Source organism: Salvelinus namaycush, chromosome 35 (genome assembly GCF_016432855.1).
Source record: "Salvelinus namaycush isolate Seneca chromosome 35, SaNama_1.0, whole genome shotgun sequence".
NCBI classification, from domain to species: Eukaryota; Metazoa; Chordata; class Actinopteri; order Salmoniformes; family Salmonidae; genus Salvelinus; species Salvelinus namaycush.
Window position 1 is genome coordinate 27,979,595 of NC_052341.1, and position 71,068 is coordinate 28,050,662.

Genomic DNA, 71,068 nt, shown 5'->3' on the forward strand with positions numbered 1-71,068 from the left:
CCAACATAATAATTTCCTCATGGCAATAGCACTTCATGCAAATTCAATGTCAAATGCGGAGCAATGGTGGGTAATCAGGCACTAATCTATTTTAGATGGCATGATCAACTGAGAACCAAATGAAATTATAGCTCCTTCAGTGTATTTCAAGGTCCTGCTATGCATGTTGGATAGCAGAGATCACAGTTCTAATTGTCCTATTATGTAGTCTCGCCTGCCCAGCAGATGCCTGGTTGGAAGTACACTTAACAAAAATATAAACACAACATGCAACAATTTCAAAGATTTTTACTGAGTTACAATTCATATAAGGATATCAGTTAATTGAAATAAATTCATTAGGCCCTAATCTATGGATTTGACATGGCTGGGAATACACATATGCATTTGTTGATCACAGATACGGTACACGTCGATCTAGAGCAGGGGTCGGGAACCTATGGCTCCCGAGCCAGGTGTGGCTCTTTTGATGATTGCATCTGGCTCGCAGATAAAACAAAATATTCTCACTTGTTTTAATCCATCCATCGATTTTTCACTGCTCATGTCCTGTTCAGGGCTGCAGGAGCAATTGTCCATTATTTTAATTAAATGATACTGGCCTACGTTGGCCGTTGCTAGGTAAAACAGGTAAACGCCTCCTTTTGAATCAGTCTGCTCGGTCATTAGCTCAAAGCTAACCCTTCGACGAAGAAGATGGCGAAAAGAAAAAAAGATGACGAGTATCGTACATTTCAGGACGAATGGACCGAAGAATTCGCCTTTGTGGAGAGAGCAGGTTCTGCGGTGTGTCTAATTTGCAATGACAAAATTACATCGATGAAACGGTCGAATGTAAAGCGGCACTTCGACACGCGCCATGCTACCTTTGCATCAAAATACCCTGCGGGAGACAGCAGAAAGAAAGCGTGCCAAGAGCTACTGAGCAGGGTGCAAGCTAGCCAGCAGCAACTCCGCGTATGGACCCGGCAAGGTGACTATAATTCCGCTAGCTTTGCTGGATCTTTAGCAATAGTGAGGAACGGAAAACCATTCACAGATGGCGAGTATGCTAAAACGTTCATGCTGGATGTAGCCAATGAACTTTTTGATGATCTTCCGAACAAAGACAAGATAATTAAACGGATACAAGACATGCCTCTGTTGGCAAGAACTGTTCATGATCGTACCATCGTGATGGCAAACAAAGTGGAGGAAACGCAAGTGAAGGACATAAATGCAGCGCCGTTCTTTTCCCTGGCTTTGGATGAGTCAACAGACGTGAGCCATTTGTCGCAGTTCAGCGTGATTGCAAGATATGCTGTTGGTGACACACTGCGCGAAGAAAGTCTTGCAGTTCTGCCATTAAAAGGGTCCACAAGAGGTGAGGATTTATTTAAGTCTTTCATGGAGTTTGCTCAAGAAAAAAATCTACCTATGGATAAACTTCTCTCAGTGTGTACTGATGGTGCTCCGTGTATGGTGGGGAATAAAAAAGGATTTGTGGCGCTTCTCCGTGAACATGAAAATAGACCCATCCTAAGTTTCCATTGCATTCTACACCAGGAGGCACTTTGTGCTCAGATGTGTGACAGGCAGTTTGGGGAAGTGATGTCGCTGGTCATTCGTGTGATCAACTTTATTGTTGCTCGAGCCTTAAATGATCGCCAGTTTAAAACACTGCTGGATGAAGTTGGAAATAACTATCCTGGTCTGCTTTTGCACAGCAATGTGCGTTGGTTGTCAAGAGGGAAGGTGCTTAGCCGTTTTGCGGCTTGCCTGAAAGAAATCCGGACTTTCCTTGAAATGAAAGGCATCGAGCATCCTGAGCTAGCCGAAACTGAGTGGCTCCTCAAGTTTTACTATCTCGTAGATATGACTGAACATCTGAACCAGCTCAACGTGAAAATGCAAGGCATTGGAAATACAGTGTTATCCCTTCAACAAGCTGTGTTTGCTTTTGAAAACAAGCTAGAACTTTTCATCATGGATCTTGAAACAGGTCGTTTACTACATTTTGAAAAACTGAGCCAATTTAAAGATGCATGCACAGCAAGTGAGCCTATTCAAAACTTTGATCTCCACCAGCTAGCTCGCTGCACATCCAGTCTCCTACAGTCCTTCAAAGCACGCTTTGGAGAATTTCGTGAGCACTCTCGTCTTTTTAAGTTCATCACCCTTCCAAACGAGTGTTCACTGAACACAGCCGACCTGAGTTACATTCCTGGTGTCTCCGTCAGAGATTTTGAAGCAGAAGTGGCTGACCTGAAGGCCTCAGACATGTGGGTGAATAAGTTCAAGTCACTGAATGAAGATTTGGAAAGAATCACACGACAGAAAGCGGAGTTGGCGAGCAAGCACATGTGGACAGAAATGAAAAAACTTCAACCCGAAGACCAGCTGATTCTCAAAACTTGGAACGCGCTTCCTGTCACATACCACACACTGCAGCGTGTGAGTATTGCTGTATTGACCATGTTTGGATCTACGTATGCATGTGAGCAGTCATTCTCACATATAACAACATTATTTAAGAATAAATTCAGAGGCTTATTATACTGACATTTAGTTGAATTCACTTTTAAAATATATTATATGGCTCTCACTGAAATAAATTTCCAAATTTTTTACTTTCATGGCTCTCTTAGTCAAAAAGGTTCCCGACCCCTGATCTAGAGCATCCCAAACATGCTCAATGGGTGATTCGTCTGGTGAGTATTCAGGCCATGGAAGAACTGGGACATGTTCGGTTTTCAGGAATTGTGTACAGATCCTTGCGACACGGGGCTGTGCATTATTATGCTGAAACATGAGGTGATGGCAGTGGATGAATGGCACAATGCCAGCACAATGGGGAAAATCAGTTTTTTCAGTTTTTGATATGCCACACCTATCAGGTGGATGGATTATCTTGGCTCACAAACAGGGATGTAAACAAATGTGTGCACAAAATTTGCGAAAAATAATATTTTTGTGCATATGGAACATTTCTGGCCTCTTTTATTTCAGCTCATGAAACGTGGCACCAACACTTTACATGTTGCGTTTATATTTTTTTTCAGTGTATATTACCACACTCTTATTTCATTGAGGTCTCTGGACAGCCACATCAACTGAGACACTGTAGGCCACCAAGCTCAAATATAGATCTTCAAAGACGAGCTCTACTATCTTATATGTCTTATATCATTACCAATAAGATTTGTTTTTACCACGTTGACATTGCCGATAAAAGGTACATATCAAATCTGTACAGTAAATTAAAACAATGTCATGGAAAGTAGTACGTCTTCATCACTAGCGTGTCATTTTAATGAGGCCATAGCAAACTGGGCCGATCAGAGGAGGACCTCCACACAGCACATACCAGCCGGTTCTCACACACACCCTGTGGAATCCTAATCAGAACATCAAGGCTGCTGCAGACCCCAGACCAGACAGCATGACAAGGTTGTTACAGACCCCCCCCCCCCCCAAGGCCCCACCAGTGTCCAATTCCGCATTAACAAGTTCAGATGATGATCGTATAACCACTGCAACAAACGTGTCAACAAAAACATTAATCAGTGTGGTGGGGCGTCTGTGCTGCACTGCCTGCAGTGTCTTGTTTGAATATCAGGCGACCTAGTTTAGACAAAAAATGTACAGGGCATGTTGCTAGTGTCCTATGAACAATTAACATTGCCCGCACTTCTATAGACATTTAAAAAGTATCTCCCGCTTTGCTGCTTGGCTGAATTCAGTGTTAATTTGGCTAGTTCTGAATCTCTAAAAACGAACGGGCAGAACGCAAATAAACACTTGTTACGTTCCCAAGCAAGAAAACCAAATAATGTTGCTCAGACAGACGGGAGAACAAACAAAGAATCACTGAACAACAACCAAAACGAAACTGATGGGGTTTTATGAGGGGTTCTGAAAGACACTCATGAGAGTGTCCGCTGAAAGTTGCATAGCAACAACAATTGGGACCTAAAAGACACCCGCCATGAGCGCCCACAAAATGTGCCTAAGTTGAGGCCAACCAAAAGAAAAACCCACACCAAATTTCAAGACAGGAAGCAAACCAAAAAGGTGGAGCAAAACAAAATGATTGTTTGCCACTCTTAAATAGCACCTAGGCCAGCCCAGCTGAAATACCTTCCCACCAATGAGATAACAACCAGCAAAGGTGTAGCACATACTGACTAAATCTAGAATCGGCTTCCTATTTCGCAACAAAGCCTCCTTCACTCATGCCGCCTAACATACCCTCGTAAAACTGACTATCCTACCGATCCTTGACTTCGGCGATACAAAATAACCCCCAACACTCTACTCAGCAAACTGGATGTAGTCTATCACAGTGCCATCAGTTTTATCACCAAAGCCCCATATACTACCCACCACTGCAACCTGTATGCTCTCGTTGGCTGGCCCTCACTACATATCCGTCGCCAAACCCACTGGCTCCAGTTCGTCTAAGTCTTTGCTAGGTAAGGCCCCGCCTTATCTCAGCTCACTGGTCATCATAGCAACACCCACCTGTAGCACGCGCTCCAGCAGGTATATTGCACTGGTCATCCCCAAAGCCAGTACTTCCTTTGGCCGCCTTTCCTTCCAGTTCTCTGCTACCAATGACTGGAACGAATTGCAAAAATCTCTGAAGCTGGAGTCTTATATCTCCCTCTCTATCTTTAAGCATCAGCTGTCAGAGCAGCTGTACCTGTACACAGCCAATCTGTAAATAGCACACCCGACTACCTCATCCCCATATTATTACTTACCCTCTTGCTCTTTTGTACCCCAGTATCTCTATTTGCACATCATCATCTGCACATCTAATAACTCCAGTATTATTGCTAAATTGTAATTATTTTCACGTCAATGGCCTATTTATTGCCTACCTCCCTACTCTTCTACATTTGCACACACTGTACATAGATTTTTCTATTTTTCTTTTCTTTTGTGTTATTGACTGTACGTTTGTTTATGTGTAACTCTGTGTTGTTTTGTTTTATCTTTATTGCACTGCTTTGCTTTATCTTGGCCAGGTCGCAGTTGTAAATTAGATTTTGTTCTCAACTGGCCTACCTTGTTAAATAAAGGTGAAATTAAAAATTTTAAACAGTAAATTGAGCTTTCCTCATAGTCTCGAGGAAGACCATAGTCAACGGTGACAGCAGCAGCCACAGGCAGAACATCACTACCAGTTTACACTGACTTCTCCGCCCAATCATAGCGGGTTAAGTATGGTTTCAACATGTTAACATGACACAGGCGGGTGTTCTTCCTGCGCTCCGGTGTGGCAATGATGTAATCCAGGTTACCAATTTTTTTTTTTACTATGCAGTAAGGGCCTGAAAAGCGAGCCTGCAATGGTGACCCCAGAATGGGCAACGAAACCAGGACTTGGCCACATCAAAATTGTCTCAGGGTCTCGGGCCTTTCGATCGTACCAAACTTTAATTTTCATTTGCGTCTTCTCCAGATTATCACTGGCAAACTCACAGGCGTGGTGTAATCTGTATCGAAAAGCGCTAATGTTCTCCAACAGATTAGTTTTTGTGTTTAAGGTGTCGTCCTGCAACAAGCTCTCTCTCAGCAAACTCAAAGGACCTCTGACATGATGTCCAAACACGAGTTCATTCGGACAAAAACCGAGAGATTCCTGAAGAGGAACCTCTTCATCCCAGTCTTTCTCAAACTCAAAGCAGTAAACTCTCAACATAGACTTCAAAGTCTGATGAAATCTCTCAAGAGCACTTTGAGAGTCAAGGCCTTAACAATACTGGGAGCCGTGATTTTCCTCATTGGAATGGCCTCAGGAAAACAAGCTGGAGCACACATTATGGTTAAGAGAAACTGGTTACCAATCTTGGCTTTGGACAAAGGACCAATACAATCCACCAGAACCCTGCTGAAAGGTTGGTCAAAAGCAGGAATAGGCTGCTAAGGTGCAACCAGTACAGCTTGGTTCGGTTTACCCATCCACTGACAAACGTGACACGATTTACAGTAAGCCACAACATCCTGTTTCAGACCAGGCCAGAAGAAGTTATGCAACATACGGTCATACGTCTTGTTGACCCCAAGAGGGCCTGCCATACTACCATCATGCCAACCTCAGTATGTCTTGTCGAAGTGTAACTGGAAAGACAATTTGAGATACACTGGGCCAATCGTCTTGCCCAGAAGTAGCGTGAGAACATAATTTCCTCATTAGAACCCCATCTCTCTCAAAGTAACCCTCACAAACTTCATCAAACTCCTCCTCCGGACATATTTCAGCAAAAAGAGGGTAGAGGGGAAAATCTTTACTCTGTTCCACAATCAGCTGCTTCCTAGAGATCGAAGTGTCAACTTTAGGGACCCTCTCTTCCTTTGGGGTTTTCAAAGGAGAAAACTCAGGAGGTTTAGCAAAATCAGGATCACCCATAAAGGTATCGGACAGATCGACCATGGTGGAATCGCTGACATCCTCCAGAACACTAGACCTTCTTAGACATACCACGTGTAACGGCACATGCTGGGAACAATCTAGGGTACTTTTCTGATAACCCATCAGGTTTCTCTACTCTTGGTTCTTACAAATGGCAGGATTCGGCACAACCTTCCCTCCAGCCAAATCATTTCCCAAAAAGAATGATACTCACTTCACCGGTAGGCTAGGCCTCACTCCAACGACAACGGAAACAAGAAATAAGATCAGACTCGAGTTCCACATTATACAAAGGAACTTCCATGCGACCCATCCCCACACCTTGTACCAACACACTGTAAACAGTTGCTGAAGTGTCAGACAAAGACAAAACACCCACCTTAGTGAGTCTGCCAGATCTGAAGCAGTAGGGATGACCAAGGATGTTCTCTTGATAAGTGCGTGAATTAGATAATTTTCCTGTCCTGCTAAGCATTTAAAATGTAACTAGTACTTTTGGGTGTTAGGGAAAATGTAAGGAGTAAAAAGTACATTTTTTTCTTTAGGAATGTAGTGAAGTAAAAGTAGTCAAAAATATAAATAGTAAAGTAAAGTACAGATACCCCAAAAAACGACTAGAGGCATCTGCACTTTGATAAATAGTGTTGTGGAATTTCTTATAATGGACACTCAAAGTCAATATTAAATGAATTACTCTTTATTGTCAGCAAGCTGGAGAGGTCAGAGTCAAACTTAGATCTTAGATCTGAAGTGAGATCTAAAAGGGTGTTCCTTAAATAGTGCCTTTATACGGCTACATAAAAACCTACATAAACATGATTCATTGGATTGGTTCCTACATGTGACTGGCTCAGTCTCCTACCTTAACTTAAAAAACATATTCTGGGCATTCTGCTAGATGGTCCTACGGAGGGGGCCATGACGGCCCTCCCTCGTATCTTTACCAGACACAGGCAGGAACCAAGAATTGTTTATTACACCAAAGATAAGATGCACAAAGTAACATTTTCTTCCCAATAGTATCATCATAATCAAGAAGAGGTAGAAAGGTTGACTACACAATCTGCTTCCTGCTGACTAGAGAGAGACAAGATCTGTTTCTGTAAAAAAAATCCACGTGCCATTGGAACACAGGAGTGATGGTTGCTGATAATGGGCCTCTGTACGCCTATGTAGATATTCCATAAAAAATCTGCTGTTTCCAGCTACAATAGTCATTTACAACATTAACAATGTCTACACTGTATTGCTGATCAATTTTATGTTAATTTGATGGACAAAAACAAGGACATTTCTAAGTGACCCCAAACTTTTGAACGGTAGTGTACAGTACCAGGAAACTTTTATAAAGTCCTCCAAGTGACTTTAAATCAAGGTCAATTGAGAAATGGAAATAGGGTGAGGTAATTCAGTCTCAGATGGCCATCATGTTAATGACAAGGTTAGCACATCCTTAATGCCATAAGCAATCTTAATGTTTCAGTTCAGCTGTCCATAAACTAAAACTTGTCTCCAAAGCTTCCTCAACCCAACTTCAAATGCATCAGCAAACATTTCCTCTGTATGTTGAAATAAGCAAAGCCATTTTTTTTTCAAGTGTCAGGGAGTTACATGGTAATAGAATTCAGAAACATTTTCAATTACGAAATGGAATGACTGGGCAAATAAGATGAGAGAATCAAACTGCATCCCAGAACTCAGGATGAGGATATGACTCAACTCCAAATGCATGTTTTCCCCGGATGAATGTGAAAGGCCAATTTAATACCTTATTTATTTATGTATTGGATGGAAGACAGAATATACTGTTTGCAGCTATTGCAATCCAATATTTAGAGTAAACCAGGCCTTCTACACTACCGGTCAAAAGTTTTAGAACACCTACTCCTACAAGGGTTTTTCTTTATTTTTACTATTTTCTACATTGTAGAATAATAGTGAAGACATCAAAACTATGAAATAACACATATGGAATCATGCAGTAACCAAAAAAGTGTTAAACAAATAAAAATATATTTGAGATTTGAGATTCTTCAAATAGCCACGCTTTGCCTTGACAGGTTTGCACACACTTGGCATTCTCTCAACCAGCTTCACCTGGAATGCTTTTCCAACAGTCTTGAAGGAGTTCTCACATATGCTGAGCACTTGTTGGCTGCTTTTCCTTCACTCTGCGGTCCGACTCATCCCAAACCATCTCAATTTGGTTGAGGTCGGGGGATTGTGGAGGCCAGGTCATCTGATGCAGCACTTCATCACTCTCCTTCATGGTAAAATAGCCCATACACCACCACACCATAACTCCTCCTCTTCCATGCTTTACAGTGGGAAATACACATGCGGAGATAATCCGTTCACCCACACCGCGTCTCACAAAGACACGGTGGTTGGAACCAAAAATCTCCAATTAGGACTCCAGACCAAAGGACACATTTCCACCGGTCTAATGTCCATTGCTCGTGTTTCTTGGCCCAAGCAAGTCTCTTCTTATTATTGGTGTCCTTTAGTAGTGGTTTCTTTGCAGCAATTTGACCATGAATCCCTGATTCACTCAGTCTCCTCTGAACAGTTGATGTTGAGATATGCTGTTACTTGAACTCTGTGAAGCATTTATTTGGGCTGCGATTTCTGAGGCTGGTAACTCCAATGAACTTATCCTCTGCAGCAGAGGTAACTCTGGGTCTTCCATTCCTGTGGCGGTCCTCATGAGAGCCAGTTTCATCATAGCGCTTGATGGTTTTTGCGACTGCACTTGAAGAAACTTTCAAAGTTTTTGACATTTTCCAGATTGACTGACCTTCATGTCATAAAGTAATGATGGACTGTCGTTTCTCTTTGCTTATTTGAGCTGTTCTTGCCATAATATGGGCTTGGTCTTTTACCAAATAGGGCTATAATCTGTATACCCCCCCTACCTTGTCACAACACAACTGATTGGCTAAAAACGCATTAAGAAGGAAAGAAATTCCACAAATGATCTTTTAATAAGGCACATATGCTAATTTAAATGTATTCCAGGTGACTACCTCATAAAGCTGGACTTGCCCTACAGACAATGATTCATTATTACTTGGACTTCAGGAAACAGCAGAGGGAGCACACGCCTATCCACATCGACAGGACAGCAGTGGAGAAGGTGGAACGTTTTAAGTTCTTCGGCGTGCACATCACAGACAAACTGAGATGGTCCGCCCACACAGACAGTGTGGTTGAGAAGGCGTAACAGCGCATCTTCAACCTCAGGAGGCTGAAGAAATTTGACTTGTCACCTAAAACCCTCACAAACTTTTACAGATCCACAATTGAGAGTGTCCTGTCAGGCTGTTTCACCGCCTGGTACGGCAACTGCACCACCCACAACCGCAGGGCTCTCCAGAGGGTGCTGCGGTCTGCACAACGCATCACTGGGGGCAAACTACCTACTCTCCAGGACACCTGTAGCACCCAATGTCACAGGAAGGCCAAAAAGATAATCAAGGACAACAACCACCCGAGCCACTGCCTGTTCACCCCGCTACCATCCAGAAGGTGAGGTCAGTACAGGTGCATCACAGCTGGGACTGAGAGACTGAAAAATAGCTTCTATCTCAAGGCCATCAGACTGTTAAACAGCCATCACTAACTCAGAGAGGCTGCTGCCTACATACAGACTTTAAATCATTGGCCACTTTAATAAATGGATCACTAGTCACTTTAATAATGATGTTTACATATCTTGCATTACCCATCCCATATGTATATACTATATTTTATACCATCTATTGCATCTTGCCTATGCCGCTCGGTCATTGCTCATCCATATATTTATATGTATATATTCTTATTCCATCCCTTTACTTAGATTTGTGTGTATTAGGTAGTTGTTGTGGAATTGTTAGATTACTTGTTAGATATTGCTGCACTGTCGGAACTAGAAGCACAAGCATTTCGCTACACTCGCAGTAACATCTGCTAACCATGTGTTTGTGAACAATAAAATTTGATTTGATTTATTATAGAAGATCTAGAGTAGACTTTACCTTTTGAGCATACCCTCTTCTTTTTTTGTACATACACTGAACAAAACTATAAAATGCAACAAGCAAAAATGTCAGATTTGCTGAGTTACAGTTAGAAGGAAATCAGTCAATTGAAATAAATTCATTAGGCCGTAATATATTGATGTCACATGACTGGGAATACAGATATGCATCTATTGGTCACAGGTACCTTAAATAAAAGCTAGGGGAGTTGATCAGAAAGCCAGTCAGTATCAGGTGTGACCACCATTTGCCTCATATAGCACGACACATCTCCTTTACATAGTGTTGATCAGGCTGTTGATAGTGGCCTGAGGAATGTTGTCCCACTCCTCTTCAATGGCTGTGCGAAGTTGCTGGATATTGGCGGAAACTGGAACATGTTGTCGTACACATCAATCCAGGGCATCCCAAACATGCTCAATGGGTGACATCTCTGGTGATTATGCAGGTCATGGAAAAACTGAGACATTGTCAGCTTCCAGGAATTGTGTACAGATCTTTGCGACATGGGGCCGTGCATTATCATGCTGAAACATGAGGTGATGGCAGCAGATGAATGGCACAACAATGGGCCTCAGGATCTCGTCACAATATCTATGTGCATTCAAATTGCCATAGATTTTACAGCAATTGTGTTCGTTGTCCGTAGCTTATGCCTGTCCATACCATAACCCCACCTCCACCATAGGGCACTCTGTTCACAACATTGACATCAGAAAACTGCTAGCCCACATGACGCCATCCCAGGCGTCTGGCTGTCCGGTACAGTTGAATCCGTGATTCATCTGTGAAGAGCATATTTTTAGAGCGAGCCAGAGGCCATCGAAAGAGAGCATTTGCCGACTGAAGAAGGTTACGACACTGAACTGCAGTCAGGTCAAGACCCTGGTGAGGACAACGAGCACGCAGATGAGCTTCCCTGAGACGGTTTCTGACAGTTTGTTCAGCAGTTCTTAGGTTGTGCAGACCCACAGTTTCATCAGCTGTCCGGGTGGCTGGTCTCAGACGATCCCGTAGGTGAAAAAGCCAGATGTGGAGGTCCTGGGCTTGCGTGGTTACACGTGGTCTGCGGTTGTGAGGCCGGTTGGACGCACTGCCAAATTCACATTGGAGGCGGCTTATGGTAGAGAAATTAACATTACATTATCTGCCAACAGCTCTGGTGGATATTCCTGCAGTCAGCATGCCAATTGCACGCTCACTCAAAACTTGAGACATTTGTGGCATTGTGTTGTGACAAAACTGCGCATTTTAGAGTGGCCTTTTATTGTCCCCAGCACAAGGTGCACCTGTGTCATGATCATGCTGTTTAATCAGCTTCTTGATATGCCACACCTGTCAGGTGGATGGATTATCCTGGCAAAGGAAAAATGCTCACTAACAGGGATGTAAACAAATGTGTGCACAAAATTGCAGAGAAATAAGATTAGGAAAATTTCTGGAATCTTTTATTTCAGCTCATGAAACATGGGACCAACACTGTGTTTACATTTTTGTTAAGTGTAAATTAATTGGAATGACTGGAAATCTGACAGACTTTGGTTTTTAAATGTAAAGATATATCCTAATCATATTATTATCTGTAGTAGATAACAATGGGTTAGAATAAGCCTGTAAATCAACCCATAAAGTAAAATGCAACATCCATTTATGGCCAGCTGTGTAAACTCTAACATTGATTTATCCTGCAATAGAGGTTGTTTAATTGGTAATATTACTTTTGTCTTCCAATGCTTCTTAAGGTGAAAGTAACGTAAAAATAAATGAAAGTAATCAGATTACGATACCGAGTTTGGTTCATCCAAAAGTTACCTTGATGAGTACAATTTTGTACACGTAACTAACATTACATTTACAAAGTAACCTACCTAACCCTGTCTACCTACACTAAGTGTACAAAACATTAGGAACACCTATTGAGTTGCACCCCCTTTTGCCCTCAGAACAGCCTCAATTTGTCAGGGCATGGCCTCTTTAAGGTGTCAAAAGCGTTCCACAGGGATGCTGGCCCAGAGTTAGGGTTAGGGTAACCCTGACCCAGTTGTGTCAATTTGGCTGGATGTCCTTTGGGTGGTGGACCATTCTTGATACACACGGGAAACCCAGCAGCGTTGCAGTTCATGACACACTCAAACCGGTGCGCCTGGCACATACTACCATACCCTGTTCAAAGGAACTTAAATCGTTTGTCTTTCCCATTCACCCTCTGTATAGCCATTTTATTTTTACAAATTATTGTTATTAATTATTCAGTGTATTTATTCCTCGTTACTGTTTCTATCTTTAACTCTGCATTGTTTGATGATAAACTGTAAGTAAGCATTTCACTGTTAGAATACACCTGTTGTTTACGAAACATGTGACAAATAAAATGTATAAGCTATTTGTTCTCAATCAAAATGGTAAAAAATAAACAAATCACAGCAAGGTACTTAATTGTTACCCAGAAATGATTCAAAAATGGCTGCTTTGGGCCTTTAAAACTGGAAACAAAAGATATCCAATAACAAATCACATTCCCTGCCAAGGCTCCATATCAATGACACCTCTCTGTACGTAATTACTCACACTTATTGGCCAGAGTGGAAACACTCAGGACTTTAATCAAAAACAAAAGGCTGCTGTAGCTGGAAGAGGTAAAAATCGATGTTGAGATAGATTGGGGAGGTGTATGTTCTCCTGCTTGGTTAGATCTGATTATTGATTTCAATTGACAGCCATACAGTAGTCATGAAGCAATGCGGAACATTTACATCAAGAGCACTCAGTAGAGAAACTGGTCCTTGATAAGAATCCACATACCATCACTAATCACCTTGGTGAACTGCAGAGCTTTTCCATTATCTCCCTTGTCCTCAGCTGACCACTGATTGGCCACAAGCACTAGCTGTCTTCAACAAGGTGACTGTTGAAAAGATTTTCTTCTGGGCGACTGCCTACACGCATGAGAGTGGTGATCAGTCATTCCCAACACAGCGCCGATGTGCTGTGCTGTGACCGCTTCAACCCCCCCAAGACTGCTAACTTTAAGTACATATATTCAAGTAATGATTTCATACCGGGAAGTGTTGTAGTCCATGTTTTCGGATTTTGCACAATGCAGCCAAGACACTGACAGTTCAAGTTGAGCTATGTTCATGAATAAATGATGTGGCAGAGTGTGTGGGACTTGCCATCGTAAGGAAACCATTACCTTGGCTACTGTTAGGCTGGGAAGCCAAATCATTCTCTGCCTGTATGTTAAGTTCAGTGAAGAGTCATCGGTGAGCAGTAGCACATTGGGAAGACATGGGATGGATTTAGACCAAATGCCTGACAATGATGAAGTGACAGATTGCCAAAATGAGAAAACCTCAGCGCACTCTCAGACTATATGAATAAATGTGCCAGGCATACCCTGGGGGCAGAGCATACAGACAGGGGTTGAGTTTATGCTTATCAAGTTTTTTGGAGTCGCATCTCATATGGGCAAAATTGTAGTGGGTCATTTGGTGATTTAGGTTTCTTGATGAGAATGTGATATTGGACCAGACAGTACTCCAGTATCTACTGCTGGTGTATCTCTGTTCCATTTTGAATAGATTGGTAGTACTGTATGTTGGTTTGAGTAGCAGTATACAGTATATAATTTGGAGACTATTTTTGACCCTTGCGGTCATTATTTTGTGGATAGGACGAGACACTAGATCTGAACCCCAGTGTACTCCATAAGCACGTAGAGCAGAACGAAGCTGCAAATAAAAGACCAATTAAGAACCAGGTTGATTGTGTTGCTTTTTCAAGTCTTGGAACGCACGTAGGCTACAACTGTCCACAATGTCAGCGAGATTATGAATTCCCCTCCAAGCTGGAAAATATATTGTCTGGCCACCCAAGAGGACACTGTAATTAAACAATTAAACAATTGCATATGGGGGTGATGATTCATAATATATTTGCAATGCCTCCTCATTGAACGCCATAGTATAAGCATTTGCGTGATGAGAGGGCCAAAGGTGAGTTTGCCTTTTTTGATAGAGATGTTGGAATATGCAAGATTGTGGACCCTGTAAGGTTTTTGCTAAATTCTCCTTCAGGGGGCGCCAGGCCACTGGGACATTGGGGTTCGACCACATGTAGTGGGCCTATAATAAAGGCCATAAAATATTATTTAAATTCAGGGAGGTTTTGGCCTCCAGAACACTTTTTGATCTGAGGGCGCTTTCCCCTCAATATAAAGCTGGAAATCAAAGTGTGCTGTTTCTTCCAATATACCAGCGGCGGAGAAAGGGGAATCATAGAGCTGTAAAAGTTTATCATAGGAAGTATTGTCATCTTAATGATTGAAATACATGTCTGAAAAGAGTTTGAATTTGTGCATTGAGACCACCTTTGTAGGTCTGACTCTACTTAATTATAAACACTAGTTAAATTGGTGGTGATGATCACTACCAAGGACAGACAAATGTCAATACCTAGGTATTTGAAATGGCTTACATGCCCACAAATGTATGACGAAAACAGAAAACTTTTAGTCCTGTCCACGCATGCACCTTAAAACAAGACAGCGGTGGGATTGTTTGTCATATTCTGAAGTATAATCATCATTGTGTACCCTTATACCTCAAGATGGTGCAAATTATGTCCTACATTTCCTGTCCTCCCCTCTCTGCAGAAGTGGCATTAAACAGTCTTTGCCTTAGGTCTTTGACTCGCTTCGAGGCGAGCAGCACTGAACCAATGCGTGAGAGCACCAGTTGTTCCAGACGACTGTGTGATCACGCTCTCTGTAGCTGATGTGAGTAACACCTTAAACAGGTTAACATTCACAAGACAGATTACCAGGACACGTACTTAGAGCATGCGCTGACCAGTTGGCAAGTGTCTTCACTGACATTTTTTTAAACCACTCCCTGACCCAGTCTGTAATACCTACATTTCAAGCAAACCACAATAGTCCCTAAGCCCAAGAACGCCAAGGGAACCTGTCTAAATGACTACTGCCCTGTAGCCCTCACATCTGTAGCCATGAAATGTTTCACGTCAACACCATCATCCCAGAAACCCTGGACCAACTCCAATTCACATACCGCCCCACAGATCCACAGACGACACAATCTCTACTGCACTCCACACTGCCCTTTCCCACCTGGACAAAAGGAACACCTACATGAGAATGATGTTCATTGACTACAGCTCAGCGTTCAACACCACAGTGCCCTCCAAGCTCATCACTAAGCTAAGGACCCTGGGATTGAACACCTCCCTCTGCAACTGGATCCTGGACTTCCTGACGGGCCGCCCCCCAGGTGGTGAGGGTAGGCAACACATCCGCCACACTGACCCTCAACACGGTGGACCCTTAGGGGTGCGTGCTTAGTCCCCTTCTGTACTCCCTGTTCACCTACGAGTGCGTAGCCATGCACGACTCCAACACGATCAACACAAAGTTTTGCAGACAACACGACGGTGGTAAGCCTGATCCCTGATGACAATGAGACAGCCTATAGCAAGATGGTGCCGACAGAGATGGTCGGCTCGTTTCGAGTCCTTAGGAAACTATGCAGCATTTTGTTTTTTATATATTGTTTCTTCCATTGTTACCCCAGGAAATCTTAAGTCTTATTACATACAGCCGGGAAGAACTATTGGACATCAGAGCGACGTCAACTTACCAACAACTTACCAACAATACGACTTTCCCGAAGCGGATCCTCTGTTTGGACCACCACCCAGGACAATGGATCTAATCCCATAAGCCGACCCAAAACAACGGCGCCGCAGAAGGGGCAGACGAAGCGGCCTCCTGGTCAGGCTCTGTAGATGTGCACATCACCCACCACTCCCGAGTATACTACTCACCAATGTCCAGTCTCTTGACAACAAGGTAGACAAAATTTGAGCACGGGTTGCCTTCCAGAGAGACATCAGAGATTGTAACATTCTCTGTTTCACGGAAACATGGCTCTCTCGGGATAGGTTGTCGGAATCGGTTCAGCCACCGGGCTTCTCCATGCATCGCGCCGACAGAGATAAACACCTCTCTGGGAAGAGGAAGGGCGAGGGTGTATGCTTCATGATTAACGACTCATGGTGTAATCATAACAACATACAGGAACTCAAGTCCTTCTGCCCACCCGACCTAGAATTCCTTACAATCAAATTTCGGCCATATTACCTCCCAAGAGAATTCTTGTCAGTTATCGTCACAGCTGTGTACATTCCCCCTCAAGCAGACACCAAGACGGCCCTCAAGGAACTTCACTGGACTCTATGTAGACTGGAAACCATATATCCAGAGGCTGCATTTATTGTAGCTGGGGGTTTTAACAAAGCAAATTTGAGAACAAGGCTACCTAAATTCTACCAGCATATTGATTGCATTACGTACGGGGGTAATACACTCAATCACTGCTACTCTAACTTCCACGATGTATACAAAGCCCCCCCCCCCCCCCCCCCTCCTTTCGGCAAATCCGACCACGGCCCCATCTTGCTCCTACCGTCTTATAGGCAGAAACTCAAACAGGATGTACCAGTGACTAGAACCATTCAACACTGGTCTGACCAATCGGAATCCACACTTCAAGATTGTATTGTTCACACGGACTGGGATATGTTCCGGTCAGCCTCAAAGAACAACATTGATCTATACGCTGACTTGGTGAGCGAGTTTATAAAGAAGTGTATTGGAGATGTTGTACCCACTGTGACTACTAAAACCTACCATAACCAGAAACCGTGGATGGATGGCGGCATTCACGCAAAACTGAAAGCACGAACCACCGCATTTAACCATGGAAAGAGGTCTGGGAATATGGCTGAATATAAGTAGTGTAGTCGCAATTCAACGGCTCAGACACGAGACATATGTGGCATGGTCTACAGAAAATCACGGACTACAAAAAGAAAACCAGCCACGTCACGCTTCCAGACAAACTAAACACCTTCCTTGCCCGCTTCGAGGATAATACAGGGCCACCGTTGCGGCCTGCTAACAAGGACTGCGCCCCCCCTCCTTCTCCGTGGCTGAGGTGAGTAAAACATTTAAACGTGTTAACCCTCGCAAGGCTGCTGGCCCAAACGGCATCCCAAGCCGCATCCTCAGAGCATGCGCAGACCAGCTGGCTGGTGTGTTTACGGACATATTCAATCGCTCCCTATCCCAGTCTGCTGTCCCCACATGCTTCAAGATGGCCACCATTGTTCCTGTACCCAAGAAGGCAAAGATAACTGAACTAAATGGCTACCGCCCGTAGCACTCACTTCTGTCATCATGAAGTGCTTTGAGAGACTAGTCAAGGATCACATCACCTCCACCTTACCGGCCACCCTAGACCCACTTCAGTTTGCAAACCGCCCCAAAAAGTCCACAGATGATGCAATCGCCATCACACTGCCCCATCCCATCTGAACAAGAGGAATAGCTATGTAAGAATGCTGTTCATTGCCTACAGCTCAGCATTCAACACCATAGTACCCTCCAAGCTCATCATCAAGCTTGAGGCCCTGGGTCTCAACCCCATCCTGTGCAATTGGCTCCTAGACTTTGACGGGCTGCCCCCAGGTGGTGAAGGTAGGAAACAACATCTCCACTTCGCTGACCCTCAACACTGGGGCCCCACAAGGGTGCGTTCTCAGACCCCACCTGTACTCCCTGTTCACCCACGACTGCGTGGCCATGCACTCCTCCAACTCAATCATCAAGTTTGCAGATGACAACAGTAGTGGGCTTTATTACCAACTATGACGAGACAGCCTACAGGGAGGAGGTGAGGGCACTCGGAGTGTGGTGTCAGATACAACCTCACTCAACGTCAACAAAACAAAGGAGATGACCGTAGAATTCAGGAAAGAGCAGAGGGAGCACCCCCCTATCCACATCGAAGGGACAGCAGTGGAGAAGGTGAAAAGTTAAGTCCCTCGGCATACACATCACAGACAAACTGAAACAGTCCACCCACACAGGTAGTGTGGTGAAGAAGGCGCAACAGCAACTCTTCAACCTCAGGAGGTTGAAGAAATTTGGCTTGTCACCTAACAACCCCGATAAACCTTTTCAGATGCACAATCGAGAGCATCCTGTCAGGCTGTATCACAGCCTGGTACGGCAACTGCACCGCCCTCAACCACAAGGCTCTCCAAAGGGTGGTGCGGTCTGCACAATGCATCACCGGGGGCAAACTACCTGCCCTCCATGACACCTACAGCACCCGATGTCACAGGAAGGCCAAAAAGATCATCAAGGACAACAACCACCTGAGCCACTGCCTGTTTACACAGCTACCATCCAGAAGGCGAGGTCAGTACAGGTGCATCAAAGCTGGGACCAAAAGACTGAAAAAAAAGCTTCTATCTCAAGGCCATCAGACTCCTAAACAGCCATCACTAACTCAGAGAGGCTGCTGCCTACATTGAGACCCAATCACTGCCCACTTTAATAATTGGATCACTAGCCACGTTAAACAAATAATGCCACTTTATATACGTATGATATGAGTAATGTAAGATATGTAAACATTATTAAAGTATTTTATACCATCTATTGCACCTTGCCTACGCCGCTCGGCCATTGCTCATCCATATATTTACAGTTGAAGTCGGAAGTTTACATACACTTAGGTTGGAATCATTAAAACCTCTTAGTGATCCCTTCAAGCGCCAATCCCTTTTGCGGGATCGATTTGACAACATCCAGTCAAATTGCAGAGCGCCAAATTCAAACTACAGAAATATCAATATTCACGAAAATATAAGTGTAATACATCAAAATAAAGCTTAACTTCTTGTTAATCCAGCCGCTGTGTCAGATCTTAAAAAGGCTTTATGGCGAAGGCAGATCATGACGATTATCTGAGGACAGCATCCCGCATACAAACACATGAAAATCATTATTCAACCAGGCAGGTGAGACACAAAAGTCAGAAATAACGATATAATAAATGCTTTACCTTTGAAGATCTTCTTTTTGCAATCCCAAATGTCTCAGTGACACAATGAGCGGTCGTTTTGTTCAATAAATTCCTTCTTTATAATCACCAAAATGTCCATTTATTTGGCGTGTTTGATTCAGAAATACACCGGTTCCAACTCGCCCAACATGACTACAAAGTATCTAATAAGTTACCTGTTAACTTGGTCCAAACATTTTAAACAACGTTCCTAATCCAACCTCAGGTATCCTAAAATGTAAATAATCGATAAAATTTAAAGACGGAATAAACTGTTTCTAATACCGGCTAAAAACAACGTGGAGCGCGTTCCTGTTCATGCGCACCAAAATAGTAGGGACCTTCAGAGTGACACATGGAATGAATAGCACTACTTCTTCATTTCTCAAAAGAAAAAAACTATTTCTTTAGACTGTTGACATCTAGTGGAAGGCATAGGTACTGCAACCAGGTTAATAATAATAGAAACCCATTGGGAAATCCTATGACCTCAATTTTTTCCCCCTGGATGGTTTGTCCTCGGGGTTTCGCCTGCCAAAACAGTTCTGTTATACTCACAGACATTATTTTAACAGTTTTAGAAATTTTCTAATGTTTTCTATCCAAATATACCAATTATATGCATATCCTAGCTTCTGGGCCTGAGTAACAGGCATTTTACTTTGGGCACGCTTTTCATCCGGGCGTCAAAATACTGCCCCCTAGCCTTAAGAAGTTTTAAAACTCGTTTTTCAACCACTCCACAAATTTCTTGTCAACAAATTATAGTTTTGGCATGTCGGTTAGGACATCTACTTTGTGCATGACAAAAGTAATTTTTCCAACAATTGTTTACAGACAGATTATTTCACTTACATATATCAATTCCAGTGGTTCAGAAGTTTACATACACTAAGTTGACTGTGCCTTTAAACAGCTTGCAAAATTCCAGATCGTACTTTTGGAGAAATGTCCTCTGTTCTGTTGAAACAAAAATAGAACTGTTTGGCCATAATGACGGGGGAAGGGGGAGGCTTGCAAGCCAGAAGAACACTATCCCAACCGTGAAGCACGGGGGTGGCAGCATCATGTTGTGGGGGTGCTTTGCTGCAGGAGGGACTGTTGCACTTCACAAAATAGATGGCATCATGAGGCTGGAAAATGATGTGAATATATTGAAGTAACATCTCAAGACATCAGTCAGGAAGTTAAAGCTTGGTCGCAAATGGGTCTTCCAAATGGACAATGACCCCAAGCATACTTCCAAAGTTGTGCCAAAATGGCTTAAGGACAACAAAGTCAAGGTATTGGAGTGGCCATCACAAAGCCCTGACCTCAATCCTATAGAACATTTGTGGGCAGAACTGAAAAAGCGTGTACGAGCAAGGAGGCCTACAAATCTGACTCAGTTACACCAGCTCTGTCAGGAGGAATGGGCCAAAATTCACACAACTTATTGTACGAAGCTTGTGGAAGGCTACCTGAAACGTTTGACCAAAGTTAAACAATTTAAAAGGCAATGCTACCAAATACTAATTGAGTGGATGTAAACTTCTGACCCACTGGGAATGTGATGAAAGAAATAAAAGCTGAAATAAATAATTCTCTCTACTACACCGATAACGAGACAGTCTATAGGGTGGAGGTCAGAGACCTGGCCGTGTGGTGCCAGAATAACAACCTATCTTTCAACGTAATCAAGACAAAGGAGATGATTGTGGACTACAGGAAAAGGAGGACCGAGCATACCCCATTCTCATCGACGGGGCTGTAGTGGAACAGGTTGAGAGCTTCAAGTTCCTTGGTGTCCACATCAACAACAAACTAGAATGGTCCAAACACACCAAGACAGTCGTGAAGAGGGCACGACAAAACCTATTCCCCCTCAGGAGACTGAAAAGATTTGGCATGGGTCCTCAGATCCTCAAAAGGTTCTACAGCTGCAACATCGAGAGCATCCTGACTGGTTGTATCACTGCCTTGTACGGCAACTGCTCGGCCTCCGACCGCAAGGCACTACAGAGGGTAGTGCATACATCCCAGTACATCACTGGAGCTAAGCTGCCTGCCATCCAGGACCGCTACACTAGGCGGTGTCAGAGGAAGGCCCTAAAAATTGTCTGAGACCCCAGCCACAGACTGTTCCCTCTGCTACCACATGGCAAGCGGTACCGGAGCGCCAAGTCTAGGACCAAAAGGCTTCTCAACAGCTTTTACCCCCAAGCCATAAGACTCCTGAACAGGTAAGCAAACAACTACCCAGACTATTTGCATTTCACTGTAAGGTCTACACCCGTTGTATTCGGCGCACATGACAAAGAAACTTTGTTGTTATCCAACTGTTTCTAAAGTGCTGATAGTAGTAAACTAGATAAATCAATGGCCTTGCTAACATTTACTGCTGAGCAGTTGGGGAACACTAAAGGAAGACAGGCAAAAAGGATGTGAACCTTAAGACAATCAGACTTAGTGGGGTGTTTCTTCTTTGTGGTCTCCTTTTACATTGACAACTGTAGGGGGCTGTTGACATGGGACAAGATACAGTAGAAGTTTAACAAGCAAAGTTCAGAGATTAGATGCATCAATTTGTAGCATAGTGAAATAGTTGAGTAGATTCCATGTTCTCTTCTCACCTGCACGTTTACCCTCAACTGGATGTTCTACTTGGTCTCTCCCCTCGGGATCCTGAGACACAGATTGCTATCCAACTGTTTTTAAAGTGCTGATGGGCGTAAACAAGATAAATCAATGGTCTCTTGATACCCTGCTAAACAGATGGTCCAAATCTTATTGGTCGCTTACACATATTTAGCAGATGTTATTGCGGGTGTAGGGAAACACTTGTGTTCCTAGCACCAACAGTGCAGTAATATGTGAGAAATATACAAAAAAATTAAATACTGCAAAGTTGCTTAGGAGCCAGAAACAGAGCGGACAGGTCTATCTGCACCATCTTGCCCCCCATTTTCGATTAATGTGGCTCTAACCCAACTTCAATTCCTGTAGGCTATTATGAATTCTAATGCATTTTCTATTGTTCACAAAAAACAGCCAGGCAATGCAGAGAACAAAATGCATTTAATCAGAGACATGTTTTCAATGACAACAGCAATGACGTAGACAAACACTGGCAATTGTCCCAGTAATTGCCCACTTGAACCTGACTGGCTGTGAGAGTGGGACCTGTCAGGAGCCCACCACAGAGAGAAGGGGTGAGAGATGAGCTGTATTATTTACTCTTCAGATGACAACCACCCCTGACGGCTGCCACTAAAATAAATGACCATGACATTCTCCACTTTTGGCCCCATTCGAGCAGGACAAAACAATACTCCATCCTCCAATGTGTCCCTTGTCTACTGCTCTCCAATCACAGGCTGCGTCTCCAATGTACATTTACGAAACCGTTTTGTACTTGCCATGTTAGTGTATATACTATTTTTAAAAAAATAATGAGAAAGTTTAAAACATAATGTAAAAGAATGAGAAACAAAATATGAAAATATTCACATATGTACATAGCTAGTTTTCTAACAATAGTTTTTAAATCAAGTAAGCAATATCAACTCCTGGCCACTGTTGACTAAGTCATTTCCTTGCTGTTCTTGATCTAAGCTGCCTCCTGATAATGAGATGGTCGCTTTCTTTCTCATCTTGATCAAGACCAATGATCTGCAACATAAGAACAAAACAATATTAGCTTGCACCAGTCGTTTGTTAATACCACCTAAATAGATAAAGTTTTTATACAATCTATGTCTGTTTTTAAAAAGAGAAACCATCAAAGTCCCACCACCCGATGAGATTGGGCCATCCTTCCAAATCTTGTTAATGCAAGTATGGAAAACTTCAGTATTGGATTTTTGATTTGTTTTATTGGAAACACTCACTGGCTGTTAACGCTCATATTTGATTAGCTCCAATTATAAATTACATTTCTCCCCAGGAGAGGAATTTCCAGGTTTTCCTGTGCCCATTTCCCTACCGTGTCGGAAAAAGTTTAAGTAGCATAGAGTTATTTTGTGTGAAACTTGCAGTAACTACAAAGTAAAAAGTAAGGCAAACACTTTGGCTTTGGTCCACCATGTTCTGAATGCAGTTACCAGCTCTGCCATACAAAGGCAAAGAATAGTAACTACACAAACAGTGAAACTATGAAAAATGCCTTTACAGTTCATTTGCTGTCCAGACAAATACAGTTGAAGTCGGAAGTTTACATACACTTAGGTTGGAGTCATTAAAACTCGTTTTTCAACCACTCCACAAATTTTTTGTTTAACTATAGTTTTGGCAAGTCAGTTAAGGACATCTACTTTGTGCATGACACAAGTAATTTTCCCAACAATTGTTTACAGACAATACTTCACAGTATCACAATTCCAGTGGTTCAGAAGTTTACATACACGAAGTTGACTGTGCCTTTAAACAGCTTGGAAAATTCCAGAAAATTATGTCACATTTTAGAAGCTTCTGACAGGCTAATTGACATCATTTGAGTCAATTGGAGGTGTACCTGTGGATGTATTTAAAGGCCTACCTTCAAACTCAGTACCTCTTTGCTTGACATCATGGGAAAAAAATTCAAAAGAAAAATCAGCCAAGAACTCAGAAAAAAAACAGTAAACCTCCACAAGTCTGGTTCATCCTTCGGAGCAATTTCCAAACGCCTGAAGGTACCACGTTCATCTCTACAAACAATAGTACACAAGTATAAACACCATGGGACCACGCAGCCGTCATACCGCTCAGGAAGGAGACGCGTTCTGTCTCCTAGAGATGAACATACTGTGGTACGAAAAGTGCAAATCAATCCCAGAACAACAGCAAAGGACCTTGTGAAGATGCTGGAGAAAACAGGTACAAAAGTATTTATATCCACAGTAAAACGAGTCCTATATCGACATAACCTGAAAGGCTGCTCAGCAAAGAAGAAGCCACTGCTCCAAAACCACCATGAAAAAGCCAGACTACGGATTGCAACTGCACATGGGGACAAAGATCATACTTTTTGGAGAAATGTCCTCTGGCCTGATGAAACAAAAATAGAACTGTTTGGCCATAATGACCATCGTTATGTTTGCAGGAAAAACAGGGAGACTTGCAAGCCAAAGAACACCATCCCAACCATGAAGCACAGGGGTGGCGGCAGAATGTTGTCGGGGTGCTTTGGGACTGGTGCACTTCACAAAATAGATGGCATCATGAGGCTGGAAAATGATGTAGATATATTGAAGCAACATCTCGATATCAGTCAGGAAGTTAAAGCTTGGTCGCAAGTGGGTCTTCCAAATGGACAATGAGCCCAAGCATACTTCCAAAGTTGTGGCAAAATGGCTTAAGGACAACAAAGTCAAGGTATTGGAGTGGCCATCACAAAGCCCTGACCTCAATCCTATAGAAAATATGTGGGCAGAACTGAAAAAGCGTGCGTGAGCAAGGAGGCATACAAACCTGACTCAGTTACACGAGCTCTGTCAGGAGGAATGGGCTAAAATTCACCCAACTTATTGTGGGAAGCTTGTGGAAGGCTACCCGAAACGGTTGACCCAAGTTAAACAATTTAAAAAGGCAAGGCTACCAAATACTAATTGAGTGTATGCAAACTTCTGACCCACTGGGATTGTGATGAAAGAAATAAAAGCTGAAATAAATTACTCTACTATTATTCTGATATTTCACATTCTTAAAATAAAAGTGGTGATCCTAACTGATCTAAAACAGGGAATTTTTACAGGGATTAAATGTCGGGAATTGTGAAAGACTGAGTTTAAATTTATTTGGGTAAGGTGTATGTAAACTTCCGACTTCAACTGTATGTTGTAGGTAGACAAGTGATAAAGCGCTGACGCATTATGATATGCATAAAATATCACTTATCGACCTACAACATAATAGCTGGCTAACAAAAAAAACATTGAAACTGAGAAATGGCTTTACTGTTGGCACAGTTACTGCTTTTGCCATTGTAGGGCAGCAAACTCTACCCCTTTTTATTGGCTTCCTGAGCAGAATTTTCCCAGGCTTTCAAACAGAACACAAGAAGCCTGGGCTTCTGATGCCAAGTTCCACCCAGTTGCCACTCACCAGATGAGATGGGATGTCCAGAGGAGAGGAGATCTCTGTCTTGTACAGTTTCCTCTTGGTCCTCTTCGGTTTCACTGATGTGGCTTTCTCTCGCTTGGTAGATCTTCCATTTACAATCCCCGTAATTGTCTTAGCTATGGATAGAGACCGACATGTAGTGTATATATATATATTAGACAATGTCTGATGTGTGTGCAGAACATTGACATCAGTAAAGGACAACAGCCAAGTCTTGCTAACCTTCAACCCCGAGCAGAGTTGGGGAACTCTGGATGAAGTCTCCAATCTTCTGGAGGGTTCCATCCTTTTTGGCTTTCAGACTTGCTGGTGTCTGTTGCTTGTTCTGGTCTGTTTTTACACCGAGCACTGTCGGCGACTGTTGACATAAAATATATATACAGGATAAGCTTTACTAGTCACAGTCAAATAGGATTAAAAGTCTAGATTCTCTTCTCACCTGCATGTTCACTCTGTTGTTCACCCTCAACTTGATATTCTTTATGTTCTCACTTTCCACAGGGTCCTAAGGGACAGAGAGAACATTTTAGGATTAGTGACACACACAGTGTTGTATCAAATCAAATTTTACTGGTCACATACACATATTTAGCAGATGTTATTGTGGGTGTAGCGAAATGCTTGTGTTCCTAGCGCCAACAATGCAATAGTATCTAAAAACGATTCACAATAATACACAAATCTAAAAGTAAAAAGAATGGAATTAAAGAAATATTAGATTGAGCAATGTCAGTGGCATTCTAAAATACAGTAGAATAGAACACAGTATATACATTTGAGAAGAGAAAAGCAGAATGTAAACATTAAAAAGTGACTAGTGTTTAATTATTAAAGTGACCAGAGATTCCAAGTCTATGTATATAGGGCAGCAGCCTATAAGGTGCAGGTTTGACTAACCGAGTGGTAGCCGGCTACTGATGGCTATTTAACAGTTTGATGGCCTTGAGATAGCTGTTTTTTTGTCTCTCGGTCCCAGCTTTGATGCACCTGTACTGACCTCCCCTTCTAGATGATAGCGGGGTGAACAGGCTGTGGCTCGGGAGGTTGAGGTCCTTGATGATCTTTTTGGCCTTCCTGTGACAACGAGTGATGTAGGTGTCCTGGAGGGCAGGTAGTTTGCACCCGGTGATGCGTTGGGCAGACCACACCACCACCTGGAGCCCTGCGGTTGCGGACAAAGTTTCTGTACCAGTCGGTGATACAGCCCGACAGGATGCTCTCAATTATGCACCTGTAAACGTTTGAGGGTTTTAGGGGACAAAGTCAAATTTCTTCAGCCTGCTGAGGTTGAAGAGGTGCAGTTGCGCCTTCTTCACCATTTCAGATCGTCAGTGATGTGTACGCCGAGGAACTTGAAGCTTTCCACCTTCTCCACCGCAGTTCCGTCTGTGTGGATAGGGGCGTGTTCCCTCTGCGGTTTCCTGAAGTCCACGAGCAGCTCCATTGTTTTGTTGACATTGAGTGGGAGGTTATTTTCCTGGCACCACTCTCCCAGGGCCCTCACCTCCTCCCTGTAGGCTGTGTCGTCATTGTTGGTAATCAGGCCTACTACTGTTGTGTCGTCTGCAAACTTGATGATTGAGGTAGAGGCGTGCGTGGCCAGTCATGGGTGAAAAGGGAGTACAGGAGGGGGCTGAGCACACACCCCTGTGGGGCCCCTGTGTTGAGGATCAGCGAAGTGGAGATGTTGTTTCCTACCTTCACCACCTAGGGGCGGCTCGTCAGGAAGTCCAGGACCCAGTTGCACAGGGCAGGGTTCAGACCCAGGGCCCCAAGCTTAATTATGAGCTTGGAGGGTACTATGGTGTTGAATGCTGAGCAATAATTAATGAACAGCATTCTTACATAGGTATTCCTCTTGTCCAGATGGGATAGGGCAGTGTGCAATGCGATGGCGATTGCATAGTCTGGATCTACTGGGGCGGTAAGCAAATTGAAGTGGCTAGGGTGTCAGGTAAGAGGCGTGATATGATCCTTAACTAGCCTCTCAAAGCACTTGATGATGACAGAAGTGAGTGCTATGGAGCGATAGTCATTTAGTTCAGTTACCTTTGCTTACTTGGGTACAGGAACAATGATGGACATCTTGATGCAGGTGGGAACCTCTGCGCATGCTCCGAGGACGCGGCTAAGGATGCCGTATGGGCCGGCAACCTTGTAAGGGTTAACACTCTTAAATGTCTTACGTCGGCCACGGTGGAGGAGCCCACAGTCCTTGGTAACTGTGCCGCCAGCGCGGCCCACGTTATCCTCAAAGTGGGCGAAGAAGGTGTTTAGCTTGTCCGGGAGCAAGACGTCAGTGTCCGCAACATGGCTGGTTTTCCCTTTGTTTTTGGTGGTTGTCTATAGACCCTGCCACATACGTCTCGTGTCTGAGCCGTTGAATTGAGACTCCACTTTGTTCTGATGTTTTGCCTGTTTGATTGCCACGGAGGGAATAATTACACTGTTTGAATTTGGCCATATTCCCAGTCACCTTGCCTTGGTTAAATGCAGTGCTTCGCACTTTCAGTTTTGCGAACGCTGCCACCTATCCACGACTTCTGGTTTGGGTAGGTTTTTATAGTCAGTGGGTACATCTCCTATACACTACCTGATGAACTCAGTCACCGTATCTGTGGATGTTATTCTCAGAGGCTACCCGGAACATATCCTAGTCCATGTGAACAAAACAATCTTGAAACATTGATTCCGATTGGTCAGACCAGCGTTGAATAAACCTTAGGCAGAAACTCAAACAGGAAGTACCCGTGCTATAGGAAGGGAGGAGCAAAATGGAGGCGTGATCAGATTTACCAAAGGGAGGGCGGGGGAGTGCCTTGTAGGTATTTTGAAAAGTTGAGTAGCAGTGGTCCAATGCTTTACCAGAGCAAGTACTACAGTCAATGTGATGGTAGAACTTCGGAAGCGTTTCTCAATTTGCTTTGTTAAAATCCCCATCTACAAAAAATGCGGCCTTAAGCTATGTGGTTTCCAGTTTGCATAAAGTCCAGTGTAGTTATTTGAGGACCGACGTGGTATCGACTTGAGGGGGAATATACACGACTGTGACTATAACCGAAGAGACTTCTCTTGGGAGGTAATATGGTCGGCATTTGATTGTGAGGTATTCTAAGTTGGGTGAACAAAAGGACCTGCGTTTCTGTATGTTATCACAAACACACCAGGAGTAGTTAATCATGAAACATACGCCACAGCCTTTCTTCTTCCCGGAAAGTTCTATATTCCTGTCGGCGCGATGTACTGAGAATCTAGATGGCTGAATGGATGGGGACAGTATATCCCGAAAGAGCCAAGATTCTGTGAAACAGAGTAAGTCTCTTTGGAAGGAGATCCTCGCCCTGAGCTAGTCTACTTTATTATCCAGAGACTGAACATTAGCGAGTAATATATACTCAGAAGCGGTGGATGGTGTGTACACCTCCTGAGTCGGACCATAAGTCCACTCCGAATACCTCTTCTCCGCCGGTGGTGTTTTGGAGCAGCCTCTGGAATAAGTGCAATTGCCCTTGGGGGTACGAACAAAGCATCCAATTTGGGAAAGTTGTATTTCTTAATGCTGGTGGGTTACCGCTGCTCTGATATCCAAAAAGTTATTTCCGGCTGTATGTAATAACACAAAACAAGTTTCTGGGCTAATAATGTAAGAAATAACACACAAAAAAACAAAATAGTGCAAAGTTGCTTAGGAGCTAGAAGCAGGGCTGCCACGACAATACAGGGGTCAATTCTTCAGCACATAAAGTCAAAATGGTGCCATCCTTCTTCTGCTATATGTATAGCATAATTGGGAATTAAATTCAAAAGGGATCTGGTTGAATCTGTTATCACTTTTTCCAAAGTATCTAATAAAAGGAGGAAAAGCAACCAGGACCTTAATACTGTCCAATCTGGCCTGAGACTGAAATGTGAAGGGACTGTGCTTGTAGTTCCAGGTTCCCACAACTGTTTATAAGCCTCATCTGTTGACGTTGCTCTTGTTCCTTTGGCATAGTTCTGTTAGTGAAAGCCATACGGGGGGGGGGGGGGGGGTTGATTTAGCAGGATAATACAATAAGAATGTTTGGAAAGGTCCTCTGGACTGAACGTTAACGCAAAGCCACTATCTATACAATTCAGCTTCTGTAGGGTTGTTATTATTGTTCACTGACCTTAATCCTACTGAACAAATAGAAGGGTTGCTTTGAGGTAGTTTGTCAGTGCAGTGAGAGAGGACAGACACTGTTGTGTTTATAGTTGTCTATAGTTGTCTTATAGTTGTCTGCGGCTTGGTCTCTGGAAGGGCTGGGTAATACCCAGCCTGTTTGTTAAGATGTTCTCATCCCCTCCACCTCTTACTCAAATCTCTCACACATGCATGCACAAGCACAAACAAAATCAAATGCAAGGCAACCCAGTGTGACAGAACTGGCTCTCCATGTCTACATTTTGGAGGAAGTGTAATGAGATTACCGTGAAATATAACTACATATCCATTCAAAGTCCACACCTGTTGTATTCGCCGCATGTGACAAATAAATTTGATATGCCATGTTAGCCTAGTGGTTAGAGCGTTGGACCAGTAACCAAAGAGTCGCTGGTTCAAATACCCAAGGTGAATAATCTGTTGATGTGCCCTTGAGCAAGACACTTAACCCGAATTTGCTCCAGGGATGCCATATTACTATGGCTGACCCAGTAAAACACCACATTTCACTGCACCTATTAGTGTTGCACGGTATACCAAAACATCTGTACTTTTTCTTAATAGAACCTGAAAAACGGTTCGGTACTAGAATTTGTTCCTACCGGCAGTTCTGTCAAAAGTGTTTCACGTTGTCTACTGATTGAGAGAGGACCAAGTCTCTATCAGCACAGCCGATGTCCCCTTATAATGCAAGAGCACCGTGCCTGCGCCACTTACTCATTGCCAGCTCTAGCCGGTCCCGAGGAACCACTGCACTCACTGTGAGTCTTGGCTGCATCACCGCTCATGCAGCAGAGGAGTTAACATACTTGAATAAGGCAACACGGCATGTAGAAATGTTGAAAACGTTAATTACTGTTCGCAAAACAATGTCCATTACAGGCTAGAACACTTCACATTGTGAGAAAATACCGGTAGCTTCCAGCGTTGTAGGCAAACTTTCCTTGCTAGCTTACAGCTGTAGGTAACATTTCACTACCCTAGTACCTTGTCTGTGATATGCAAACCATAATGCAAAATATTGCTCATTTCAAAGGTGAGTGTCACTAAAAACATTATTAATTCACATCATCTCCCCCCGCCAGCATTACGTCTCTCCCAGTCAAGACTATCTTTGCTCGAGCCTCAAACTAAGTGTTTGTGTGAGAGAATGAAGGAATGGGTCTTACAGAGCGCACACTTTAAAAAATAAGATTTTCTTCTATGCAAATGTTGATCAGTACAATAGAATAAGGCCCAAATGGACGGTTGCCGCATGAAATCAACCAAAACAAGCTCAATAACTCAATGCATGCATGTGACAATAAAACATTTAATTTTTTTTATGGTTTTCAGTCAAATGTCTTCTGGACCTTCTTTTCTAGACATATCCGTTATCCTATCACACACACTTTGAAATGTACCTTCTCCATCTCGTTGCTATTCCTCTTCCTGGCTGAGCGGGTGATTTTGATGTTCACAGACTTGTTCTCTCCCTGCCTCCGGACGTTCAGCTTGTTGGGGTGCAGAGGGGTGAACTGGCTCTCCAGCTTGGGGAAGCAAAGCTCTCGCCTGCCGTCTGTGGACACCTGCGGGGAGTCCAGTACCTGCCCAGACAGACCAACATCACACACACCACTATTTATTATCCGATTCATCAAATATGAATGTTTCTTTACACCCTTACTGGGATAAGTCCATCCCTGATTTTGTGGCTGAAATTGCAAAAAATGACAAGAAAATAGTCAAACATGAGAAGCAGCTATACTGAACCAAAATATAAAACGCAACATGTAAAGTGTTGGTCCCATGTTTCATGAGCAGAAATAAAATACCTCTGAAATTTTCCAGACACTTATTTCTTTCAAATGTTATGCAAAAATTTGCTAACATCCCTGTTAGTAAGCATTTCTCCTTTGCCAAGATAATTAAAGTTGAGGGAGCGTGCAATTAGCATGCTGACTGCAGGAATGTCCACCAGAGCTGTTGCCAGAGAATTTAATGTTCATTTCTCTACCATAAGCAGCTTCGCCTCCAATGTCGTTTTAGAGAATAAGTAAGACCAACCGGCCTCAACCGCAGACCACGTGTAACCACGCCAGCCCAAGACATCCACATCCAGCTTCTTCACCTGCAGGATCGTCTGAGACCAGCCACCCGGACAGCTGATGAAACTGAGGAGTATTTTGGTCTGTAATAAAGCCCTTTTGTGGGGAAAAACGAATTCTGATTGGCTGGGCCTGGCTCCCTAGTGGGTGGCCCTCCCAGGCCCACCCATGGCTGCGCCCCTGCCCAGTCATGTGAAATCTATAGATTAGGGCCTAATGAATTTATTTCAATTGAATGATTTCCTTATATGAACTGTAACTCTGTAAAAAAAAAAAGGAAATTGTTGAATGTTGCTTTTATATTTTTGTTCAGTATAAATGATTCTCTGATGTATACTGACATCTTGTGTTTGGAAATTGGAGTGGTCTTGGAGCTCCCTGAGCTTGTGCTCTTTCTCTGCGTTTCTCTCCTGCATCTCTAATTTGAGGACCTCAACTTTCTTTGAAGGTTGTTTAGACAATTTCACCTGGAAAACAGACATTAGCTTAAAAAGGCAGACAATACTTATGGTGAGAAATACTGTCAATTGCTGTGTGAAGTGCACCTGCTTTCCCTGCAACTACATATATATAATTTAGAGGGAAAGAAGTGATAAGACACTAACTTCTCTTCAATGATATATGGATCAACGTTAATGCTATTAGATTTATGTGATCCTCAGAGATTAGAAAGGTAAAAAGTTAGCAATGTCCCACTAAATTATGCAGAAATTAGGGATTAGGTCACAGAAACCCCTATTCTGAACGTCATTCATCAACTTCCCGCTTCCTACACACTCTGAAACTCCATTGAGTACTTCCTCTCACCCAGAGATGCCATAAAGCCCAGCAGTTCTAATGTGTTTATTAAATCAGTCAGGATGATCGCATTACCTCTTCAGTCTGCAGCGTGCTACGGCAGAGCTCCTTTTGACACTCCCTCATCAACTCTGGAGCAGGGCACTGACTCTCCTCCTGCTCTGGCCCTTCGGCTCCCTCCATCAGAATTGCCCTCTCTTCAAGGCACTTCTGGCTCTCCACCTCATGCTGCTCATTAACCAGCTAGGAGGACATCAAAAGGAATGATTACTTCCCTCACCACATGTGTGCATACAGGGTCCTGCTTCAAACAGAAACGTAAATTGCCAGAGTTTCAGAGAGACTTTGAGAATGAGTGTGAGCATCAAACGACAGCTCTTACCTTCAAGCGCTCTTCAGTCCGCAGACGTTCCTGCTTCACGTTCTCGCCAGGACAGTTGATCACATGAGAAAACTTGGCACTGTTCACATTTTTTGGAAGGCAGCTGTTCTTCAAACTCATCAGCTCTGAAATGCAAAATTTAGACATGGGTGCAAATTCCCCCCAAACATTCTGAATGAAGACATGCTTAAATCAGTGGGTATTTTTATTTATTTTTTTAAATCGTGTGACCACTCACCTCGACTTAAAGCCTCAATCTCTTTCATCTTAGCCTCCAGAATCTGCTCTTGTTCTGTTTGTGTCCTCTCCTGCTCTGTCAGTGCAAGACGCATGTCTTCAATCACCTTCTCCTTGGACTTATTTATATGACTTTCCTCCACCTGGGCCAGTTTCCGCTGAGCCTCCCCTAGTCTCGCTTGCAGAGCTCCGCACTGGGCCTCCCTCTCAGCCAGCTGCTTCTCCAACTCCACAACCCTCTCAGAGCTGCCTCCAGAGGCCTGCACCTGAACCTCCAGGTCCACGATTCGCTCCTTCAGGTGGCCTGCCATTTGTTCGAGGTCAGAGTAACTCTTCGTAATTTCATTGTAAGCCCCCTTCTCTAATTCGTAGTCCTGCAGGTTGAATTGTGCCTCTGACCGCAGTGTCTCTAGCTCATGTCTCAGCTGGCTGCAGAGTTCTTCCTGTCCAGAGAGTTGCTCTCTGACCTGGTTGAGCTCCTGCTCCAGGTCAGCTATCCACTGGTTCTTCTGGAGCAACTGTTCCACCACACTCTCACACTCCCTTTTCATGGCATCTATGGTGTCATGGAACTTGGAGTTGTTCCTCTGCACAGAAGAGACCTTCAGTTCCTCCGCTTCCTTCCGGGGTCGTTCAGTTTCCAAAGTCAAGGATTCAATGGTTTTGGATTTTTCGTTGGATTTGTCTTCGAGCTCCTTCAAGAGTGCTCTGGCTGCTTCTAGCTCCTCTAAAAGATTGGCGGACCTCTCAGTCTGTGCAATAAGTTCTGTTTGGAGAGTTTTCACTGAAGACTCCGCTTTCTGTGATGTCTGCTGGAGCTGGAAGATGCCGTTGACCAGTGCTTTGTTGTCTTTAGAGAGCCTGGCTGTCTCTTTCCTCTCTTTCTCCAGCGAAGCCATCACAGCTTCACAGTCATCCGTCTGCTCCTCCAAATCATCGGTGATCTTCTGTAAGGTCTGTTCGAACGAAACCTTCTCGCGTTTGAGCTCATCGGAGTCTACGTTCTTTCTTTTTATCTCTCCTTTGACCGTCTCCAACTTCTGAACCATCGCCTCATGTTCTTCTTTTAACTGTGAAATGGTCATGTCTTTTTGATGACATTCCGCCTGGAGTTTCTCCAACTCGCCTGTTAGAATAACACGCTCATCCTCAAGACTCCCTGGAGAGAGAGAGGGGCTGGTCAGACACATACAGAACTCTAAAAGTAAATAAGGACCATTAGCCCCGATACAAGATGTTACTCCTTTCATCATTTATTTTATTTTTTATGACTACCTTTCTTCAGGGCAGGCTGATCATCAAGGTTTTCCAGGACATCAGCATGGTGGTTCCTGCCCTCCTCAGCACTGGGACCGTCCCGGCTCATACACTTACAATTCTGTTTCAAGCTCAGAATCTCCTCCTTGATGGAGTCAACCAAGGCCGTCTGTTGTACAAAAACAGTGAAAGGGATTGCATATAGAGGTTCTGTGATTGACATATTACAAAGCACCCCCATATGCACCATTAATGCAAGTATGAAATCATTAGTTCAAGTAAGTAATTTACTTACATCCCTAGTTGCAGCCTCACTATTCTGGTCTATTGCTTCCTGCAGCTTGGTTATCACCTCATCTTTCTCATGGCAGATTTCCATTAAGGCCTCAAACGTCCGTGTCTGAGATTCCAAATTCTGCAGAAAACCAAAATATGGAGAAGCATTAACTCGAACCCAACCTTTCATTCAGTATTCACATGGAACAAAACACATCTCCATATCAGCCAGGCTTACCTCCTTCGCATCCTCTAGCTGCCCGCACAATTGTTTCAATTCCATGCTCATTTCGTCCATTCCTGTAAACAGAGAGAAAACACACTTAAAGGGATACTTGGGAATTTTGGCAATAAGGCCCTTTATCTACAGTGCATCCACATTTTGTGACATTACAACCTTATTCTAAAATGTATTAACATGTTTTTCCCCCCTTATCTAAATCATATTTACATAAATATTCAGACCATTTACTCAGTACTTTGTTGAAGCACCTTTGGCAGCGATTACAGCCTCAAGTCTTCTTTGGTATGACGCTACAAGCGTGGCACATCTGTATTTGGGGAGTCTCTCTCCTTCCTCTCTGCAGATTCTCTCAACTGTCCGGTTGGATGGGGAGCGTCGCTGCACAGCTCTTTTCAGGTCTCTCTAGAGCTGTTTGATCGGGTTAAAGTCCAGAATCTGGCTGGGCCACTCAAGGACATTCAGAGACTTGTCCCAAAGCCACTCCCGCATTGTCTTGGCTGTGCGCTTAGGGTCGGTGTCCTGTTGGAAGGTGAACGTTCACCCCAGTCTGAGGTCCTGAGCGCTCTGGAGCAGGTTTTCGTCAAGGATCTCTGTATTTTGCTCCGTTAATCTTTGCCTCGATCCTGACTTGTCTCCCAGTCCCTGAAATACATACCCACAGCATGATGCTGCCACCACCATGCTTCACCATATGGATGGTACCAGGTTTCCTCCAGATGTGACACTTTACATTCAGGCCAAAGAGTTCAATCTTGGTTTCATCAGACTAGAGTCTTAAGGTGTCTTGGCAAACTCCAAGTGGGCTGTCATGTGCCTTTTACTGAGGAGTGGCTTCTGTCTGGCCACTCTACCATAAAGGCCTGATTTGTGGAGTGCTGCAGAGAAGGTTGTCCATCTGGAAGGTTCTCCCATCTCCACAGAGGAACTCCATAGCTCTGTCAGAGTGACCATCGGGTTCTTGGTCACCTCCCTGAACAAGGCCCTTCTCCCCCGATAGCCCAGTTTTGCCGGGTAGTTTGGAACCAGCCTTGGTGGTTCCAAACTACTTCCATTGAAGAATGATGGAGGCCACGGTGTTCTTGGGACCCTTCCCCAGATCTGTGCCTCGACGCAATCCTGTCTTGGAGATCTACGGACAATTCCTTCGACCTCATGGCTTGGTTTTTGCTCTGACAACTGTGGGACCTTCTGTAGACAGGTGTGTGCCTCATGTCCAAACAATTGAATTTACCACAGGTGGACTCCAATCAAGTTGTAGAAACATCTCAAGGATGATCAATGGAAACAGGATGCACCTGATCTCAATTTCAAGTCTCATAGCAAAGGGTCTGAATACTATTGTAAATAAGGTATCTATTTTTTTAATACATTTGCAAAAATTTCTAAACCTGATTTCAGTTTGTCATTATGGGATATTGTGTGGGTCTGAATACTTTCCGAAGGCACGCTACTTCCCCAGAGTCAGACCTCTGTCCAGTATGAAGGAAGCATGCTAGCAGATACCCATAGACTTCCAGTCATTGCACTAAGGCTAGTTAGCATTGGCTTACGAAACTACCTCCAATTCCTTCATACTGGACACATAGGCATAAAAATGGTATCTATGAGTTCATCTGAATCTGGGGATGTAGATAAAGGGCCTCATTGCCAAAATCCCAAAGCATCCCTTTAAGCTAAATCCTGAATATTTATCAGACATGGACAAATCACAGTTGAGACACACTATACACACCATTTGTTTTGAGGTTGAGTTGCTGCTGGGTCTTGAGGAGCTCCTCTGATAAGTCATCCACTTGCTTCCTCAGGCTGACTTCAGTGCCAGGAGACTCAGGCAGGTCCACCAAACAGGTCTGTGCAGCCTCCGCATCCCTCCTGATTCTAGCCAGGTCGTCTCGCATTGCGTCAATGATCCCCTCCAAGAGCTCTACCTTATCCTCCTGCGACGGAAAACAAAGATATCAGAACTCAACTCATTAAATAAGGACAGGTAAGGATGTTAGTGGTGAAGTTGTATTATCTGCATGATCTGATATTATAACCTGTGTCATGACGCTAGCCATTTCAGTGAATTGGCTAGGAGAGATGTGAACAACCCCCCCCCCCTAAGCTCCTGTTAGGGGGGCAGTTATGACTTTACAATCACATCATAAATTTCTTGCAGAGAATCTTGTCTCCCTGACCATGGCGTAAAGGAGAGAGAGGGTCACAGTAGAACAAATTCTACTACATCCCAGAATTTGAGAATTGACCAATATTCCTATTTTGGAGAACGCGTAAACGGTCAGTGGAGAAGCCAGCTATGACCCGGTCCGGTTTGTTTCATGTTTGTGACCTCATGAAAGACAATACAGCCAAATTAATCTAACTCTGTTTATACAGGTTTCTCAGTTATGAGGCTTGCATCTAATTCTTGTATAAAATTAATGAGTAAAGATTAAACTATTTGCGAAATTATGTAATGTCATGTTAACCTTTAAAATTAGAGAATTGGCTTCCCATGTAAAGTTAAACTAAGTCAGTAGCCACGCCCAAGTGAATAGACATTGGTTGGAAAAGAACCAACTCCTTTTACACTCTTGAATAAAAGCCTCCGTGACGAAAAGTCAACTCAGTTCCAAGTACCGTGAGGACTAGTCCTCACGTTTATAAGGTCTTACTATAATTTCAACTCCACAGACCAGGAAACGAGAGCTTGCTAGTATGCGCAAATCTAGTACGAGAACACTGACCGACGTAGAAGCATCTCCAGAGTGAGATGAACCTCTCAGACCACGTGAACCTCTCACACGACAACCCGGAAGATTCTACAAAGGACAATGGCAACATCGACTGGGCAAACCAGAGCCTCACATCACCAGCTCAACTATCGAAGCAAGCTTCACGTAAATACAATGCATTGCTTTTCCGAATGAGCGATCGTTAGTGGCATATGGATTTGTGAAAATAGCTTCCCAGGTCCGATAGAGACCCATGTTCCTTAGTCTTCCTTCCAAAACCCCCTCTTCTCTCTGAATCAATCGTGTTATAACCAAACTGTTTTTGTTTAGTCCACTAGGGACGGTATTAACTGTATGTTATTATGGATTGTATATTCTGTAATTGTTTAATTAGTTAGTAAATAAATTGAGCCAATTTGTATATGGATGATTCATAAGTAAAGGCTGGGTTCGTGCAGATAACCAATAATTTTACGAGGTTCAGATGAGACTGATGGAAGGTAATAATAAATTAATTAATAGAAGACTAATTGATCAGATATTAAAATATCTGAAGTGTCAGTCGGAAAATTATGACTCTGTAAACCAACATTTCCCGTGGTACCCTGACTTCCTGGTTAATTAAATTAACATGATTAGTTTAATCACGTAATAATAATTAGAGAATGGATTTGATAAAATAAATCTTCACATTTAATGACAAGTCAGACATGACACCTGTGATGTGAGTATGACTTACCTTTGTCATTTCCTCGTCACCAGTGACACTTGCACACTTGCTGACACTTTTGCTGACTAAATTCTTCAGGATCTCCAACCTCTTGTCCGCTCTGTCCTCGATGATCTCCCTCTCTTTGGCAAGACGCTCACTGCATGACAAAAACATTGTTCAGTCAATGCATCTACAGACAATGGCCAAGATTGACAGATCTTTCAAAGAGAGGGAAATGCGACGACTACTTACTTGTAGTCACTTTCCATTTTGGAGAATAGCTCCATGAACTCGATGGTGACCTCTTCACGGATATGAGACTCCAACGCCAATTTCTCAGCTTCCTCCTTCAGAAGTTTCTCCCTCAGTTCCTCCACCAGAGCAAACTGGCCCTAAAATACACAATCAAATCCATCTTTTGTATTTGTACTTAAGGATCCCCATTAGCTGGTGCCAAGGCAGCAGCTACTCTTTCTGGGGTCAAGCAACATTAGGGCAGTTAGTTACATTCACAAAGTAAAATATTACATAACACGTTTCACAACATATTAATTGTATTCCCTCAGGCCACTAAACAACTACCACATCTCTACAATACCTCGGTGTGTCTCGTCACAGTCCCTGCCATTCCATAAAAGTGTATTTTAATATTTTATCTGATTCTACTGCTTGCATCAGTTATCTAATGTGGAATAGAGATCCATGTAGCCATGACTCTACTTAGTACTGTCTCTTCACAATCCCCAAGTCAAGAACAGACTATGGGAGGCATAGTCTGTTCTTGACTTGGGGATTGTGAAGAGACCTCTGGTGGCATGTCTTGTGGGGTATGAATGGGTGTCAGAGCTGTGTGCTAGTTGTTTAAACAGACAGCTCGGTGCGTTCAACATGTCAACACTTCTTACAAGTAATGAAGTCAATCTCTCCTCCACGTTGAGCCGGGAGAGATTTACATGCATATTAATGTTAGCTCTCCGTGTACATTTAAGTGCCAGCCGCGCTGCTCTGTTCTGAGCCTATTTTAATTTTCAGAGGCCCCTCTGTGGCACCTGACTGAACAGTAGTCCAGGTGCGACAAAACTAGGGCACGTAGGACCTGTCTAGTTGATAGGGTTTTTTAAAAAGGCAGAGGGGCGAGTTATTATTGACAGACTTCTACCCATCTTCGCTACTGTTGTATCAACATGTTCTGACCATGACAGTTTACAATCCAAGGTAACCCCAAGCAGTTTAGTCACGTCAACTTGCACATTATTTATTACAAGATTTAGTTGAGGTTTAGGGTTGAGATGCAGTGCCTTAGACCACTGCGCCACTCAGGAGCATCTGGTCAAACACAATTTTCTCAAAAAAATGTACTACGGGTTGGTAAAAGGCTGATTGGTCAACTATTTGAGCTAGTAAAGGGGGCTTTACTATTCGTAGGTAGCAGAATGACTTTTGCTTCCCTCCAGGTCTGAGGGCACACACTTTCTAGTAGGCTTACATTGAGTTATACTTGGATGTGTAGGGTCAGTGTTTGTTTCTGGCATGTCATGCCTAAGTTTGCTAATCTTAAATATCAGTGGTTATGTGATGAATGAGCCATCTGATTCAATGAATGATGGAGCCGTTTGCCTTTTTACCCTACATTTAATTTAAGGTGCTCCAAAGCTTTTTACTATCGTTCATCTTTGTTTCATAGTATAGTTTCTTCTATTTATTCAGTTTAAATCACATGATTTCTCAATTTGCAGTACTTTGCCAATCAGTTGTGTAGCCACACTCATTTGCCATTACTTTTGCCTCATCCATCTCAACCACACACACATTTTCGATTCCTCTTCAATCTACAGGGATTTAACAGTTTAACAGTCCTTTTCTTAATGGGTATTAGTAACTGGAATAAGTTTTTCATAAAATGTGTCAAGTGCAGCGTCTGGTTGCTCCTCATTACACACCACAGACTCCAAAAATATTCTTTACATCAACAACATAGGACTCACTACAAAACGTATTGTATGACCTCATACTCTATTAGGCCCAGCATTTGGAATTTTGGTTTTCCTAGATATTGCTAGTATATTGTGATCACTACTGTACATCCGATGGATTTGGATGCTGCTTTAAAGCAAACTTTTGCAGCATTAGTAAAGATGTGATAATTCCTGTGCTGTTTAATTACCCTGGTAGGTTGACTGATAACCTGGTTCAGGTTGCAGGCACTGGTTAGATTTTGAAGCTGGGCAGCTTGAAAGCCAATCAATATTTAGGTCACCCAGAAAATACCACTTGATATCACATATTTCATACGTTATCCAGATTAGAGGTCGACTGATTAATTAGGGCCGATTTCAAGTTTTCATAACAATCGGTAATCTGCATTTTTGGACATCGATTATGGCCGATTACATTGCACTCCACGAGGAGACTGTGTGGCAGGCTGACTACCTGTTACGCCAGTGCAGCAAGGAGCCATGGTAAGTTGCTAGCTAGCATTAAACTTATCTTATAAAAAACATTCAATCTTAACATAGTCACTAGTTAACTACACATGGTTGATGATATTACTAGTTTATGTAGCTTGTCCTGCGTTGCATAGAATTGATGCGGTGCCTGTTAATTTATCATCGAACCACAGCCTACTTCACCAAACGGGTGATGATTTAACAAGCGCATTCGCGAAAAAAGCACTGTCGTTGCACCAATGTGTACCTAACCATAAACATCAATGCCTTTCTTAAAATCAATACACAAGTATATCTTTTTAAACCTGCATATTTAGTTAATATTTCCTGCTAACATGTATTTCTTTTAACTAGGGAAATTGTGTCACTTCTCTTGCGTTCTGTGCCAGCAGAGTCAGTGTATATGCAGCAGTTTGGGCCCCCTGACTCGTTGCGAACTGTGTGAAGACCATTTCTTCCTAACAAAGACCAGAATTAAAATTTGCCAGAATTGTACATAATGACATAACATTGAAGGTTGTGCATTGTAACAGCAATATTTAGACTTAGGGATGGAACGGTTCCGTATTTCACTGAAAGAATAAACTTCTTGTTTTCGAAATTATAGTTTCCGGATTCGACCATATTAATGAACTAAGGCTCGTATTTCTGTGTGTTATATTATAATTAAGTCTATGATTTGATATTTGATAGAGCTGTCTGACTGAGTGGTAGTAGGCAGCAGCAGGCTCGTAAGCATTCATTCAAACAGCACTGCGTTTGCTAGCAGCTCTTCGCTGTGCTTCAAACATTGTGCTGTTTATGACTTCAAGCCTATCAACTCCCGAGATTAGGCTGGCAATACTATAGTGCCTAGAAGAACATCCAATAGTCAAAGGTATATGAAATACAAACGGTAGAGAGAGAAATAGTCCTATAATAACTACAACCTAAAACGTCTTACCTGGGAATATTGAAGACTCATGTTAAAAGGAACCACCATCTTTCATATGTTCTGAGCAAGGAACTTAAACACAAGCTTTTTTACATGGCAAATATTGCACTTTTACTTTCTTCTCCAACACTTTGTTTTTGCATTAGTTAAACCAAATTGAACATGTTTCATTATTTATTTGACACTAAATTGATTTTATTCATGTATTATATTAAGTTAAAATAAAAAAGTGTTCATTCAGTATTGTTGTAATTGTCATTATTACAAATATATTATATATATAAAAAAATATATATATATTTTATTTTTTATTATTATAAATCATCCGATTAATCGGTATCGGCTTTTTTTGGGGGTCCTGCAATAAATCGGTATCGGCGTTGAAAAATCATAATCGGTCGACCTCTAATCCAGATACTAACTGTTAGCACTAGATGGTCTATAGCAGCTTCCCGCAAGAATGGGCTTCAGGTGAGGCAGATGAACCTGTAGCCATTTTACTTCAACAGTATTTAACATGAGATCCTCTAAGCTTTACAGGAACGTGGTTCTGAATATAAAACAGCAACACCTCCAACATTGGCATTTCTGTATTGCCTGTAGATGTTATAACCATGTACTGCTACCACTATCAAAAGGTATCATCTAAGTGAGTTTCAGAGATAATCAGAATATGAATGTCATGTTACTAGCAAGTTATTGATTTCATGAACCTTGTTTCTTAAGCTACATAAATTAGGTTACTTACATTGTGTCTACCAACACCCCTGGGATAATGTAGATTTGCTGAAGCATTATGACAACTCAGCGACACAATGGTAGGAATTAATTGAGCTGGGCCATTGATAAGTCATTGTCTCAACGCAGCCTTATAACGCTGTGAAAGGATCCAGGAACCCAAATTATTCAGGTGGATCCCATCCTCCTTATAAAAAGGAGGATTTTTCAAAGTCATGTAAAGTCAGTGAAAAAGAACCAGCATATTAACATACTGAATATGAACATAACCTACATTGAAGTCCTCAAGCACCGTCTTGTCCTCTTCTCCCGCCTCCAGAATGGTCTCCTCTGCCATGCTCTCATCGCAACTTTCCTCTTCTTCATAATCATCCTCCTCCTCTTCATCCCCATCTTCCTGCACATCTTCTAGAGTTGTTTCCCAAGCCACCATGGAGCTCTCCCTCCTACTCCACAGGTTCTTGCAGCCAGCATTGTTGATGATGAGGGACACATCTCTGGCAGATCTCTTTGGAGCAATGGCAGGGACTGGTTTGATGTTGAGGACCACCACCTGAGAAGTCATAAAGAAATTAAATAAATGAGCAATTTGGCCACCTATATTACCAACCACAAGCTTACTTTTCCTTATAAAGCTCCACTGACTGACCTTTTGAGCGATGGCGGAGAACTTGAGGACGTTGAGCGTCTCGTCGTACATGGAGGCACACTGGTTGATGTTGACGATCATGCAGGCTTTCCCTCGACCACAGAAAAAGCCCTGGAGGTAGTGTGTGAGCTTGCTCTCTCTGAAGGGGACATGTTGTTGGAACCTGAACAATATTTACATAAAAGGTGCATTATATTGGTTTATTAGAAACAAACATGCAGTCAGTGTTTGTAAAAGACTAAATCTGTATACAGGTCAAATACTCACTTTGCTTGTTGGTTGAGCCTCAGAGCATTGATGCATTTGCCCAGAGTGAGCAATGAGGTGTTGATATTGCCAGCCTCTTTTAGCTGCACTCCTTTATTCTGAGTCTTTGCACATCTCTCAGATCCAGCCAGATCACACAACGACAACCTTAAACATAACACGCAACTATGAATTAAAACACAAGACAATCTTGAGAAAAGCAGGAGAAAAAAAATGTAATAACTTGGTCACTTACTCGCTAATTGTGTGGACTCTGGGTATACCAACATCTTCAATCCGCAAGATACGAATGGAAAATATGCTATGGCTTCTGCTTGAGACGTTGTTGAGCTTTGTGCAGGAGAAACTCTGGTTCTTCTTTCCTATCTTCAGGACTTTGTAAGCCTCGTCTGAATTATTTACTTGAACCCACTTTAAATCTACAAGAGAAACCATGTGTATGTGAATGTTCTGTACGAACTGAAATCCCATAGCTTCTAGGCTAATTCATCACATATTCAATCAAAGTGACATTACCTTTCACAAAGGCATTTCCCTTGATGTCTTGGGACAGCCGAAGGACGGTTCTCCTATGTGAGCCATTAGGAATGGGCTCCAGTAGGTCGTAGATATTCTCATTGTAGATTTCACAAAAGGAAACCCACACAGAGTATTTAGTGTGAGAGTCCACATCCAGACAGAAACTGTCTCCTTCCCCCTGATCACTGATGTCGCTCAAGGAGGAACCTGTCAAACAACAAATCTTACATTTACTTGTAACAATGAAAAATGTGTCACATATAGTATCAAGAAACTCATAAAATACATAGCTACTGTACTTTGCATACTCTAGGCCTGCAACAAGTTTCTTACCCTCCAGAATTGTTGACCTGCAAGTGGAGCTCATCGTGCTTTTCAGAAAATCACTCTGAAGAAAAGAAACAGTGGGAAAGAAAGTAGGATGAGACTAATTTACATTTCATTAAGAAAGCAAAGCAGGGGGGAATTGTGCGAGAGGTTTTACTGTTAAACCTCACCTCCTTTGACAGTCTCATGAGGTTTCGCTTATTAGTAGACTCTTCATCCTGCTGGTCCTTTGTGAGCCTAGTGAAGTCTCTGCATCGATGTGGTTTGATGTTGTTCTGTGCATAGACCCTGCCCTCGATGCTGTTGAAGATCACGTTCAAAGACCTTGGAAGAATTCCACCATCACTCTCAGGGCCTGGAAGCAAAAATAGACAAAGTGTTAAAAAGGCATGAAGCCAAAAGTGTTTAACATGAACCCGTAGCAGTCACTTTTTTTATTTATTGTGGTGAGCATCTGTTATGAAACCGAGAGGTCAAAGGGCAAATTGAAACATGCTAAAAGAATTCTGACCAAGGAATGTGAATGTCTTCCCGGCGTTGGTGACTCCATATGTGAAGACAATAGAATTCCCTCCTTCTAGAACATCTCTGACCAGACGTTTCACTGTGCCATCAAACATTTGCCTCTGTGTAGTGTCAGGGCCATATACCTGGAGGGGGGGGGGGGTTAAACAGTTTAGGAAAAATGGCCACACTCCACACACATTTTTTTTGAAAAGCCAATCTTTACAAATAGCTACTAATTAAACAGCTGGAAAAGGCCTCACCTGAGAGAACTGAAATCTTTGGGTGGTCTGAGTGACTGGTTTGTCACCATCTGAGTGACTGGTTTGTCGTCTGGTTGATAAAGAGCTCCTAGGAGCCCTGAGTAAAACAGTGTCTGGTGGCTCCATGGACACACATTCCTGGATTTAAACAGAGGAAAAGGAGCACGTCAACAAATGCACTCTGATCAGCAAAGGACCACTGACTGACCATTCTGCCCCTTGCTAGTGCAGGAAGTGTCTTGACACAGGTACAATCCTATTGAGGATTTTCTAAGTCATATTCATCCAATCCAAGGGTACTTTTCATTGGTTGTAATAACTGGAAATAATAATGTGACTTTACAGTATATCAAGGTCCTTTTGCGGCAGATCAATCATGATCCTTATCTCAGTGTACTACTGTAGGTGTCATGGGACAATACCTGAGATTCACCACTTTCATTCTCTACTGTGGTAAAGGGACGTATCCTGAGGTAGACCCGCAGATGCTCTTTCTCAAATAATACACAATCCTGTAGGGAGAGATTAATATACAGAATTGCTTGGGGTATTGTGTTTAAAAGATAAATAAAGTAATTACCAAAAGGTTGCTAGCTATATAGATGATTTTAAAACATCTGATAACATAAGCCCCTAGTTAGCTAACGTTAGCTTGTCACATCAAGAAAAATTCCAATACAGTACAAAATCAAACCTGTGGCAGAGCAGATGCAATTGCAGAAAAATCAGCAAACAAGTCCTTTCTCAAATCCTCAACAACTATAGGCCCCACTCTCTCTGGTTTCTTGTCCAAACACGTATCCATCACTCTATAAAAAGAGACATTTCACATTGTTTATGATGAAGTCCTTTACTATTTAAGCTAGCCTACAATAAATTAGCCAAGGCAAGGTTAGCTGTTATGTTACCGTTGTGTCTTGCTGGAAAGAGAGAAGAGCAAACACGTTGGCACAGACAGAGTAAAAAAAGTTATGCATCCATCTTTCGTAATCTGATTAAAATCGTTTAACTACTGTAATAACTCACGTTTGTGTGTTTTTATTCATCGACACATTGATGTAGCTAGCTACAGCCCTCTCCATTCGTTTTTGAACAAGTTGACCGCGGTCTAATTTTCAAACTGGACCAATCAGAGAACTTGTAGTCCGCATACGGTTGTTGGCTACAACATGTCCCATAAGGCATTCTGTTAACGCACACCGTCCACATGCAAATTTAACATTTTACACATGGAAACATGGCTGTGTTCATGGACTTGAATATTACCTACACAACCGACAAGAAACGACTTCAGAGTGTTATTGAAACAGCAGCACACCGTAACTATGTTTATCTTGTTCACATTTGCAAAAGTGTTTAGCTAGCTTCCACTAACCTCATAAAGAAGACCATGGCTCTCAATTTGGCTAACTGGCTAACAGCTCACCGTAAATACCTGTTTAATCTTGTTTATATTTGAAAACTGTTTAGCTACTGTAGCCCTAACTTCAGATTCGCTGAATCGTCTTTGCTAACTTCTAGCCTAGGCAGCCATATATGTAGCAGGACCAGAGCAAGCTACAATATATCTTGATTGATGTGCTTATCAAGTAACTCATGTTTTCATGTTTCAGTTGGATATTCTACAGTTGCCATCAATTATGTGGTTGATTTGCAACAAAAGAAACAGGTAAGCTCCTCAGTGTTCCCAGTTTATGACTCATGAAGTCAAGAGAACTATTCCTCACCCTTGTTAACGTTTGTTTGCTTATGTTTACAGGAAATTGGCAAACCGAAATGTGTTTTAGAGCTGTTTGATACATTTCCCATGGTGCAGGTAATGTGGCATAATAATAATGTTGATACATAATGGAATACTTATCGATGATGCTACCTATCCCATTTCTCCATGCATTGGAAATCGGAATAATAGGTAATATCCCCTTCCTTTTGCACAGGGTAAATCCAGACCAATCAAGGTGTTAAACCGATTGACAGTTGTGGCCTCAGACCCATCACACTTTGTGAGTCCGATATACTGTAGAAGTTTGAGCATTTGTTGACAGTATTCATATTGCATAATTTCTCAAATAACTACATCTATCCCTTTCCAGAGACCAAATGCAGAGTACAAAGCCTATGACTTAGTGGCTGTCTATCCTAAAACAGAGAAGTTGTTTCATGTTAGTACTTTTGTTCAGGATCATTATCACTGTGTTTTACCATCCACTACTGACAATGTATGTTGAGAATAGGATGACCTTCTGCTAATGTTGGCCTTCTACTTGTTTCAATAGGCAGCCTGCATGACATTTGATGTTGACATCATCTGTGTAGCAGTGACTGAAAAACAGCCCTTCTTTTTCAAGAGATCTCCAGTAAATGGGGTAAGTATCAATACCTCTCGGTATTTGAATGAACAACTTTGTAGTGATTTGGAGACTTGCCTACGACCTGTTTCTTTTGGTTGGACTGAATGCTTTTTATGTAGTAAAAGTGATATTACTTGTGCTTGTGTAAGGCAATTGAAAGAGGTGTGTTCTTTGAGATAAGTTACACACCTGCTATTCGAGACTCCACCATGAGAAGATACACCATCGCAAATGCCATCAGTCTCATGGAGACGTGCAAAGGGAAGGTATATCAACCCCTCATTGTTTATTTTTGACCTATTAATCCACCTACCATTTTCAAACAGTGCGTGTAACAGCAATGTTTCTTTTTTTCAAACAGAATGTAATTGTGACCAGTGGGGCAGAAAAGGTAAGGTAGAAATGAGATATTGTCTTACCCTCTTAGATACCAATCATGTTAATATCTTTCTGCAATGAACCTTGAATCTGTTTTTTCTCTCATTCAGCCCCTTGAGTTGAGAGGACCCTACGACATTGCCAACTTGTATCCTTTCATAAAACATTACCTACCTACTTGATGTAGACTGCTAGAATATGGTACATACTATACGTAGGTGTGATGAGGTTAACCCGTGTTACTGCTATTATCCTGAATGGTGTCCAGGGGTCTACTGTTTGGGCTGTCAGAAGGAGATGGCAAAGCTGCTATCTCAACCAACTGTCGAGCTGTCCACTTACATGGAGGTAAATAGGCCGCATTTTTTAACGCATTTGTCGATCAATTGAATACATTGTGTCATGCCACGTATCTTTTTTATTTAACTAGGCAAGTCAGTTAAGAACCAATTCTTATTTACAATGACTGCCTACCTGGGGAACAGTGGGTTAACTGCCTTGTTCAGGGGCAGAACTACAGATTTTTACCTTGTCAGCTCGGGGAGTCGATCCAGCAACCTTTCGGTTACTGGCCCACCGCTCTAACCACTAGGCTACCTGCCGCCCTATCTTCACTTGGTTTAAAGGGCAAGTTAGTAGCCCATCCATGGAATGTGAATGTTGTGATTATAACACAATTGTAACACAATGTGTCATTTAACTACATTTATTACTTGGGTATCAGTCTCAAATCAATATTTGTGGGTGGCACAAGAGAACCAATTTATGTTCCATGTTGTCATTACAGAAACAAGAAAGACTGCCTTGGGTATCGTACACACTATGAAGAAAGACCAGCCGTTGACTGTGAGACAGGAGGAAGAGCATGTTCCACCGTCAAAGAGGGCTAAGATTGAGACTGTGTAAAGTGGTGGCTTGTTTTGATTTTGAAACTGTTTATTTATGGAAAGAGAATGTGTATGTAATTAGCCTTTTATGGATACATACTCCATATTTGTAGACGATTGTTTTGTGAAATATTCTTTTATATTAAAGAGAATTTTGAAATGTATTGGATTCAAAGTCAATTTGTTCAAGTTCATTTAAACTATAATCTGATACATAACTGAACCAATCAGAGAGCTTGCCTTGTTGTATCCAACAACAAGATGCGAGAAAAAAAACCTTTTTGTCCCATAAGGCATTTCGGGTCAACTCACGTGGAAGCATGGCTGTGTTCATGGATTTCAATATTAGCTACACAACCGACAAGAAGCGACTTCAGAGTGTTATTGAAACAGCAGCTCATCGTAACTATATTTTATCTTGTTACATTTGCAAAAATGTTTAGCTAGCACAAACTTCAAAGATATTTAAATCGTCTTTCGTTGCTACCTTCAAGGGCGGGTCAATGGAATTACTGACAACAGCTGTTGCGCGATGGACAGGAGTTAGCTGAACTATGTCTTGATTGATTTGTACTAATCCATTGCTATTTTCATGTCTCAGTTGGATACTCCACAGTTGCCATCAATTATGTGGTTGATTTGGAACAAAATAAGCAGGTAGGCTACTGATTGTACCCTGTTATGGCTCATCATGAAGTTGAGGGCTTTCCTTGTACATATCCCATTGAGTGAAATTTCACCCTTTTTGTTTGCGTATGTTTACAGGAAATTGGCAAACCGAAGTGTGTCTCCGAGCTGTTTGATACATTTCCCATAGTGCAGGTAATGTGGTGTAGTAGTAATGTTGCTACATTATGTAATATTCTTGAAGCTAGCTATCCCATTTCTCCATGCCTTGTGATAATTACAGTGCGTTCAGAAAGTATTCACACCCTTTGACTTATTACATATTTTGTTGTTTTGCTGCTTGAATTTAAAATGGGTTAAAAAGATGTCACTGGCCTACACACAATACCTCATAATGTCAGTGAATTTGTTTTTCAAAATGTGTACCAAAAAAACATGAAAAGTGGAAATGTCTTGAGTATTCAACCCTTTTTGTTATGGCAAGCCTAAATAAGTTCAGGAGTAAACATTTGCTTAACAATTCACAAGTTGCAATAATGTTGTTTAACATGATTTTTGAATGACTACCTCATCTCTGTACCCCACACATTTATCTGTAAAGTTCCTCAGTCGAGCAGGCAATTTCAAACAGATTCAACCACTAAGACCAGGGAGGCTTTTTTAATGCTTTGCAAAGAAGGGCACCTATTGGTAGATGGGTCAACAACATAAAACTGACATTGAATATCCAGTTGAGCACGGTGAAGTTACTATTACATTTTGGCTGGTGTATCAATCACCCAGTCACTACAAGATACAGGCATCCTTCCTAACTCAGTTGCCGGAGAGGAAGCAACCTCTCAGAGATTTCACCATGAGGCCTATGGTGACTTTAACACCGTTTGAGTTTAATGGCTGTGATCGGAGAAAACTGAGGATGGATCAACATTGTAGTAACGCCACAATACTAACGTAAATGACAGAGTGAAAAGAAGGAATACAAATATTACAAAACATGCATCCTATTTGCAATAAGGCACTAAAGTAAAACTGCAAGAAATGTACTTTATGTCCTGAATATAACACGTTATGTTTGGTGCAAACAACACATCACTGAGTACCACTCTTCATATTTTCAAGCATGATGGTGGCTGCATCATGGTATGGGTTTGCTTGTCATCGGCAAGGACTAGGGAGTGTTTCGCGATTAAAAATAAATGGAATATAGCTAAGCACATGCAAAATCTTAAAGGATAACCTAATCATCTGCTTTCCAACAGACTCAGGGAGACAAATTCACCTTTCAGCAGGACAATAACTGTAAACACAAGGCCAAATAGACACCGGAGTTGCTTATCAAGACGACTTTGAATGTTCCTGAGTGGCCTAGTTACAGTTTTGACTGAAATCGTCTTGAAAATCTATGGCAAGACTTGAAAATGGCTGTCTAGCAATGATCAACAACCAACTTGACAGAGCTTGAAGAATTTTTAAAAGAATGTGCAAATATTGTACAATCCAGGTGTGCAAAGCTCTTAGAGACTTACCCAGAAAGACTCACAGCTGTAATTGCTGCCAAATGTGCATCTGCAAAGTTTTTTTTTGGGGGGGGGGGGGGGTGAATACTTTTGTAAGTGAGATATTTCATTTTCAATACGTTTCTATAAATTTCTATAAACATGTTTTCACCTTGTTATTATGGGCTGCTATTGTGTGTAGATGGATGAGAGAGAAAAAAATATATTGAAACAATTTTGATTTCAGGCTATAACACACTGGAATAAGTCAAGGGGTATGAATACTTTTCTGAAGGCACTATGTCCCCCTGATTTTGTACAGGGTAAATCCAGACCAATCAAGGTGTTGAACCGACTAACAGTTGTGGCCTCAAGGGCAGCACACTTTGTAAGTCCAATATACAGTAGAAGTTTGAACATTTGCTGACAGTATTCATATTGCATAATTTGTCAAATGGGACTAATGTAGTTTATCCTTTCCCAGAAACCATTAAGAGAGTACAAAGCCTATGACTTAGTGGCTGCCTATCCTAAAACGGAGAAGTTGTTTCATGTAAGTACTTTTGTTCACCAACCTCAACAATATGTACTGTATTATTGTTGACTACACTGGCAATGTATGGACGACATTCTGCTGGTGTCGGTCTTCTCTTTGTTTCAATAGGCAGCCTGCATGGAATTTACTATTGACATCATCTGTGTAGCAGCGACAGAAAAACAGCCCTTTTTTTTCAAAAGATCTTCAGTCAATGGGGTGAGACCATTGCTCTCTGTGTATTTGAATGAAGCGATTGCTTGGTCATTTCCAAGTAATATACAGATGGTAATGCAAGTTGTGCTTGTTTCAGGCAATTGAAAGGGGTGTGTTTTTTGAGGTAAGTTACACACCTGCAATCCGAGACTCCACCATGAGAAGACACACCATCGCAAATGCTCTAAATCTCATGGAGGCGTGCAAAGGCAAGGTAAATAGACCCAACGTGGTTCAACTTCACTTCACCTGTCAATCAACCTGCCATTTTCACACAGTCTGTGTAACAGCAATGTTGTTTTTTTTTTTTACAGAACGTAATTGTGACCAGTGGGGCAGAAAAGGTATATTTCCCACTTAGATACCATTCATACCATGAGCATTGAACATACTGATATTAACATCTTACTGAAATTAACCATACCACTGTAAATGTGTGTTTTGTTCAATCAGCCCCTTGAGTTGAGAGGACCCTATGACATTGCCAATTTGTATCCTTTCTTAAAACATTACCTACCCAGTACAGTACTTGATGTATGTAACTAGAATACGGTACAGTATTACAGACAGACTATATGCAGGTGTGATGAGGCCAACCTGTGTCACTGCTATTATCCTGAATGGTGTCCAGGGGTCTACTGTTTGGCCTGTCAGAAGAAGATGGCAAAGCTGCGATCTCAACCAACTGTCGAGCTGTCCACTTACATGGAGGTGAATAGGCTGCTGTTTACACATTGCTCGAGCAGTTGAACACATTGTGTAAAATGTTATATGCCAGGCAGGTGTGTACACTTGGTTAAAAGGCCAAGTGAGAGTAGCCCATCCATGGAATGTGAGTGTTATTATCATGTAACACGGCGTCATTGAACTACACGTATTACTTGTCTATCATTCTCAAAGCCGTGTTTGTGGCACAAGAAAATCAATTCATATACAGTGTTGTCATTACAGAAATGAGAAAGACTGCCTTGGGGATAGTACACTCTATGAAGAATGAGCAGCCTTCGACTGAGAGATGGGAGAAAGAGGATGTTCCCGCATCAAAGAGGGCTAAGATTGAGATGGCGCAGTAGAAAGTAATCACTTGTTTGAATTGTGATACGTTTTCTTTCTGGATAGAGAATGTGTTTATGTAAATTTACTTTTATGAATATCCTTATTTGTGGAAATGTGACTGTTTTCTAGTAACTGCTCAGTGGTTGTATAGTCATGTATTAGCAACAATGATGACGCTTGTTCCTTTTAGACAAAGCAAACAAATTCGGATGACAACGGCAATTCTGTTTATTTCATAACGTAATGTGAAATAACAAGCAAAATGCTAAAGGTAAACATGTAGTAGAACAATTAAAATTACTTCAGGAAGTGCATAAGAATCACACAAGCATTTTAAAATCCTGTGTTCTCACTGACTAGCACAAAATCAGTTTGAAGCCATCAACTCACTCTCATTTTATATTAAAGAGAAATGAAGAATGTATTGATTCAAAATATTTTTTCCAACAATTAAACTACAATTTAGTACGTAACTGAATGCATATTATAGTCATGCTGATGTCATAAGTCAAGTCACAACTACAATTTCCAAACTTTCTCTTTTCCCATATAGTTATTTGTCAACCTTTTCAACCTTCTTGAGCATCTCAGACCTCTAATAAGCTGCCTATAAAGAAACAAACATCCTTAGAAGCAAATGCTAAGTTACTTCAATTTTTCAGGCCAAACTTCTGCTAGTTCGCAAGAAATGACTTTCGGGCTTGAAGTCAGCCTCCGGTTAATGAAACCTTGGAAGCTGTATCGCCATAATCAACAGAGTGGTTGTCAAAGTTAGTCTCTCCACAAAGGAACTGGGTTAGCATTTGCTTTTATCTACTTATTCTGAGTTTGAGACCTGTGTAAAATGCAATTGAATTGAACTGGACTTTACTTGACTGGAGTTTTTGCATCATCCTTGAAATTGCTGAGAATGGATTTAGCCCCACTCTGCCACTCCAGCGTGCTATCCAATGGTGACTTTCCCTCCTGTGTTGAAGAAAAGCAAAGATATATTAAATATTTCAATAGTATGTTTTCCTAAGTCACTCTGGATAAGACCTTCTGCTAGATGACTAAAATGTGAAGGGCCTTATTTCTTCTGCTCCTGAGTGGCGCAGCGGTCTAAGGCACTGCATCTCAGTGCGAGAGGCGTCACTGCAGTCCCTGGTTTGAATCCAGGCTGCATCACATCCGGCCGTGATTTGGAGTCCTGTAGGGCGGCGCACAATTGGCCCAGCGTTGGCTGGGTTAGGCCGTCATTGTAAATAAGAATTTGTTCTTAACTGACTTGCCTAGTTAAATAAAAAAATCTGTACTCGGATGCAATCTTATGTATCACCACAAGATGGCACTGTGGTTATGTATCAATCCTGTCACCTTTGCTATCACTAGTTTGATTCTCTGAATACATGATACATGTAAGCCTTACGAGCAAATAAGTCATTTTAAAATCATTGTGTTATTCAAACAAAATACCACATTCTATACTATGATAGATTGAGGTAACAAGTTTGCTGGCCATGTTAGTCAAGAACTTACGCAGTTCTTGAGTTTTGGATTGGCTCCATGAAGCAGAAGTAGTTGGATGATTTTGAATCTGTTCAGTCTTACTGCATCGTGCATGGGGGTATCTCCTTCCTGTGTGAAAATAAAACCTCTCCTACTTAAAGAACCATTGGTGTTTCATATTTCTGATGAGATCTTAAGGTGTTTATACTGTATATCAGAGCAAAGGTTTAAATAAAAATGTGTTCTTAACTGAATTGCCTAGTTAAATAAAGGTAAAATAAAAATGAATTCCTATACTGAATGAGAATAGCTCACTCTGTCTTTGGCATTGATGTCCGCTCCACAGTGGACGAGATGTTCAGCGCATTCATAGTGTCCGGTTCTCACTGCAACGTGAAGGGGAGTGCTGCGTAGCTTAGGGACACAGAAACATTTAAGGATAAATCACATTGAACATGTTCTCAGATCCGTGTCCGGATTGCTAGCTGAGTGTTCTGTAGGCTTACCTTATCCCTGGCAGAGAAGCTGCCATCGTGGTTGAGCAGCACTTCTAACACAAGCATGCTTCCTCCCCGGCAGGCACAATGGACAGCAGTGGTATCCAGCTAAAGATAGACAAGCAATCCCTTGTTTTTATCTGTTCCTTTCTCATCAACACTCCAAATGATTTTACAGTATAGGATCAAAGACTGCAATATATTGCCAAGAGCTTGGCTCCCGTGGACATGCAGTTATTTGGAGTTCTTCTATTTAAAGTACCTTGTCTTTGTTCTCAATTAAAGCTCCAGCCTCCAGTAGCCTCTTTACAACATCCACATGTCCCTGTGTGCAAGCTCTGTGCAGGCCTGTACGTCTGAACTGTAAAGGCATAGGAAGCAGGACACATTGCATTACAACACAAACTGCACGTGATGACACAGCTGAGGTGCGTTGGCAAACTTCTGGTTGGTTGGTATTATCTAAACACTCACATTGTCACAAGCATTGACGTCTCCTGATTTTTCCAGATACCTCTCGATCAATGGCAGTTTGTTCTCTTCGCAGGCCTTGAAAAAGTCCACCTCATCCACATAGTAAGGCTGGAAAGAGAGATGGTGATTTAGCTGAAGATAGCAGTTACTTAGTAATTATTTGTCTTATGAAGGGTCAAATCTTGAAGTAAATTGCCTCTATTCCTATGTCTCAAATTAGATACCTTATCACCCTACTCAGCTAGTAGGCCTGTCTTACCACAGTCTCGGGTGCGGGTGGTGGCTTGCAAACTTGTACTCTTCTCGCTCTCTTTCTCGACTTCCTCAGTTGCAGCATAATCTGGAGGTCATCAATTGTCTCTAACCACAGATGGTCAGATTTGTCTACCTGTCAACCAAACATTTCAAATAAAGAGATATTATACATCTTGCACTTCTACAAAGCGGCTTCCCAGTTGAGGATTTAACACTTGGTGCCATGATCTCTATGATTACTTTTACATGATTACATGATCTCTATGACACTTTTTGATTTACGATTTATTTGAAGTTAGTGGTCATAGCTACTACAGCAAATTCAGACAGTTGCCCAACCAAGATTCAAACTGCAAAACCTTATGTCTGTCTATTCAACACATAATCATTAGGTCTGAACCACTTAACAGGTTTGGTGGCATTGTACTAAGGAGGCTAAGAGAGTATTTGACTTACATTTAAATTCATGGGGGCATCGGTGTCAGCCAGGCTGTCCTTGTGAGATCTCAGGTCCTCTTGTTTCTCCTGGTTGATGGATGTCTCGTATTCTCCCTCTGAATACTGCACATCTCCGGATTCTTTGCCAGAAACCTTGAATAAGAAAAACAAGACTATTAGGAATATGTGAGCAACTGAGACAATTCTGTTTGACCTGTGCCCCCATGCCCATTGGCGTCTGTGATAGAAGGGCAGCAGGTAGCCTAGTGGTTAGAGCGTTGGGCCAGTAACGAAAAGTAGCTAGATCGAATCCCCGAGCTGACAAGGTAAAAATCTGTCATTCTGAACAAGGCAGTTAACCCACTGTTCCTAGGCCGTCATTGTAAATAAGAATTTGTTCTTAACTGACTTACCTAGTTAAATATTTTAAATTAAAAAAGGAGTAAGTGCAAGACAAGCAGCAGCGGGTGTAAGAAGAATTTCAGTCTTAGTGTGATAATTATTCTCAAACTGTTGCTGTAGAAATTCATATTCATCTCAAAGGTTTGTTGAGGTTGCAGCTAAGCATCATGAAAGCCGTGAACAGTCCAACACCTGAAATCCTAATTTCAACCCTATATTCTTTGCAACTGTGGTTATTCTCTGGAATCCACTATGAAAGCCTCTAGATTTTGATAAAGATAAAGACCTACCAGCTCTTGTACTCGTAGAATACCCATCATCATTTGTCAAGTATATGTGGCAGCTCAAATCTCCAGTCAATGACCAGTGTCAACTGTCTGTGCTCTACGGTTGCAGGCCTCAGTTCAGCATTTTATATGTGTTTGGAGCCGGCAAGGAATGAGATCATGTTCTAGCCTGGGTGACTCGCCTGCCCCCGCCACAGGGCAAGGTTTCCTGTCACGGCCCGGCTGGCAAGATTGGGAGAAGGAAGGGGTGAGCTGAGAAATCCATGGGAGTGAGATGCATTTGGCTGCCATCGCCTCCAGTCAGTCAGTAGGTGAAATCTGAGTGGCACTAACTCTATGACTCCATGCCGCCATGCACGATGACCAAAGGCTCCAGCCATGTAATGGCCCTCCACTCCCCTCTCCTACACTTCTCACCAACAGCTGGCCCCGGGCCCTGTAGCCTCTGCCACATAGAACATAACTACATTCCTCACTGCGACACAGACGGGACAGGACAGGAAGAGATGACTTAGTAGGCTTACAGCATCCAAATGTCTATCTATACAAAACATTGACTTGTGTTCTGTATTCTACTACCCGTGACAAATGATGTACCGTCTGATATAAGTGGTTGTTTGTGCCTCAGTGGGGGTACTGACTGATTGCATTTTATGTCTTGTTTTCATCTTCTTCGGTTTCTGTCTCTGCATTGCTGACATTGGGCAATAAAACCATTACTACCTGACACCATTTTTAATGGAGCCGGTGATAAATAATCTTTCTAACGATTCACATGTTTGACAGCTGTTGTTTTTTAAAGAGTACACACTAAGCTGTAGAGCTCAAAATGAACAAATGAAACAGCTATTTTTTTTATAGTTACAAAGGACAAATCACCATATTTCCATGTCCAATTGGTAAATAACACCCTAAATGCTATCTTTAGCAATGTGGGTGGCGCAGTATTCAGGCATGTCTAGACTATATAAGTAATATTTCAATGACACAGGACATTAAGATGTAACCATTACACCTATATTGATATGTTGTCTCTCGCCCTGACATCGAAGAGCTTACTTTATTAGGACCTTGACGATGTCTGGAAAGGCCATACCATTCCACTTACGTATCACATTCATTTAGAAGGACGGACCAGATCTTTATCACTTTTTTGTTTTTATTTGCCAGCTCCCAAAAATACACTACATTTTATTTCCTTAAACTTGGTGCAGTAGGCGTATAATTATTTCACTTTTCACAGAAGTGAGATTCTATAATTGGGAACATTTTTATGATAAAAATCATAGTGAATCATAATTATAGTGGAAATGATGAGAGAAAAAATGTGGCTGTTGATTCACATTGGTTGGAAATTGAGTAGTCTATCCTGTTGATATAATAGCATTATTTAACTGCACGTGTATACACAGCATCCATGGTTGCACCTCAATTGCTCTCTGATCATTAAACATACCATACCTCACAATGCAAACATTTAATATACTGTAGAAGATGAACCAATTGGATTACTATTATAATAATCATGATAATGGTTTCAATTAATAAATAAAACATCCATTCCATAAATGTTCAGAGAGTGGAAATATATATTTTTTTCAAACTCCTGCTTGTTTCACAAAGCACATTATTTCAAAACAAATGGAACTTAAGAAATATCTGCACTGTTTTGTAGTTTAATTGCACACGTGATGATGAAAAAAACTAGCCTGGTGGAACCAGCCTGATTGCTGCTTTTACCATAATATTTCACCAAGCTAGAAAAAAACAAAGACCAACAACCACTAAAAAGCAAATATTAAAACATCCAAAAGGTTAAAGTTCAACATGCTTTCAATGAGTACCATGGATATTATCAGTATCAATCTTTGATTACAGTTGGAATACAGTAGATAGTCTTAGGTGGCCAAATACATGTGTATACCAAACCCTGCATAGCTACTGTTGAGCTCCTTTACATCATTTATCATTGTATCATCACCGACATTGCACATCATTGTTGTCAAAGTTGTTTGATTATTCAACAGCATATATGAGGATATATGAATACAGTATATTTACATTGTCTGCAGTGGCAGGATCCATGGCCTCTAGTCGTCCCTACCAGGGTCTCTACCTGATTGTAGTTTCTCAGTTCATAGCAATATTGGCAGGTGAGGGGGGTATGATCTCTTGTGCTCAGGTCAATATCTTACTCCTGCAGGGAGGTTGGCCCTCTTTAAAACACTGCTTTACAACTTGTCTGCTACCTCCACCCAATCACATCCCACCCTCATCACTGTATCTCTAACGCTAGAACAACCGTGATATACGTCACTCCTGTTTACCTCCATCCTCAGCTTAGTTCATACCGGGGTCCATCAAAGGATAACATTTTATGAGGCATGTTGTTCTATTTTTAGCATTTCTCACACTACCTTCAATCATTTTTATTTTTGAATATTTTATTCACTTTTTAAATACAGTGACATACTGTTTTTGTTACAGCAAAAATTGACTTGAAGAAACGTATCTTTGAGGAATTGAATCTGAAGGGAGCTGAAGAAATTAACAGTGTGAGCTATCAACATAAAAGGACGACAGGACATCTATGTACACAAGGACTGAGATACAGTTTCAGAACAACATACAAGTGAATAACATATTTTCATGTTGTCAAGTTGTAAAATTCATGTGCCATGAATAGGATACGAGCAAGCAGTCGAACAGAAACGAAACCCCCGATCCAGCCTCTCATGATGACATAAAGGTAAGAAAGCTGTAAAAAAGCAAATTTTCTTTCTTCAACCTTTATTTATCCAGGTTAGTTAGGTCTCTTGCTCTGAGACTGCAGCAAAAATAATTTCTAGTAAAAAAATTGTGCAGCTGTAAAATCTTCCCCTCTTTAGGGAATTTAATCATTCTAAAAGTTTCGTTGTTTTTAAATAAAAGATAACAGTGCTCTGTCTTCCAGCTTAAACAGGTACATCATAGTGATAATGGGATTTAGAATGTACAGGCCTTGTTTCCTAGACCTAGATGAAGCCTACTCGACGTGGACTAACAAGCACTTCAAATAGAGAATCTCCATTGAAAAAGGTTTTCATCTGGGTTTTCAGAAATGAAAAGTCCCACATTGTCCAGACATTTATCATGAGGTAATGTTCTTTCAAATCTAGGTGAAGTGGCAATCCTATCTCTGGCATGGTTGGCATACTTTTGGATCAGGAGTGTTGTATAGTACAATAGAACCATAAATAAAACAGTGGACATAAAAAGTCAAAGGTCAGAGACCAGTGCTACTGAATGATGTGCTGGTCAGGGGTCAAGTTCTACCTCCTTGCACATCTTTCCTCCTCTCAGACTATCACGAGGACTCATGAAAAAAAATATTTTTAAAACAAAATCTGTAGGTGGTAGGCCTGATCACCGACAAGGATGAGACAGCCAATAGGGAGGAGGTCAGAGACCTGACCGTGTGGTGCAAGGATAACAACCTCTCCCTCAACGTAATCAAGACAAAGGAGATGATTGTGGACTACAGGAAAAGGAGGACCGAGCACGTCCCCATTCTCATCGATGGGGCTGTAGTGGAGCAGGTTGAGAGCTTCAAGTTCCTTGGGGTCCACATCACCAACAAACTAACATGGTTCAAGCACACCAAGACAGTTGTGAAGAGGGCACGACAAAACCTATTCCCCCTCAGGAGACTGAAAAGATTTGGCATGGGTCCTCAGATCCTCAAAAGGTTCTACAGCTGCACCATCAAGAGCATCCTGACGGGTTGCATCACTGCCCGGTATGGCAACTGCTCAGCCTCCGACCGCAAGGCACTAGAGGGTAGTGGCGCCAAGCTTCCTGCCATCCGCCAAGCTTCCTGCCTTCCTTCACTGGCGCCAAGCTTCCTGCCATCCAGGACCAGCTTCTACCCCCAAGCCAAAAGACTCCTGAACAGCTAATCAAATGGCTACCTAGACTACTTGCACTGCCCCCCCACCCCCCCACCCCCAACGCTGCTGCTACTCTCTGTTATAATCTATGCATAGTCACTTTAATAACTCTACCTACAGTTGAAGTCGGAAGTTTACATACAGTTGAAGTCAGAAGTTTACATACACCTTAGCCAAATACATTTAAACTCAGTTTTCCACAATTCCTGACATTTAATCCAAGTAAAGATTCCCTATCTGTAGTATCACCACTTTATTTTAAGAATGTGAAATGTCAGAATGATATATTTCAGCTTGTATTTCTTTCATCACATTCCCAGTGGGTCAGAAGTTTACATACACTCAATTAGTATTTGGTAGCATTGCCTTTAAATTGTTTAACTTGGGTCAAACGTTTCGGGTAGCCTTCCACAAGCTTCCCACAATAAGTTGGGTGAATTTTGGCCCATTCCCCCTGACAGAGCTGGTGGAACTGAGTCAGGTTTGTAGGTCTCCTTGCTCACACCCGCTTTTTCAGTTCTGCCCACATATTTTCTATAGGATTGAGGTCAGGGCTTTGTGATGGCCACTCCAATACCTTGACTTTGTTGTCCTTAAGCAATTTTGCCACAACTTTGGAAGTATGCTTGGGGTCATTGTCTATTTGGTAGACCCATTTGCGACCAAGCTTTAACTTCCTGACTGATGTCTTGAGATGTTGCTTCAATATATCCACATAATTTTCCTGCCTCGTGATGCCATCTATTTTGTGAAGTGCACCAGTCCCTCCTGCAGCAAAGCACCCCCACAACATGATGCTGCCACCCCCATTCTTCACGGTTGGGATGGTGTTCTTTGCCTTGCAAGCATCCCCAATTTTCCTCCAAACATAACGATGTCATTATGGCTGAACAGTTCTATTTTTGTGTCATCAGACCAGAGGACATTTCTCCAAAAAGTACAATCTTTGTCCCCATGTGCTGTTGCAAACCGCAGTCTGGCTTTTTTATGGCGGTTTTGGAGCAGTGGCTTCTTCCTTGCTGAGCGGCCTTTCAGGTTATGTTGATATAGGACTCGTTTTTACAGTGGATATAGATACTTTTGTACCTGTTTCCTCCAGCATCTTCACAAGGTCCTTTGCTGTTGTTCTGGGATTGATTTTCACTTTTCTCTCCAAAGTACGTTCATCTCTAAGAGACAGAACGCGTCTCCTACCTGAGCGGTATGACGGCTGCATGTTCTCATGGTGTTTATACTTGCGTACTATTGTTTGTACAGATGAACATGGTACCTTCAGGCGTTTGGAAATTGCTCCCAAGGATGAACCAGACTTGTGGAGGTCTACAATGTTTTTTCTGAGATCTTGGCTGATAACTTGATTTTCCCATGATCTCAAGCAAAGAGGCACTGAGTTTGAAGGTAGGCCTTGAAATACATCCACAGGTACACCTCCAATTGACTCAAATGATGCCAATTAGCCAGGAGGAATGGTCCAAAATTCTCCCAACTTATTGTGGGAAGCTTGTGGAAGGCTACCCGAAACGTTTGACCCAAGTTAAACCATTTAAAGGCAATGCTACCAAATTCTAATTGAGGGTATGTAAACTTCTGACCCACTGGGAATGTGATGAAAGAAATACAAGCTGAAATAAATCATTCTCTCTACCATTATTTTGACATTTCACATTCTTAAAATAAAGTGGTGATCCTAACTGACCTAAGACAGGGAATTTTTACTAGGATTAAATGTCAGGAATTGTGGAAAACTGAGTTTAAATGTATTTGGCTAAGGTGTACGTAAACTTCCGACTACAACTGTACGTGTACATAATTACCTCAATTACCTCGACACCGGTGCCCCCCACATTGACACATTGACTCTGTACCGGTACCCCCTGTATATAGCCCTGCTACTGTTATTTACTGCTGCTCTTTAATTATTTGTTATTCATATCTCTTACTTTTTGGCGGATTTTCTTAAAACTGCATTGTTGGTTAAGGGCTTGTAAGTAAGCATTTCACTGTAAGGTCTCCACCTGTTGTATTTGGCGCATGTGACAAATAACATTAGATTTGATTGTATTTGATTTGACAGTGCCCTTCACACTAAAGCAAGATTTTGATAAAACTCAACCAGCTAGATTGTTTCTTACCTTTGTCAGAAGAGGCACGTTTAGCCGTGTCCTTAAAAACAGCCTATAACTAATTACAAAAACACTATTCCTTGTGTTTTGATCTGTAGCGTATGCACAACTTCATAGCCTATTGTTTTATTGGTTTTTACTTTCCTAAAACAAGAATTGTCCACCTCACGGTTCAGCTGTCAGAGATTTGAGCACTAAATGCATCAGGGCATTTCATGCTTAGGCTGGCTTAAGCGTCTACTGTATTAATATATTGTTTTATAAAATAAAGGAAGAGAAGTTAAGGCCTTGCGAGAGATAGAGATATGCCGGCGGCATGCTACGACACCAACATTCATTTATTTATCCTTGTCAGATAGGCTACTGCGTCTGCTATACAAATATAGGCATACAGAAGGAGCATCATTCGTAAATTTTCAATAAAGATATTTTTTACAAAGATAAGCATTATATTGTAAGATTATAGGAGTAACTCTGGTAGCCCTAAAACATTCTTCCACACCTCAAGTTCAACTGTCAGAGTCATTTGGAGGGTGCACTGCCTTCATACCATAGGCCTGAAGTAGAATAGGCTAATAACCACACCACACCAAACCTTCACAAAAGTTTCTAAACTTTATTAAGGAAAATACAGGTAGAATATTGCAGCAAACACAACATTACAGTTGGAACTTAATTTGGCCAACGAAAATGTCTCAACAGAATGAAACAAGGTATACCTACAGAAAGCTGAGAACATCTTCTCTCCATCTGTGACAACAGGATAGCTGTGTTTTCCCAGCAATTGGATAAAAAAATGTTATACAATCAGAACACTTTTATTTCTCCCCCCGGGAAAGGAGAGAGAGAGTGGCTCGCTGGACACAGCAACAGGCCCCAGCGAAACCACCCAATGAAAGGATCAGAGTACTGAAATCATAAGCTATAGCTAGCTAGCACTGCAGTGTATAACATGTGGTGAGTAATTGACTCAAAGAGAGAGAAAGACAATAGTTGAACAGTTTTGAACAAATTAATTTCTTCCAAAATGAAAGAGAAGCAGGAGAGTGACAGAGAGAGAGATTTCATAATTTTTTCACTTTCAATTTCACTTACTTAGCTAGCAAATGCAGCTAGCAAGTTTAGCCTACTCAACCACCCTGCTCAAACAGAGGGATGATTTGTTAGCTAGCTGGCGATGACTATCCAACACAACACTGGAACTCTTCCAAGTCAAGGTAAGCTTTTGGTTTTATAAATGTATTGCCACTTGGGCTCACCGTTGTAAGTGCTAAACTGCTTATTGAATGTACACTGTAACGTTACTGCATGATTGTAGCGGGTTTACTAAAAAGTTAGTTATATTAGCTATGTTGCCTATGATGTTACTTTAGGTAATATGGTGACAACGATGTAGGCTGTGTGTAGCGGTTATGATATGGTTTGGCTTGTAAAGGTTGTTCCGACCTGGTCATATACAGCTGATGTGTTGTGCATTGAAGTCCACAAGCGAAGGGAAAAGGTGAGAGGAGGAGAGCGCATAAATGCGAGAAGGAATACAATGTGGCTGCTATGAAAGTGAACTGTGTTTACGTGTGATCAGGGCTGTATTTATTTTGCCGATTTTGTTGAAAAACGGAAGCAAATTGAATGAACCGGGATAAACATGTCTGAATTTGTCCAATAGAAACTCTTGTTTGCAACTGTTGGACTAAAGATTACACTCTGGATCAGCTAGATGAATGCAAGAGTGTGCAAGGCGATATGGAAAGTGTCGCTGTCTGTCACCTCAAATTTTTCTCTTCGACCTGTGTTGTAAACCTCCGATCATAGGCTAGGTTGTAGCAACCTCATGATAGGTATAGGGAAAATTTGAGTATCATGTAGTAGCCTAAACCTATCTCTGTTACATTGAACTGAGTGAATATGAATGCCAGTCATCCAATATGCTGTAATAGAAATAAGGCCATGCTCATGAAAAAAAATAATCATCCTCCCTATTAAACGGCACCGACCGCCACTGCCTTACACACCCGCAGCGCACCAGTGGCTTTCCATAGACACCCTACACGTTAAAATGTTAGTCATTTTGCAGACACTCTTATCCAGAGTGACTTACAGGAGCAAATAGGGTTAAGTGCTCAAGGGCACATCGACAGATTTTTCGCCTAGTCGGCTCGGGGATTCGAACCAGAAACTTTTCCGATATCAAATTTTTAAATTGCATGGCTGGGCAGTGGATCTGTGAAAGTAGTAGCCTAGTAGTAGTAGGGCGTTGCAAGTTAACGATGTAAACAATGGCACTTTCTATTAATGTACTGGCCATATGTAGGCCTAGGTTGTCTAGTATAATATTGGTAGGATAGGCTATAACAATGGGAATTCCAAACCACCTGTTGTATAATTTACAGCATTTCACTTATCTCAACAATATTAGGAAAATTACTTTAGGTCTGCTTCAATGGCTTTTACAGGTTAGCATTGTTAAATGGGGACTAATGTCAAACGTTAACAAATGAATGGTAATATTAAATTAAATTGAAATTAATGCATTTTCAGGTGGTGTATAGTGCAATGTACCTCAAAATGGTTTTCTTACATTTCAAATGATCCAGGTTCTTCCACCATTTGTCCTACTACATGTTCAGACTACATTCTGAGATAATATATGACAGTGCAGTTTTTCTTACTATTATAGGCAACCTTAAGTCTGAATATTGATTAATTGAGCCTATGGTTCATGAAATGTGGTTTAACCAATGTATGTTGCCTAATAAAGTGGGTTGTCAACAATTCAATCAAAATAACTATTTTTAATAAAAAAACTAATTTACCCTATTCTTAGTCCACCATACTTTTTGCTGACATATCAACCGCCTGATGGAGCACATCTTTCCAAAATTCTTGCTTTTTCATCTGTTTACATTTGAGCTATTTATTTGCATATTCCTACTATTCAAGGTCTCTACTAACAGGAATGGTGTCATGTTAATACCTCACCAACTGCATTCCTGCCTTTTATCCCATATCTTTGGTGACTGATTTTGAGTTTTCTTACAGCCCTCTGAGTGGGCAAAGTTAGAGTGCCACAACACTGAACTGCAGCAACCTAAAAGGCTACAAATTATGTTAATTGATGCAGGAAGGCTGGGGGAGTTGACCAAGTTCAAGTGAAGATTTTTTTTCATATCCACTTCTAAGTCCATTGTCAAAACACGCACTATCAGCCGGTTGAGAATAGGGTTAAAGGGATAAAGAAATGTGAGTTCTAGTATATCAAATGTGCCCTTAGCACAGCTGCTAGAGAGTAATTATATCTGTTTCCAACCTCAGCAGTTGTTTTGGGTTCCTTATGAAGGCATGATCCGCCCACATGTAGCCTAACACACCCCTAGACAGAATAGCGGGCATGTCTTTTCAATTAAGATTTTTTTTAATTTTACCTTTATTTAACTAGACAAGTTAGTTAAGAACAAATTCTTATTTTCATAAAGGGCTGAAAGGTGGCTGACACATATCAACCTATTTATTGATACCTACAAAAATGAATTCACTAGGAATAAGAGTTACTCCTGAAATATAGCAAACTATATGTTATTTTTACATATGTTGAATAACTGGATACTGGCCAGTCCTATTTTATATCTAGTGGACTAAAACGATGTAATAACATGGTGATATCAGGCTACTTATCACACTAACACTATATGAAGATATGAAGACAAGTGGATATGTAGGCTAAATCTGTTTTATATGTTGGTGAATACTGTTTTAATGTTTATAGGCTAGGTAGTCCAGGCTACTTCAGATCTATAGGTCCACGGGTCCATCAATCAATACCATGCCTCTGCTCGGTTGATGAACAGGTTTCAGGAGCCTTGTGTTTATCATATTATATAGACTACCCGTTACTGGACTAGAGTAGTTGGTAATTGAAGGCTGCGCCCTAGTTTGTGTCCAATCAGAGTGTATCTGCCGTGGAATGAATAAAGCAGCAATGCGTAAACAAGCGCTGGATCCTCCTCCGCTCCTTTCCTATCATCTATTCTGAAACCAGTTCCGTATTCAGTGCTAGCCTACATTAATGTAACATCGGCGCCCACATCATACAGCGTATATAGATAGAATTGTCGGATAAGATCACACCATCTCGACCATGGAGCCTTGAACTGGAATGTAAGAGATGCGTTTATTACTCGCTACTCAGAAGCCGAGAAAACGATGCTTGTGCGTATCTTTTTTCCGTAGGTGCTGTGATAGTAAAGTTTGGGGTGGGTTGGGAATGCGATCATGTGTCATACGGGCTATCAAGTTCTAGACATGTGCTTTTTGGTCATAGTCAAATGTGTGCCGTGGCGCTAGTTTATTTATTATCTTAGTGATTGAATTATCTTTGTACTGTCCCCACAGGCTGGATCTTAAGTCAGTTTTTCAGGGTATGATAAACTCACCATAATGTAATTCGCGCAATACCGTGGTTGACAGAATGACGCGTATGGTTTCCTGGTGATGATGAGGGACATTAAGCCCCAATTTTGTCACTGTAAAGGGGACCATCCTCGATGTATTTCCTTACTGCCAATTGAGGATTTTTCAGCAATCAAATTTGTGACAATTATATCATATGGCATTTCTTCTCAGAATATACTAGTCATAGGTTTACCTATGCTAGTCAGTGTCAAGGCTGGTATTGAACTCTGGGATCATGCCACAGCATAATGACCATAGCTAGCTAATAGCGAAAGCATAGATCTCGATTTTCTATGTCGTTCCGTTTGAGTGGGCTAACCAAAGTAGCCTTTTTCCAAACTTTGGATTTGAAAATACTATTTCAATTATATTACTGTGACAATGAAGGGGTTATACACTTATGTCATAACAATCTTTGGAAGGAACTAAAGTTGCTTTCGGTTTTAAAAAAGCATAAAGGGGGCGGGGCATAAAGGTGAAACGTTACATGCACCTGTAGCCAGTGCTTGACTTGTAATGAAATAGGTGTCGGTACTCGTTTTGGGTGCCGGTACTGTTCATATTTAGGTGCAGGAGCTCCACAATACTTTTGAGATAATATTCTATAAGAGGAACATGAGCTCAAGCAGTAGAACATTTGAGGTGCCGGTACTTAGCTCCGGTTAGCTCCTGTCCAAGTCAAGCACTGCCTGTAGCTTATCCATATTTGTTTTGGTCAAATGTATTCTATTTAATGAAATAATACAACTTTGCCATTTGCATTTGTGGTAACACATTTTCAAATATCAAGCATGTAACCTGGGAAATACCCAAATGACGCTGTTTTCTACTTTCATTCACAGACACCCACAGCACCACAGAGATGAACATGCAGCACACTTGATATTTCCCTGGAGGGGAAGCCTGAATTAAGATGAAGCGACTGAAGGGGAAAACCCAGAAGTGTGGAGCATTTCAGAAAGTCCTGTGAACTCTGACCTCCAGCCCCCATCTGCCATCATTCCTTTCCCCCAAATACACAACACTCCCATCCATCAACACTCCTGCTCTGGTCCAAGATGACCTCGCCGAGAAAGCACCTGGTCAAGGATTTCAACCACTTTATCACATGCTACGTGTGTAAAGGATACCTGATCAAGCCCACCACGGTGACAGAGTGCCTGCACACCTGTAAGCCCCCCCCCCCTGTTCTCTCTCTCTCTCTCTCTCTCTCTCTCTCTCTCTCTCTCTCAGGTGCCTCATTCATAATGACATCATGTAATGAGACATCATGTAATGTAGGCCTGTGGGAAATGGGTGCTGGCTATACCAGAAAAACACGACACATTTTCACTATGCATAGGCTACACTATCTCCAGGCATATTTTTATGATTTCTATTTAGTTCTGCCTAATATATATGCATTATACCTAACTTTCCTTACTAGAAATTATATCTAACAATGATTTTATGCGGAAATGTCCTAAGGCTTTCTTTGGTGTAGTGTGACTTAAAAAACTAAATCTTTACGGCATCTATTGCACCACTAAAAAGTGCTAGAGTAGCTGGAATTCAGAGCTCACAGAATCAATTGGCTGTCTTATTTGTTGTTTTATACCACAGCCTTGCACAGTCACAGCTATGAATTTTTAAAAAGCCCTCTGTTGATCTCATCGATGTCATATCCTGCATGATTTACAGATCATATTACATGGCATCCTTCTCCATTTCTGCCCTCTCCATCTGAACTGAATGTTTTATTGGAGGAGAACGGCAGATCTCACTCCCATGAATGACACATCTCAAGTGATCAGGGTAAAACACAGTCATCTGTGGGTTCAGTCACCATGACAACAAATATCCTCCACACAGAATAAGCTGTTTGTGTCCAATTTATTTGTTTGTTTGAGGGCAAAGTCACTTCTTTACTGTCATATAAGTTGTATTGACCCCTAGCAATAATCTCAATAATGAAAAATATCAGCAGCTGCCTAGTACAGTACGTTTCTGCTGTTGTATGATTTCTTTCAGTGTGTATGCCAGTCAATTTCAGAGATCTCCAGCAAAATATATATTTGACATTAGTCTAGACTGTTTTTGTTGTAACATCTACTATAAATCAAATCAAATTGTATTGATCACACGCACATATTTATCAGATGTTATTGCGGGTGTAGCGAAATGCTTGTGTTCCTCGCTCCAACATTGCAGTAGTATCTAACAGTGCAGTAGTATCTAGAAACGATTCACCACAATCCACACAAATCTAAAAGTAAAATAATGGAATTAAGAAATATATAAATATTTGATCGAGCAATGTCAGAGTGGCATTGACTAAAATACAGTAGAATAGAATACAGTATATACAGTTGAAGTTGGAAGTTTACATACACCTTAGCCAAATACATTTAAACAAATTTTTTAACAATACCTGACATTTAATCAGAGTAGAAATTCCCTGTCTTAGGTCAGTTAGGATCACCACTTTATTTTAAGAATGTGAAATATCAGAATAATAGTAGAGAGATTGATTTATTTCAGCTTTTATTTCTTTCATCACATTCCCAGTGGGTCAGAAGTTTACATACACTCAATTAGTATTTGGTAGCATTGCCTTTAAATTGTTTAACTTGGGTCAAACGTTTCGGGTAGCCTTCCACAAGCTTCCCACAATAAGTTGGGTGAATTTTGGCCCATTCCTCCTGACAGAGCTGGTGGAACTGAGTCAGGTTTGTAGGTCTCCTTGCTCACACACGCTTTTTCAGTTCTGCCCACATATTTTCTATAGGATTGAGGTCAGGGCTTTGTGATGGCCACTCCAATACCTTGACTTTGTTGTCCTTAAGCCATTTTGCCACAACTTTGGAAGTATGCTTGGGGTCATTGTCCATTTGGAAGACCCATTTGCGACCAAGCTTTAACTTCCCGACTGATGTCTTGAGATGTTGCTTTAATATATCCACATCATTTTCCTGCCTCATGATGCCATATATTTTGTGAAGTGCACCAGTCCCTCCTGCAGCAAAGCACCCCCACAACATGATGCTGCCACCCCCGTGCTTCACGGTTGGGATGGTGTTCTTTGGCTTGCAAGCCTCCCCCTTTTTCCTCCAAACATAAGGATGGTCATTATCGCCAAACAGTTCTATTTTTGTGTCATCAGACCAGAGGACATTTCTCCAAAAAGTATGATCTTTGTCCCCATGTACAGTTGCAAACCGTAGTCTGGCTTTTTTATGGCTGTTTTGGAGCAGTGTCTTCTTCCTTGCTGAACGGCCTTTCAGGTTATGTGGATATAGATACTTTTGTACCTGTTTCCTCCAGCATCTTCAGAAGGTCCTTTGCTGTTGTGCTGGGATTGATTTGCACTTTTCTCACCAAAGTACGTTCATCTCTAGGAGACAGAACGCGTCTCCTTCCTTGACTCAAATGATGTCAATTAGCCTATCAGAAGCTTCTAAAGCCATGACATAGTTTTCTGGAATTTTCCAAGCAGTTTAAAGGCACAGTCAACTTCGTGTATGTAAACTTCTGACCCACTGAAATTGTGATACAGTGAATTATAAGTGAAATAATCTGTCTGTAAATTTTTTGGGGAAAAATTACATGTGTCATGCACACAGTAGATGTCCTAACCGACTTGCCAAAACTATAGTTTCTTAACAAGAAATTTGGGGAGTGGTTGAAAAACGAGTTTTAATGACTCCAACCTAAGTGTATGTAAACATCCGACTTCAACTGTACATGATTTCATGAGTAAAGCAGCATGTAAACATTATTTAAACATGATCAAAGTCACTAGTGTTCCATTATTAAAGTGGCCAGTGGTTCCAAGTCTATGTATATAGTACAGTATTCAGAATGCAATTACATGTGAATTACATGCAATTACATGTATACGTATAGGAAACGTCTGAAGAGAACATCTGCCACTATTATACACTACTGTGCACAGTGAGGTCTGTCTCATATGAGTCGTGCGCAGTAGGTGGTGCTGGCTATTGAAAGAACATGTAAGATGGTGTCCTGACATATTGTTTCCCTTGGCAGTTATGGTTGATTGAGTATGACAGCAGCGCACTACTGTATGTTTGTGAGGATTGTTATGTAGGCTACAGGTCGGTGCATAGTGCACAAGTACATAGAGTATGCGTTGTGTTTACATGGCGATTGCTAGAGGGGAGACTGTGCCCTGTATTCCTGCAGATATGGTTGATCTGTATT

General features: G+C 41.8%; 5 protein-coding genes across 9 annotated transcripts in view; 3 read left to right on the forward strand and 2 right to left on the reverse strand.

Moving 5' to 3' along the window:
* Positions 1–22,390: 22,390 nt before the first annotated feature.
* On the reverse strand, positions 22,391–46,078 carry kif20bb (kinesin family member 20Bb). Of its 2 annotated transcripts, XM_038975229.1 has the most exons (27): positions 46,004–46,078; positions 45,672–45,786; positions 45,400–45,489; positions 44,978–45,115; positions 44,722–44,860; positions 44,381–44,565; positions 44,217–44,271; positions 43,881–44,090; positions 43,600–43,783; positions 43,365–43,511; positions 43,098–43,260; positions 42,723–43,001; positions 38,582–38,721; positions 38,357–38,486; positions 36,633–36,837; positions 34,895–34,956; positions 34,676–34,795; positions 34,399–34,549; positions 33,125–34,282; positions 32,887–33,011; positions 32,580–32,747; positions 32,048–32,173; positions 31,023–31,205; positions 25,873–25,938; positions 25,656–25,791; positions 25,416–25,549; positions 22,391–23,003 (listed from the first exon to the last, which is right to left on the reverse strand). In XM_038975229.1, exons 1-27 carry the CDS (start codon positions 46,057–46,059, stop codon positions 22,920–22,922), a joined length of 4,749 nt encoding a protein of 1,582 aa, XP_038831157.1. In that variant the 5' UTR covers positions 46,060–46,078; the 3' UTR covers positions 22,391–22,919. The 2 variants fall into 2 exon arrangements, with proteins under 2 accessions (XP_038831157.1, XP_038831158.1); XM_038975230.1 differs by lacking the exon at positions 32,048–32,173.
* Positions 46,079–46,177: 99 nt separating this feature from the next.
* Positions 46,178–48,762, forward strand: LOC120029767 (ribonuclease P protein subunit p30-like). Of its 3 annotated transcripts, none has more exons than XM_038975037.1 (11): positions 46,178–46,296; positions 46,591–46,646; positions 46,737–46,793; positions 46,915–46,980; positions 47,071–47,139; positions 47,254–47,343; positions 47,478–47,594; positions 47,690–47,719; positions 47,817–47,854; positions 47,975–48,054; positions 48,494–48,762. In XM_038975037.1, exons 1-11 carry the CDS (start codon positions 46,215–46,217, stop codon positions 48,610–48,612), a joined length of 804 nt encoding a protein of 267 aa, XP_038830965.1. In that variant the 5' UTR covers positions 46,178–46,214; the 3' UTR covers positions 48,613–48,762. The 3 variants fall into 3 exon arrangements, with proteins under 3 accessions (XP_038830965.1, XP_038830967.1, XP_038830966.1); XM_038975038.1 differs by having other exon boundaries at positions 46,289–46,404; XM_038975039.1 differs by lacking the exon at positions 47,071–47,139.
* Positions 48,763–48,891: 129 nt separating this feature from the next.
* LOC120029973 (ribonuclease P protein subunit p30-like) lies at positions 48,892–53,704 on the forward strand. Its single transcript, XM_038975287.1, has 11 exons — positions 48,892–48,995; positions 49,195–49,250; positions 49,359–49,415; positions 51,039–51,104; positions 51,201–51,269; positions 51,381–51,470; positions 51,565–51,681; positions 51,782–51,811; positions 51,921–51,958; positions 52,099–52,178; positions 52,419–53,704. Exons 1-11 carry the CDS (start codon positions 48,914–48,916, stop codon positions 52,538–52,540), a joined length of 807 nt encoding a protein of 268 aa, XP_038831215.1. The 5' UTR covers positions 48,892–48,913; the 3' UTR covers positions 52,541–53,704.
* LOC120029674 (ankyrin repeat domain-containing protein 1-like) lies at positions 52,734–56,394 on the reverse strand. The gene is made up of 9 exons (XM_038974951.1): positions 56,368–56,394; positions 55,694–55,828; positions 55,242–55,370; positions 54,983–55,090; positions 54,771–54,869; positions 54,518–54,616; positions 54,327–54,425; positions 54,042–54,140; positions 52,734–53,489 (listed from the first exon to the last, which is right to left on the reverse strand). The coding sequence occupies exons 1-9, from the start codon at positions 56,392–56,394 to the stop codon at positions 53,391–53,393; spliced, it is 894 nt and encodes a 297-aa protein (XP_038830879.1). The 3' UTR covers positions 52,734–53,390.
* Positions 56,395–66,453: 10,059 nt separating this feature from the next.
* The window catches only part of LOC120030053 (polycomb group RING finger protein 5-B), a 17,517-nt gene continuing 12,902 nt past the window's right edge, over positions 66,454–71,068 (forward strand). For both annotated transcript variants that reach the window (XM_038975371.1, XM_038975372.1), the window contains exons 1-2: positions 66,454–66,571; positions 67,708–68,035. In XM_038975371.1, the coding sequence (XP_038831299.1) occupies positions 67,924–68,035 (112 nt within the window). In that variant the 5' untranslated portion in view covers positions 66,454–66,571; positions 67,708–67,923. The remainder of the gene's footprint in view (positions 66,572–67,707; positions 68,036–71,068) is intronic.

Bases quoted from the DNA above. Each gene is read 5' to 3' on its own strand.
- LOC120029674 (XM_038974951.1), bottom strand. From the start codon at position 56,394: ATGGGTATTCTACGAGTACAAGAGCTG. The intron at 55,371-55,693 runs GTAAGTCAAATA...TTTGGTTGACAG, and splicing joins ATGCCCCCATGAATTTAAAT to GTAGACAAATCTGACCATCT. The intron at 54,141-54,326 runs GTGAGCTATTCT...ATTTTCACACAG, and splicing joins ACATCAATGCCAAAGACAGA to GAAGGAGATACCCCCATGCA.
- kif20bb (XM_038975229.1), bottom strand. From the start codon at position 46,059: ATGGAGAGGGCTGTAGCTAGCTACATCAATGTGTCGATGAATAAAAAC. The intron at 44,566-44,721 runs GTCAGAATTCTT...TTTTGCTTCCAG, and splicing joins GAAGACATTCACATTCCTTG to GCCCTGAGAGTGATGGTGGA. The intron at 33,012-33,124 runs GTGAGTGGTCAC...TTTGCATTTCAG, and splicing joins GATTGAGGCTTTAAGTCGAG to AGCTGATGAGTTTGAAGAAC.
- LOC120029767 (XM_038975037.1), top strand. From the start codon at position 46,215: ATGGCTGTGTTCATGGACTTGAATATTACCTACACAACCGACAAGAAA. The intron at 47,720-47,816 runs GTAAGGTAGAAA...TCTCTCATTCAG, and splicing joins TGACCAGTGGGGCAGAAAAG to CCCCTTGAGTTGAGAGGACC. The intron at 48,055-48,493 runs GTAAATAGGCCG...TTGTCATTACAG, and splicing joins AGCTGTCCACTTACATGGAG to AAACAAGAAAGACTGCCTTG.
- LOC120029973 (XM_038975287.1), top strand. From the start codon at position 48,914: ATGGCTGTGTTCATGGATTTCAATATTAGCTACACAACCGACAAGAAG. The intron at 48,996-49,194 runs GTAACTATATTT...TTCATGTCTCAG, and splicing joins TATTGAAACAGCAGCTCATC to TTGGATACTCCACAGTTGCC. The intron at 51,959-52,098 runs GTATCCTTTCTT...AATGGTGTCCAG, and splicing joins CCCTATGACATTGCCAATTT to GGGTCTACTGTTTGGCCTGT.